General features: G+C 37.3%; 3 protein-coding genes, 1 long non-coding RNA gene and 1 pseudogene across 4 annotated transcripts; 2 read left to right on the plus strand and 3 right to left on the minus strand.

Annotated features, from left to right (window-relative positions):
* Positions 1-10,101: 10,101 nt before the first annotated feature.
* On the minus strand, positions 10,102-31,643 carry LOC112020890 (DNA repair protein XRCC2 homolog). The gene is made up of 10 exons (XM_065772334.1): positions 31,138-31,643; positions 30,545-30,693; positions 26,121-26,188; positions 24,296-24,358; positions 21,191-21,325; positions 11,576-11,669; positions 11,035-11,071; positions 10,810-10,910; positions 10,619-10,704; positions 10,102-10,509 (listed from the first exon to the last, which is right to left on the minus strand). The coding sequence occupies exons 1-9, from the start codon at positions 31,457-31,459 to the stop codon at positions 10,681-10,683; spliced, it is 993 nt and encodes a 330-aa protein (XP_065628406.1). The 5' UTR covers positions 31,460-31,643; the 3' UTR covers positions 10,102-10,509; positions 10,619-10,680.
* LOC136067072 (uncharacterized) lies at positions 29,469-30,368 on the minus strand. Its single transcript, XR_010628581.1, has 2 exons — positions 30,301-30,368; positions 29,469-29,841 (listed from the first exon to the last, which is right to left on the minus strand). It is a non-coding gene; the product is annotated as an uncharacterized LOC136067072 (long non-coding RNA).
* A 14,103-nt stretch (positions 31,644-45,746) lies between the features above and the next one.
* Positions 45,747-47,023, minus strand: LOC136067092 (DNA repair protein XRCC2 homolog). The gene is made up of 2 exons (XM_065772378.1): positions 46,557-47,023; positions 45,747-46,097 (listed from the first exon to the last, which is right to left on the minus strand). Exons 1-2 carry the CDS (start codon positions 46,876-46,878, stop codon positions 45,901-45,903), a joined length of 519 nt encoding a protein of 172 aa, XP_065628450.1. The 5' UTR covers positions 46,879-47,023; the 3' UTR covers positions 45,747-45,900.
* Positions 47,024-58,581: 11,558 nt separating this feature from the next.
* LOC136067073 (uracil-DNA glycosylase, mitochondrial-like) lies at positions 58,582-61,584 on the plus strand (annotated as a pseudogene).
* A 43-nt stretch (positions 61,585-61,627) lies between these two features.
* Positions 61,628-66,129, plus strand: LOC112020893 (uracil-DNA glycosylase, mitochondrial). Its single transcript, XM_024053462.2, has 5 exons — positions 61,628-62,355; positions 62,531-62,561; positions 63,368-63,503; positions 64,366-64,449; positions 65,701-66,129. The coding sequence occupies exons 1-5, from the start codon at positions 61,717-61,719 to the stop codon at positions 65,765-65,767; spliced, it is 957 nt and encodes a 318-aa protein (XP_023909230.1). The 5' UTR covers positions 61,628-61,716; the 3' UTR covers positions 65,768-66,129.
* The last annotated feature ends 5,960 nt before the right edge of the window (positions 66,130-72,089 follow it).

The raw sequence follows: 72,089 nt of genomic DNA on the forward strand, positions 1-72,089 counted from the left end.
TAGGCCCCCGTTCTCCAATGATGCTAAATTTTAGACCCAAGGTTAGTTTAAGGCCCAATCAAATGTTAAATTGACTTGAGAAATGTTAAAATGAAAAATATAGTTTTTAATGAGCAAATAAATCTATTTTTGGAAAAGTGACACTGAGGAAATCCTCACTATGTGCACACAAGAATCGGCCTGCGCATACAGGCACAATTCTACGCACGCATTACGAATTCCAGAAACTGAACAAGACAAGATTTCTACATTACTGTTTAGATTTGGAATGAATCCCACATCGTCTAGGAGTCGTTCCAAACCCCTATTTTCACAATATAAGTAGCTTACATGGTATATTTTCAAAACACACAAAAATCCCCACAGAAAAACATTAAAATTCACTGGAAAAACATTAAAATTCACTAGAAATAGTGAATCAAAGAGGGAGTTTTTCACAAAACATCCTCAAGTCAATTTTCTTTTGATTAAGGTCTTTTTTGGCCTTGATCTTTGTGTTTAAGATTACTAATCACTCTTTTATTGAATAGTAAATAGATTTAACTGAGAGAAATGGTAAAAAATCAAGCTTGAAGAGTTTTTGTTTAAGGTATCTAGATAGAACTTTTCTTTTTCTTTTCTTTTCCTTTATATGCTTTAATCTTTCTGTTTGATTTCGTTTTCTTGTTATAGTATGTTATAATATGTTTATGTAGTCTAGGTTTACGTTGTTGTATGTTTTAAAAGCATGTTAGGATGTTAGATTTATCGTTTTGAAGTTCTGTTATTTCTGCTGTGTTTTTGGGTGCCTAACACCTTCCCAAGACTATACCTTAACTCCAAACCTATATTTCTGGTAGTAAGATCAAAAGATCCTTCTTCGAGAGAACGCAATATATATGGTTCTTAGGCCATTGCAAAAACTAGGTGGCGACTCCCCTTTGTGTCCACACTTGTCACACGCTTTGACGAGGTCATGGGTGTCCTTTTGAATTGTAGGCCGGTAGTACCCTGCCCTAAGCGCCTTGCCTACTAAAGATCTTGCTCTTGCATGGTTGCTGCAGATCCATTCGTGAATCTCTCGGAGTACATAGTTGGATTCTTCTGGGTCAGTGCATCGTAGGTATGGATAGGGATGTCCTCGTCTGTACAGGACGTCATCAATGATAATGAAACGTGCAAATTTGATTTGGACTTTCCATGCTTCTAATTTATCTTCCAATAACCTTCCTTCAGAAAAAGGATGATGGGAGTCATCCAGTTATCCTGCATCTGTTCTGTTAATACATGTTTCTTTTTATGCTGGACTATTCCCTTCTCTCCATAAATAACTCAAGGGATATGTCACGGTCATCAAACGAAGCTAATCATGCCAAGAAATCGGCTTCCGCATTCTTCACCCGAGGTATTTGTTAGAAGTTGACGCTATCGAAGTATGGCATGAGTTGTTGAACGATCCCCAAATATTTCTACATGCTTTCTTCTTTCACATCGTAGTCTCCTCTTACTTGGTCAATTACGAGTAAAGAATTAGCTTGGACGATGAGATCCTTTGCTCCTAACACTTTTGCCAGTTTCAAGTTGATTAACAATGCTTCATATTCGACTTTATTATTTGTTACAGGGAACTGCAATCTAACTGCGTACTTCAAGGTCTCTCTCTTCGGTGATATGAAAATCACACCTGCTCCTCCAGCTTTCTTGGTGGTGAACCCGTTTATTTGAACCATCCATGTTCTCTTTAGAGGTTCTTCTTCATCTTCAGTATAAGTGAATTTCGTAATGAAATCTGCTAGGACTTGGGCTTTTAGCGCAACTCAAGGCTGGTATTCTATGTCAAACTACCTCAGCTCTATGCCCACTGGACGAATTGCCCTGCTGCATCTATCTTGTTCATCGTCTTCCTTATTGGTTGGTTTGTCATAATGATGATAGGATGTGCCTGAAAATAAGGACGGAGTTTTCTGGAGGCAACTACTAGAGTGAAGACAATCTTCTCTAGCCTTGGGTAATTTGCTTCAGCTCTTTGAAAAGCTTAGCTAGTGTAATACACAGGCTTCTGTACTTCTTTCTCTTCTTTGATCAATGCTAAGCTTACTGCCGTGCCAAATACTACTAAATAAAGGTATAGCTTTTCTACTGTTATTAACAAACTCAATAATGGTGGTTGTGCCAAGTATTCCTTCAGTTTTGCCAGGGCATCTTCACACTCGTCTATCCATTAGAAGGCTTTCTTCAGGACTTTGAAGAACGGCAAGCACTTGTTTGTTGTCCTAGAGACGAACCTATCCACTTTTCTCGTCAAGCTCTGTACCTCTTTCACAGTTCTTGGTGATTTTATCTCAATTATTGCATTTACCTAGTCCGGATTTGCCTCTGTGCCCCATTGAGACACCATGAAACCTAAGAATTTTCCTAAGGCAACAATAAAAACACACTTTGCTAGGTTCAGTTTCATTTTATACTTATGTAATGTGTCGAAGGTTTCTTTTAGGTCATCTAGATGGTCTGCTTCGTCTCTACTCTTCACCAATATATCGTCTACATATACTTCTACATTCCTCCCTATTTGCTAAGAGAACATACGGTTCACCAATCTTTGGTAAGTTGCGCCTGCATTTTTCAGCCCGAAGGACATCTCCATGTAGTAGAAATTCCCAATAGGTGTTCTAAAGTTAGTCTTTTCCACATCTTTTGGTGCCGTTCGAATATGATTGTATTCGCTAAATCTGTCCATAAAGGAGAACATTGCATTCCTCGCGATAGAATCTGTCAACAGGTCCATGTTGAGCAATGGGAATTCATCCTTGGGACATACCCAATTAAGATTTCTAAAGTCGACGCAATATCGTATCTGCCCATTCTTCTTTTTCACAGGTACAATATTTGACAGGCACTGTAGGTGTTGAATTGGTTTGATAAATTTGGCTACATACAACTTCTACACTTCCTTTATTATCTGCCCTTCTATTTCGATGTGGAACACCCTAACAGGTTGGGCCACTGGCTTGGCCTTAGGATCCACGTTGAGCATGTGTACTACCAATCCTAGGTCTAGCCTAGGCATTTCGCTATAATCCCACACAAAAACATCTCTGAACTCCTTCAACAGCAGGATCAATTCTACCTTTTCCTCCTCTAACAACTCTGAACTTATTGAAATTGGTCTTGGCTTTTGTAGGTCCATGCCCAGGTCAATTTCCTCTAGCTTTTCTTCTGTTAGTACTTGTACTTCTTTCTTTGTCGTAATCTTCTTTTCGCTTTCTGTGTTCCTTTCTTCCCCCGAACTTTCTTGGGCCACGTAGCAAACTAGGGTCTTATGCTGTGGCTCTCTTTTGGGACCCATTTGCGTGCTGCAGGTAAGCCCCACCCACCTTCATAATTTATATATTATCTTGTTGTCAAGTGCTCGGACCCTGACGCATTGTGGCGTACTGTTTGGCTTCGAAGCTGGTGCCTCTTTTCTTTTTCTTTTTCACAGCAACAACTCCCTCAAATTAGGTTCTAGGTCATCTTAAATGTCCTCCCACTTGGGGATAAAGGTGCTAGTTGGCTTGGACACCGAACTTTCCTTAGATGGTGCCTATTTGTCATAGAACATAGTCTCGACCAGATGGGCCTTTGCCCGCTCGAATAGGGATGGGTTAGCTGCAATCCATATCATCCTGCCATTTAACCTCCCTTTCACATACTGGTGATAGGTGGACTGAATAAGATGATACTTATGCAACCATGGCCTTCCCAGTAGTATGTAGTAGGAGACTTCTGTTTTCATCACATGGAATTGAGCAAAGGAGGCTATTGGGCCTACCTTCAGGTACATCTATATGTGTCTTGCTGTGTACTCACCTTTTCCTCCAAACCCAGTCACCTTCATTGGCATCCTTGAATCTTGCTTTCCAGTATTCTTGTTACTTGCAGTGTGATGAGGGAGATAAGATTTATTGAAGCACCCGTGTCAACTAGGGCTCTCTTAATGAGAATTTGATTTATGAAGGCCGCCAGATAAAGAGGCCTTTTGTGGTCTGGGTATCCCACCCCCATGTCTTCATCACTAAAAGTGATCTCATTGGTATCTTATAGAATAGCTCTATCAGTCCGAGCCTCTGTAGTAAGGCATTCAACTCCTGCTCCTAAAGCAATGCTTACCAAAGCTTCCATGACCATCTTCGTTCGTTTGCTGCAAGCTCCAATTGGTCAAACAAATTTTTGAACCAAGAGCTTCTCTACAATGTTGTAATGGCTGCAACAAGCAGCGATAGTCTCTCATCTTTGTCTTCACCTTAGTCTACACAAATGACAACTACAGCTAACCCCCTTCCCTTTGTGATTAGGGAGTGGGTTCCTCTGGATCTCTGGTTGGAACAGTTCAAGGGTTCCTTCTTTGATCCTTCGATGCATTAATCTGCGGAGTGCCCAGCATTCTGCGGTAGCATGCTGCACATAATTATATAGGCAGCAGAAACATGGATCTCTTCATTCTTCTTTAGTGGGCTCTCTAGAAGCATGATTAGGTTTAAAAACCCCATCTGCAATCCATTTATCTAAAAGCACATCTAGCTCTTTTGGTGCACATGGTATTGGTGGAGGGCTCTCGTACTCCTTCCCTTCTAATTTCTTTCTCTTCTCGTCAGTGGACACTGTCATAGCTTGCGATATAGATTTCCACTCTTTAGGCTTGTTAAAGCTGGGCCTGACTGATTAGGCCGTTTTCCTGGCCTTCTGTAACAGTTGGGCGAACTGGGAAATTTCCAAGTTCACTAGGATAGCTCTATATTCCATGATCATATTACCCATACACATTTCTACCAATGTCTTCTCCTCATAGTGATCATAGCAATCAAGGGCTATATCCTTGAACCTCTTGATATGCTCCATGAGGTGTTCACCGCTTCTTTGCATGGTACCTTGCAAAGTTGCAAGCGTCACTATTTCTTCTCCGTGGAAATACTTGGTGCAAAATACATCTACCATATCATCCCACGTTAGGATTGATCCTAGCTTCAAGCTAGTGTACCAAGTGTACGCCCAGTCACACAAGGATTTTGAAAACTCTCGAAGGCAAAGGTCCTCATTTGCTACATAAGGACCAAAGGTATCTATAAACTTACTTAAATGCTCAACGACACTTCCCCTCCTACCATCATACTATGCAAAGGTTTACAGCTCATACCTTTTGGGATATGGTTTGCTAAGCATCCTCAGGGGATACGAAGGTCTTCTTAAATAAAATCTTTCCTTAAACCCCTTGGCCTTTTCTTGTTGCAGCAGTGCTGCTACATCAACCACCGTGACAAAATGTTGTTCCGTGTTCTGTGGACCACCACCCACAAGAGTCTCTTCCTTGTCTACCAAATGCTCGAGTTCATGTTAACTCCCTTTTTCTTTTGTCTTGTTTGCCTTTAGCTAGCAAATCTCCTTCATCAGTTGATGTTGGGAATGTTGTACTGACTGCAGCACCTCAATAAAGAAGTTAGTATTGTTAGCGAGATTTCTTTGTTGCTGTTATGGCCCAGCCCATGCTCCATTGGCACCCTTTGATTAATTGGGCTAGTGCGGCGTGGCTGGCCTTGACTTTGCCTACAATGGCACGACACTTATATTTCGCGTCGTCTTTGATCTCGGGGGCATAACTTACGAGGGATTTGCTTGCTTTCCCTGTCTTTTTCCCAACTCCCCAGTGGAGTTGCCAATTTAAATGTGGGGGGAGTTTTGCACTGTTAGGCCTCAAATCCTTTTGCTGCGCTATGGCCTATAAGTCTGAGATAAGAGAGTTAGGATTGGCCTCGCTGGAATTGCACTTTAAGCCAGCTTGTGCACAAGTCATGCTTACACAATGTAGATGCGTCCTGACATGAGTGATGTGGGTTGAACGTACGGTGTGGTCACAGCAGGAATAACTGTTACAAGTGTTACAGCAGGAATATACTACAACAAGATAACTTATGACAACAAAACATATTAAATAAAACTAACACCTTGAAGGAAATTAGCAGAGTTATGGCAGAATAATACAATAAGTAGAAATAACACTACAGCAGAAAGAGTAAATAACTTAGTAACTTCTAGCCAAACAATAAGAATATCATCCAATAAACATAATCAACAGAAGAACTTGTCTGCTAGATTATAGGTTGAGGTTTTCAGCAGAAGCGAACCCAAGAATGGAACCAATCTCCAATGCGGGTAACCTCAAGAAAAGGCTTCTGCCGTAAAAGTTACACACTTTAAACTAAGGGCCTGAAGGGTTTCAGTTTTGATTCTCAATCTTCAGAAAGTGGGTTAGTCAAGAGGAAGAGAAAAGGTGATCTATTGATACATGCCTCTCTTCCTACTACTTTATTTTCCCTCTCTAGTTTTCTTTTAATCTTTCTTTCTTATCTTTTGTCTCTCCGTGTTTTCTTTTCCCTTTATTCTTTCTTTTCTACCTGTTGCATTTTTTTTTTAACTGTTCATAGCTACCCCTTTTATACTATTTGCCATTGTAGGATTTACTCCTTTTGTCTTTCAACCGTTTTTGGCTCCTCGTAGGCATCTCTCCAGTACTGCCCACTGGCTTGCCAGCTGTCCAACCATTACCTCTGCCCAGAGAGTGTTGGTTGCATCATTCTCCATTTCCAGACAAAATTACTTGTCTTGTTTCTTACCACTTTCTGTTCTTGTAGGATTTACTCCTTTTGTCTTTCAACCGTTTTTGGCTCCTTGTAGGCATCTCTCCAGTACTGCCCACTGGCTTGCCAGCTATCCAACCATTACCTCTGCCCAGAGAGTGTTGGTTGCATCATTCTCCATTTCTAGACAAAATTACTTGTCTTGTTTCTTACCACTTTCTATTCTTGTTTTACCCTTATCGATAAGGATTAAGCTACCTCATCACCTACCTCTATGGCATGTATCAAGTGGTCTTAGCCCACACTTACCTCTTTTGGGTGAAATGACATCCTAGTAGGACATTTCCCAAAAAAAGCTTGAGCGAAAACCCCAGAATAGACCTCCCTTTCTCCCCATCGCCAAACCACATCCTCTGAATACCTTGACCAATGGCTCACCTCCCATGTATTGGCTGGGTACAAGTAGATGGTACCCTAGACCATTGTGCACGCTCCACTTCATCTGCGTTTGTTCCTTTCTGGCCTTCACACTATTTTTGCCGCTCTTACGTTGTCTGGTTCTACTATACGTTCTGACTTGTGTTTATCCTTTATGGCGTGAAGGATGTGTGGGATTTTAGGCTCATGTTTTCTTCTTTTTATCTCTTTCTGGGCTAGGTATTGTCCAGGCGAAGGCCTTTGTCCCCATAGCCCGCTAGGCCTTCGTCTTGTCTCTCTTCTTCATGGTCGTAGGACTTTTGGCCATTAATCCTGTCATACTGCTTCAATGTTTTTGCTACAAGTTTGTCTTTCCTTTACCTCTTATTACCCCGTGGGCTTGTTGGCTAATGTTCTTGTCATATCACAACTACCCCCTTTTATACTATCTATCATGGTGGGATTTACCATTTTTACCCCTCAACTGCTTTTAGCTCCTTATCGGTGTTCTTCCAGGTCTGCCCACTGGCCTGCCGACTGCTTAGCCACTACCATTGCTCTGAATGTGTTGGTTGCACCACTCTCCATTCCTGAACAAAATTACTTGTCTTGTTTCTTACCTCTCTCTGTTTTTCACTTCCCTCATCCAGATAGGAATTAAGTTTCTTCATTACCTACCTCTATTGTATGCATCAAGTGGTTCCAGCCTAAACTTACCTCTTTTGAGTGAGATGTCATCCCAGCAAGACATCTCTCCCAAAGAAGTTTGAGTAGGAACCCCAGAATAAACCATTTTTTTCTCCCACCACCAAACCACACCCTCTGAAAGCCTTGACCCATGGCCCGCCTCCCATGTATTGGCTGAGTACAAGTAAGTGGTGCCCTGGCCATTTGTGTGCACTCCACTCTGTCTGAATTTGTTTCTATTTGGCCTTCACACCATTTTTGCTGCCTCTGTGCTTGTTGATTTTGTTGTACGTGCTAGTTGGTGTTTATCTTTTGTGGCGTGATGGACGTGTGGGTTTTTAGTCTCATATTATTTGCCTTTCACCCCTTCTTAGACTAGGCATTGATTAGGCAAAGAACCCTCATCTTCCTGTCGAGCCCATGTTTTCCTTTTATGTATCAATGGGCCTTTTGGCTATTGAACCTTGCATATCACTTCATCGTGCCTGCTATAGCTTTACCTCTCCTTTCATTTCTTGTTAACCCGTGGGGTTACAAGCTGATGCTCCTGTCGTGTCAGCCCACTTCTTCATCCATCTTTTGCTTAGGGCTTCCTTAGTCCACTTTTCACTTTTTTACCTCTTTTTAGCTTTATTGGCCAATATTCCTACTGTGCCAACCCATTTCACTACTTCATTCCTCGAGCTTCCTCAGCTCGTTTATTTCTTCTTTACCTCTTTTACTCTTATAGGCTTTTTGCTAGATTCTTTGAGCTTCCTCAGCCTAATTATCATATTTTTATCTCTTATTACTTTTTGGGCTTATTGGCCTTTAAGCCGACCCATTGAGTTTACTAATTTATTTCTTGGGCTTCCCCGGCCCATTTACTTCTTCTTTATCTCTTTTTATTCCAATAAGCTTACTACTTCATTCTTTAGGCTTCCCATTTACTTTTTCTTTATCTCTTTTTATTCCAATAAGCTTACTACTTCATTCTTTGGGCTTCCCATTTGCTTCTTCTTTATCTCTTTTTGTTCTTATGGGCCTGTTAGCTATCAATCCTATCATTTCAGCCTACTGGGCTTGTTTCCTTATTCCTTTATTGTCTTCCCTTCCTCGCCTTCTCTATTGTTGGACTTCTTTTGTTGTTAGGCCATTTGTCAAAAAATGAGCATCAACAAGGGGAAAGTGAAATTACCACCCATAAATAGGACTCAGTGTGGGTTTGGATTGCGCTCAATGTTGCGGCGCGTTTTCTCCTTTGCGTTTTCCTCTTTTTTTTCTTTTTTTTTTGGCCCGCTTTTGCTGACTTTGAAGGACAAAAAATACTGTTCATGACAATGCGTGTATTGTTCACGTACTGTTCATACACTGTTCACGAAATATTTAATATTAAAAATAGCTCCCACGGTACTATTTACACATTTAAACATTATTTTGCTACAGTGTTTTCAGCAACAATCAATTTTTAGCAACTTTCAGCAACAATAAGTTGTATCCAAACGGACCTTTAGTATAAGTATTATTAGAAACTTACCGCATAATTGATTTTATTACTGATTTAAGGCCTCTTAGCCTAAATCAAGTATCAAACTATGTTCGAACTATAAGAATGAGTTTATAGGTTTTCTTAAATCTAAGTAATTCTTAAAATTTATATATTTAATCTCAACACATTCCAACAAGCATATATTTATTAAAAAAATGACGTAGGTAAGATGAAACTATTAGGTTTCAACAAACAAAACGTACAATTATTGCAAAAAAATGTTCTATTTTAACATTTTCAGATAAATTAAATTACTCAACACTCTTACTTGTAAAAAATGGAAACTTCCCAAAATTCCAAAGAGTATATATATCATCCTTATAACATCCTTCTTTGTCACATAAGGTATTTTCGTGAGTTCCCGCACCTCCATACCTTCAGTATTTGAAACATTTAAATTGAATTTATGGATTATGTGATTTGTTTCTAAGATTAAATTATTTTATAACATTAGCTACTACAAATTTAATAAAAAAACATAGGAAAGGAATTAGTTAACTAGAGAATTATTTGAATTTAGGCTATAGTTGTGAAAATTAATATTTAAGGAGGTGTCTTAGATATTTTAGTTAAATTGAGGGCTTAAGGACCTTATGGTTCAATTAATTGCCTAAGAGCATTTGACGGATCTAGATCTCGCCCAGATCTCAACAAATTTGAGATTGAGAGAGAAAGGGAGGGAGGACTAGGTCCAGGGGGATGGTAGTTTTGCAAGTTTGGATTATAAAACAGTTACCAACATAACCCATCATCAAGCTAAAAAACCACTACTTCTAAAGCCAGGAATGCCACAATTATAGACTATTTCAAGTTCATCATAAACCTATTAACTAACCCACATTTTTAAAGAGGAAAAAAATAAATAAATAACAAATCATCTACCTCAAACGCTAGAGAATTTATGTTACATCCAATGGAACATACAGTTAGTTAAGACTTACAACACCAATACTTTTAAATTAATACAGTGTTATGTAAATAATTTGAATTGCAGTAGGCCTGGAATGGCAATAATTCGATTTCCAGTCTCATACTCAATGAATGTTGGATGAATGGAGGCCTTTGTATCCTTGGGATATACCGATATCTTGAAATTTCATACCTTTAATTGAACAAATCCCTTTTTTTTTCATTTGTTTTTCTTACCAATAAAATAAATAAATAAATAAAAACAATAAATTCCCAGTTGCAGAGCCAATGAGATTTTATAATTGTTCTTTCTTGGTAAGATTTGGACCTGATGCCTCCAAAAGAACCAATTATAACAAAATTTTACACGCAAAAAACCTGTATCAATAAAGCCGTTAATTAAATAATAATAAAAAACATGTAAAATATGGGTTTTCATTTCGGAAAAAAAAGGGGGGGGGGGGGGGGGTGGGGGGGGGGTGTTGACCTGGCATCCTAGGAGCGATCAATAAATAAGAAGCAAAAATGCACCACTAGTCTTCACACACTTCATGCAACAAAGAAGACACCAGCCTGCAGGTTCCAAAACAAAATACCAGAAACGTCCAATAGAAAAAGCTAAATCTCAATTCCTTTAATAACATTCTCAATCAATGAGTTGCATAGGCATCTGCTCACCTCTTTCACTATAAATTTGTCAAGGAAACTCAGTGATGGCAGCAGCCATTCCGAAAGATAGACCGAGTGATTTTGATCATCACTTACAGCGAGATGATCATCTGGAAGCAAAGAAAATTAATATAGGTAACAAATGTTTTGAGGGCTGGTATTTAAGGACAAAAAAATTAATTGGCTAGTATTGTTATAACTACAAGACAGAAATAGTTGGTTAGTATTCTGAACCTGATGGTCGTAGAAGTATCCTGTGTGTAACAAAGGTCTGCAAAGATTTTTAACATACAGGCAATCAATCTGTAAGACTCTAAACACTGAATGGACCCCATAATAATTTCAGGAAAAATTTCTGGTGAAAGATCATTGTCTAAACTCATAATTTACATTCGATGTCTCACCGCACACCTCAGTATGTTATCAGCAAAGACTTTTTAACCAAGAAAGTTTCATCAGTAAAACCTGTTTTGTAAACAAGTTTCAATTTGTATTCTTAGAGTCCAAAATTTCTTCACAAGATATATGACATGAGCAAAAATGCCAAAAATACATCTAAGGTATCCACATTAATTTGTAGAAATCTTCCTCTTATATAACTAAAGAACAAAGCCCAAGCTGACAATATTCATCTTGAAATACAAGATTCAGTTATAGCATGCTGCAATCAGTAAAACACGCAATAACATGTGCCATACAGTTGATTATTAACTGGTCATATACTGGTGAAATATACTATGAGTCTATCAACATGTAACTAACCATGAAACATTACCTGCCAGACAGAAGGCATATACTCACGGTATGGAAGTTGCAGAGCAGTAATGCCCCCGCTTTGTGAATTTGAAGTATCTGGTTTTCTTAAATTCCTGCTAGCATATTTTACAATAAATCAAGAACCTAGACTAGAATAGAGACTTGAAACATGTTAACGAAAAAAAATAAAAGATGATGACATTGCATAGAAAAGGAGGAGCTGGAAATTCTTAGATACCAGCCCTCAAAACATTTGTTACCTATATTATGCTTTGGGGAGAGATGGTGTAAGTGGATTCGCACTTGTATTTCCACTGTTCAGTTTTTTGTTTTGGTAAATGAGTCTCCAAATGATTTCTTTGGAAGTTCAAGGGGATCCGTTATCTCCCATGTTGTTTTTAATTATGATAGAGGTATTTAGTAGGATGTTGAAGAGAGTGGAGGGGGTGAGATTAATAAGAGGGTTCAAGGCTCATGGTAGGGGTGATCGGGTATGTTTTTCACATCTCTTGTTCGCATATGATACGATTCTTTTCTGTGATGCAGATGTGGAGTGGTCCTTCATATACAAATGTTGTTACTGCGTTTTCAAGTTGCGATAGGCTTGAAGGTTGTTGCACGTAAGAGTGAAATGGTTCCAATTGGGGAAGTTGATAATGTGCATGCTTTGGCAAAGATTTTTGGGATGTAGGGTTGGGACTTTTCTTATGTCTTACCTTGGCATGCCTCAGGGGGCTTCTCATAAGTCCCCTTCTATTTGAAATCCAATCTTAGAGAAATTTAAGAGAAGATTGGCGGGATGGAAGAAGTTGTATTTGTCAAAAGGTGGTAGATTGACATTGCTTAAGAATACATTATCAAGTCTTCCTACCTATTATTTATCACTTTTCACCATTCCTACTAATGCAGCTAACAAGATCGAGAATATGTAATGGGACTTTCTCTGGGGAGGTATGGGGGGTGAATCTAAGTTACATTTTGGTAAAATGGGATAAAGTGTGTGCTCCTATGGCCAATGGTGGTTTAGGTATAAGGAAACTGACTATCTTCAATAAAGCCTTGATGGAAAAATGACTATGGCGTTATGGGTTGAGGAGGCATGACATTGGAGGAGGGTAGTAGCTAGAAGTTTGGGGAAGTGTGGGGGGAATGAACTTCTAAGTTGGGCAGGGGTGTACATGGTTGCAGTTTTTGGAGAGGTATTCGAATGGGTTGGGAGGCTTTCCGCCAAAATACTCGGTTTGAGATTGGAGTAAGGAATAGAGTGAGATTCTAGCATGACCATTGGTGTGGGAATCAACTTGTTTGAGCGACTTTCCTCAGTAGATTTTCTCTAGCAAGGCAAGGGGTAAGGGAGAGGAGTTGGGATGTATGGTTCACTCGAAGATCTGAATGATTGGGAGTTGGATACAATGGTGGATTTCTTTCATATTTTGGAGTCTAATACCCCTTCAACTGAAAATGGAGACCGCAAGAGATAGAAGTTAAAGAAGAACGGGGACTTTGATATTCGCTCGTATTATAATAGGCTGCAAGGCCCCTCCTCTGTCTTCTTTCCTTGGAAAGATATTTAGGGAGTTAAGGCTCCTCGATGAGTTTCTTTTTTTGTTTGGACCACAACTTGGGGTAAGATACTCACTAGTGACAATTTAAGGAACAAGGGTTTCACTTTTGTTGATTGGTGCATTATGTATCAGCTACTTCTACCCTGGATGGTGCTCATCTGGTTTGAATCAAGATCAGGTTTAAAAATAAATTTGGGTAAATCAAAGTTGGTTCCTGTGGGAGGGAATATGATGCAGTTCATTTTTAAAGCTAGTCGTTTACTAGTGCTTATGCTGTATGATAAGTAGATCCTTTCACTTGTAACGGAAAGTTAGTTAGTTGATAGATTGTTAGTAATAAATGCAATAGCCTATTAGTTAGTTAGAGAGGTTTGTTAGACTTTGGCCAATCACATCGCAGTACATGGTAGGTTTTTGTAACTAACTTTCTAGCTAATCAGCGACTTGCCTATGTATCTATAAATAAGTGAGGTTGCCGTCATTGTAACTAGTTGAATTTGAATCCAATAAATCTACCTATGAGGTATTAACCCAAGAGTGTGTCTCTTGAAGAGCTAGTTCATTCTTTCTTTTCTCTAAGCAACTTAGCTTTCTAAAACATCTTTCCTTTTCACCATTTTTTCTTCATTAAAATATTCTGCTATTGGTGGATGTGCTAGGATGTAAACATGGTTCCTACGAAATACTTGGGTCTTCCTTTGGGTGCTAGCTTCAAAGATAGGACAATATGGAATCCAATTTTAGAGAAGGTGGAAAGGAATTGCGGGGTGGAAACATTGGAAACATTTATATTTATCCAAGGGAGGTAGAGTCACTTTACTTAAGAGTAATCTATTGAGCTTGCCTACCTACTTCCTTTCTTTATTTCCTATCCCTACAGATGTGGCAAACCATATTGACAAAGTACAGCAAAAAATTTTATGGGGTGGTATGGGGGAAGAGACCAAATCTCATCTAGTTAAATGGACAGATGATTGTACTCCTCTTTCTTCAAGTGGTTTGGGTATTAGAAGATTTGGGGGGGGGGGGGGGGGGGGGGGGGGGGGGGGGTGTACTAACCCAGTTCTTGACACTTATGGATTTAGTGTGTGGAGAACTATTAGACAAAGTTGGCCTTCTGTGTCAAGACACATTCTATATGAAGTTAGGGATGGAGTGGGGAGAGTTCTCTTGTTGTATGCTACCTCGAGTTATTTAGGATTTGTCATAATAAGGAAGCAAGCGTGGAGGATTCAATGCAATTCACCAATGAGGTTCTTCACTGGAATCTACACTTTGTACGGGCTATTCAAGACTAGGAATTGGAGTCCTTGATGACCTTCATGGATATGATCTATGGTATGGTAATTAGGGGTTTGGAGAGGATAAGATGTAAAGGAAACCAAACAAGAAAAAGGGCTTCAAGGTTGGTACTTAGTACCGACTTCTGGGTGCTGTTGCAATCACCAGTGATCATTCTTTCCCAAGGAAAATCATATGGAGATCAAAAGCTCCTCTAAGAGTAGCCTTCTTTGCATGGACTGCAACTTTGGGTAAAATTTTTACAATTGACAACTTAAGGAAGAGAAAGATAAGGATTACAAATTGGTATTAATGTACAAATGCAATGGTGAATCTGTTGATCATCTTTTGCTGCATTGCTTTAATGCGTCAAACTTATGGTCCACGATTTTAGGTTTGTTTGGAGTTTATTGGGTGATGCCAAAATCTGTTGTTGAGCTTTTAGCTAGCAAGGTCAGTTTGGTCGTCATTGGAATGCTCATATTTGGATGGTTATCTCTCATTGCTTGATGTGGTGCATTTAGAGGGAAAGGAATAGCAGGAGTTTTGAGGACACCAAAAGTTCTATGCTTGATCTCAAGTTGTTCTTTTTTAGAACTTTATTGGATTGGCTGACAACCATGAGGAGCCTATCTTTATTTTCCATATGCTGATTTATTAGATTTATGCAATTTTTGTATCAATACTTTCTATAACTATTCATATGGATTCATATTCCATCACTAAAAAGCGGGGTAAGCATTGTGGTTCTATTTAGGTTGGTAAATCAAGTCTGGATTGGACCATTGCATGCTTGGTAGAGTTATTCCGTTGGGATTTTAGCAAGCAACATTTTTTCAAACGTTTTCATGAGAATTATAAAATCTTGGAGTTTTCTATTAGATCGAATAAGGGTGGTATTTTAGTGGAAATTTCAGAGTATCATAATGGGGCAAGACGTGGTTGTTTGCATGTCCTAGAAGGAGTTAATAAGCGAGTCTAGGCTTTTCTTGAAGTGAAGTTACGTAGTTTTTTCTTGGGAAAATTAGCTTCAAGGCCGAGGAAGGAGGTGGTTGCTGGTGGTGGTGGGTTTGAAAAATCCACTGGCAATTCAAGGAATCAAGTTTGGAAAAATATTAATGGTAAAGTGAAATCAGGAAATGAATGGAGAAGCAGTTTCGAAATCTTACTGCCAATTTAAATCAAAATGAGAGATTTGGAGGATTTGACTTAATTCAAAAGTCAAATATACCAACTCATTTCAAATCTGGCCACCACATGCATGTAACATCTGTTAAATGGACCCAGACCCATTTTTCTTTAAAATTTTCTGCTGATTTAGAAGGTGAAAGCAAACGTATGGTTAATTGGGCCAATATTGTCCAACCCAAAGGAGTAAAGACTGGAAAAGTCTTTAAACCTTCTGTGTTAGGGCCTGCGGTCAAACAAGTCCAACACACCCAACGGCCAAAACCCAACAGGCACCCGGTGTTTTTTAACACTTGGTGAGACAGAATCACCCAAGTTCAGGGGAGATGGGCGAAGGGTCAGGCTCCCACGAGTCAGCCGAGAAGACTCCGATAGTGTCTCCAAGTACTGACAAGGTGGGTGGGCTGTTTTCAAGGTCCGAAGGTTGCTTTGATGTGGCTGTGGCTGCTGGTTCTTCTCTTGTGGGCCCCTAAGCAGCAATGCCGAGGTGGGGCAGATAGATTTTGCTACTACATTCACCAATGGTCCAGATGTGGGTTGTCCAATCACTAGGGCTGAGGTGGGTTTGCATGTTTCCAGCTCCGATGATCATTTTGATGGGCTTTCCGACATCACCGAAACTGTTGATTCTCCAAATGTGGGATTTCCAACAATGCTATCGGTTTTCGAGCTCTCCGAAATGCTTCGCTACCACAAGTTGTTGGGACCAAACCGATTCTCTCCAGTTTTTAAGTTGATTTCTGATTCAAAGGAAGATGACATTCTATTGTTGAATTGGGACAATTCCATGGGGTCAGGTAAGGCTGAGAACGATCAAAATTCTTTGGATTGTGTACCTCTAGCTCAATGGGATCATTATGGGGTCTAGATTTAGTGACAGATGAGGGTGTACTGTACCGAATGACACTTTTGTGGGAGATGACTTGGAGCCGTCAGTTTGGGTGAAAAGGATGGTTATAGGCTTTGGTAAATTCGTGGGTTTTCCTATGGATTCCAGTGAGAGGCAATGTATTACTTTCTTTCAACAACTTGAGAGATGTAGGTAGTCTCCGTCAAACTGCTTCTTCACTTAAAAAAGGTACGAGGGAATTAAGGAACTTAGTTTCTTCTGTTAATTATGATGGGCACTTTGGTAGAAGTACCAGAGGAAGTGTGAATTCCATCGGGATGGGCTCAGATTGTTGTCCATGAACTAGAAACTCTTATCTTGGAATGTGAGAGGATTAAACAATCCTCATAAGAGGGATACTATGAAGAATTTACTCAAAGAGTGGATGTGTGAAGTTGTGTTTTCCAGAAAACAAATTGGACCGTACCAACTCCTCTGTTTTGAAAAGTCTCTGGAGCAGTCCTTTTGTAGATTCGGTAGTTTTGGATGCCATTCACACAGCAGGGGGTGTTCTCCTGACTTGGGACAGAAGGGTGTGAGAAAATTGACTGTGTGGTAGGTAGATTTTCTGTTTCTAGAGTGGCAAACAGGTTTGTTTGGATTTGTACAGGGTGTATGCTTTGGCTATTTATGGTCTTAGGAATGCTATGTGGGCAGAATTTGGTAGTGTGAGAATGAGGTGGAGCTCAGCTTGGTGTGCCTTTGGTGATTTAAACATCATCAGATATCCAGTAAACCAACTTCAGGTTGTATTTCTTTTAGTCCAACCATGATCAAATTCTCGAACTTTATTGAGGAATTTTTTTGGTTGATCTACCTTTGGTGGGGGTGAGTATACGTGGTTCCGAGACTCTGAGAATCCTTCTGTGTCTAGAATTGATAGAGTTTTGGTTTCAGCTGACTGGTAGAATCATTTCTTGGATGTGACCTAGAGGCCTCTCCTCTTATGGTATTCGATCATTGTACTCTTCTTGTGAAGGCAGGTGGCACGTCGAGGGAGGAGCTCCTTTAAATTTGAAAATATGTGGCTCAAAGTGAAGGGTTTTGTGGAACAAGTTCGATGTTGGTGGAATGGATATCATTTTGTGGGGCCTCCTAGTTATGTTCGAGCTTGTAAATTCAAGGCTCTAAGGAGATTTGAAGCATTGGAATAAACATGTTTTTGGGGACATATCCATTAGGAAAAAAATGTTTGTTGTCTGAGCTCTTGGATCTAGATACGAGAGAAGGGCTGCAAGTTTTGTCTCCGGCAAATAGAACAAGAAAAACTAAGATTAAGGCCAATATCAAGTATTTAGCTTTCTTGGACGCAGAAATCAAAGGCTTTGTTTTTAAAAAAGGGGAGGATAATAATAGTAGGTTATTTCACAGGCTTGCTAACTCCCATAGATGAGCTAATACAATGAGGGATGTGGAGGTTGAGGACATTATGTATAAGGCTGATTCGGATATTCGGGATCAAGTGGTGGGTTTTTATAAGAATTTATATCGGGAGTCTGAATCTTGGAGGCCTATTGTGGATGGTTTAGAGTTTTCTAGTCTGAATGAATCTGAGAGGTTATCACTAGAAAGGGACTTCGAAAAAAGAGGAGATTTTTGAGGTAATTTGTGAGGTTGAGGATGATAAGGCTCCTGGCCCTGATGGTTTTACCATGGCTTTCTTTCAAAAGTGTTGGTGTGCTCTGAAGAGGGATGTTATGGCTTTCTTTGAGGACATTCATAGACAATGTGTCTTTGAGAATCTCTCGATACCACTTTTTTGTGCTTGATCCCCAAGAAGATCAATGCAGTTAATATTAAAGATTGTCATCCTATTAGCCTTGTGGGTAGTTTGTACAAACTTCTGTCAAGGGTGTTGGTTCATAGGCTCTGATGTGCGTTGGATAATCTCATATCCAATTCCCATAATTCTTTTGTTGGGGGAAGACAAATTCTTGACTCTGTTCTCATTGTAAATGAATACTTGGATAGTAGATTGAAGAGTGGCATTCCAAGTGTGATTGTTAAGTTGGATATTAAGAAGACTTATGATCATGTGAATTAGAGTGCTTTGTTGTACCTGATGGAGAGGATGGGTTTTGGGGAGAAGTGAGGGAGATAGATGAAGGCATGTATTTCTACAATACATTTTTCAATGCTTGTTAATGCAACTGGGTTTTTTGGTAGTTCTCGCAGTCTTCATCAAGGGAACCGCTTATCTCCAATCCTGTTCCTATTGGTGATAAAGGTGTTGAGTAGATTATTGAAAAGGACAAAAGAGGGGGGTTTTCTTAGTGGTTTCCAAGCAATCCCCAATGCGCAAGGAGGTTTGCATATTTCTCAAACCTCCTTATCTCTTTTTTGCTAATGATACCATTCTTTTTTTTCCCTTTTTGTGAGGCATCTAGGGAAAAATTATTATATATTCGGATGGTGTTGATTTTCTTTGAAGTTATCACAGGCTTGGAATTAAATTTTGGTAAGAGTAAGATTATGCCTGATGGTGAGGTTGGGAATTTGGATGCTCTGGCTAGTATCTTATGTTGTAAGGTTAGCATTGCCCATGACTTATTTTGGTATGCCTCTTTGGGCTCATTATAAGGATTCTTCGATTTGAAACTCTATTATAGAGAGGATGGAGAAAAAACTCTCTGGTTGGAAGCATTTATATTAGTCAAAAGGAGATAGGCTTACTTTATGGAAGAGTACTCTATCAAGCCTTCCCATTTATTGTCTATCTTTGTTTACTATTCCTCAACATGTGGCGGACAAATTAGAAAGAATTCAAAGAAATTTCCTTTGGGAGAGATATGCTAAAGTCTTTGAATATCTGCTTGTTGCTTGGGAAAAGGTTGTTTGGCCAATGAAGCAGGTGGGAATGAAGTCACCCATTTATGGCATCAAGTTATAGCCACCAACTATGGGGAGGCCAGAGGAGATTGGTGCACTAGAGTTGTCAAAGAGACACATGGTTGTGGGATGTGGAAGAAAATTCGGAAAGGTGCATAGAGTTTCTTTGGTCATGTGGTGTATGCAACAGGAGAGGGTATTCGTATTCGGTTCTGGTACGACCCTTGGAGCAGTCCTATTTCTTTGAAAGATTTGTATTCAGATTTGTTTGCCTATGATATGGCTCAAGAAGCTTGGAATTTTGATTTGGTTTTTACTACACCAGATGTAGAAGCTAGAACTTAATATTCCATCGTGGCTTTCACGATTAGGAATTGGAGAAAGTTTATATTTTTTTCATGCATATTTACTCCAAAATACTTAAGAGGGGTGGGTGATGATATCTTGATTTGGTAGTTGACTTGAAGTGGTGTTTTTGATGTGCACTCATTTTATAATTCATTATTGGACGCCATTTTTGCTTCTTTCCCTTAGAAGAGCATTTGGTGTGTTAAGGTACCTAAAATGGTGTTTTAATGGACAAGTACTAGGGGTGGGATTCTTACAATAGATAACCTTGTCAAGAGGAACTTGCCCCTTGTTAATTAGCGTTGCCTATGTCATTGTAATGAAGAAATTGTAGATGATCTTCTGCTCCATTGTAAGCTTATTCATGCTTTATGAAGTGAAGTCTTTCTTATGTTTGGGGGCCAGTGGGTGATGCTGAATATAGTTGTTTCTCTCCTTTTTGCGTGGAAGAAATGATTGGGGGCACTTTCTTCAAATGTTTGGAATATGGTATTGCTATGTCTTATGTGGTTGATCTAGAAGGAACGCAATTCCCAAACATTTGAAGACATTGAGAGACCTAGAGATCTATTGAAGTCTTTGCTAGCTGGGACGTTGTTTGAGCGGTCTCGTATTTGGTGTTTTACACATTGTATTTCCATGTCTGATTTCCTTATTTCAGTTAGCTCTTCCCTTTGATTTGTTTGTATTCGTTTCAAGTGCAGTGGGTTTACTATCGTAAACACATTGTATTTTTCTTATCAATAAAACTTTTATTACCTATGCAAAAAAATTACTTATATAATACATACATATATATATATATATATATTATCTCTATAATATCCTTCTATAACTTGCTAAAACTCCTCCGTATTGATTCTAATCGACTCCTATATAATGCCTTTGTGATGAAATCAACAAGTTGGTCTTCAGACTTCACAAACGGTGTAGCAATTGCTCCATTTAGAATCTTATCTCTCACAAAATGGCAGTCTACTTCAATTACTAGGTATATCAGTTACAATCCCCCAATAACTAGTGAATCTATTATCACTAATGTCATCAATGGCAATCCTGAATCAACATTCATGGTGGAGCACTTCTCTTGGGGCATGTTAAGGACCCTTCTGATAGATGGCAATCAAGGGAGTGAACACAAGTAAGAAATAACTTGTACTTTTTATGAAGGATACAGGTATAGATGTCAAAGACAATCTTATGCAGGTAAGTGACCACCTCTAAGGCTCTAACTCAATATGACATAAGTGGGGTATAGGATATGCATTGGACACACATGATGTTGGCCAAACAGATCTGTCCAATAAAGTACAATTGAGACAAGAAAAATGTTGTCTGCAATCAATAGTACCAAATCTTTTCAATCTAATGAACTTGGTGTCAGGGTTCTTTTATATTGACCACAAAAACAATTTATTAAAAAACAGGGTCATAGTATATGACCTATGTGGACAAAAAATTAAGACCTTCTCACATTAAAGAAAAAAAGTATCGATAATGACATAATCAGAACTTTTTCCTATTAGGAACTCACCATTTAGACTCATTCATGGCTCTATTCCCGAAAAGAGTTGCCTTTGTAGCTATGGCAAGCATGGGATGCAGCAGCAGAAGCTTTCTAATCTCCTGAACTACAGTTTCTAACACAGTCTGAATAGAATGGCTTTTTCTGCATTCCAAACAGTTAAACATTAAGATTAGGTACAATCTAAGAATCTGACTGACTTTATAAGTAAATATTCAATCCAATAATTATCAAATATCACAGCATTTATCAGAGTAACTAACAATAATCAAAAGTTGAATGCATATATGTGAGAATGATAACTAGTTACAACATCTGGGGGAACATGAAAGCTTGAATAATTAATGTTACTAGATCATACAAATTCAGTGAAGGAAAAATAATTTCTTTAAACTCTACCACCTATTCTGGCATAAATAGATTCATGTACCGATCTCGTGGACAAACTTGTTGTAGCAAAGATCAACACCTATTCTAGTTAGAGAGACCTTTTGAGGAGACAGAGATTTTTTAAGTTATCAAGGATTCTAATGGGGACAAATCACCTGGGCCAGATGGTTTTCCAATGACATTCTTTCAATCTTGTTGGGGGATTCTCAAATCAAATATCATGGTTGCATTCCACCATTTTCATGTTAAAGGTCAGTTTGAAAAAAGTTGGGATGCAACCTTCATTGCTCTCATTCCAAAAAAATCTGCAACAGTTGACGTAAGAAATTTTCGTCTTGTCAGTCTTATTGAGGGGATTTATAAAATTATTGCTAAAGTTTTGGCTATTTGATTTCACATGGTTCTAGGGGATATCATTTCAAATCCTCAAAATGCTTTTATTCTAAACAGGTAGATTCTTGATCCCGTACTCATTAATAATGAATGCCTTGACAGTTAGGTTGAAGTCTGGTCACCCAAGTTTACTATGTAAATTGGACATAGAGAAGGCCTTTGAGCATGTGAATTGGGGCTTTCTTATACACTTGCTTAAGCGCTATGGATTCTCTAATAAGTGGAGGCAGTGGATTTCTTTTTGTTTATCTACTGTTCGTATTTCTATCCTTATTAATGGATCTCCCTGCAGTTTTTTTGGGAGTTCAAGGGGGTTGCAACAAGGAAATCCTTTGTCCCTTTGTTATTTATGTTGGTTATGTAAGCCGTTGGTAGAATGTTGGATAAAGCTGTTAAGGAAGGTCGCCTGTCAAGTTTTCATGTAGGTGATTAAAAGGAAAGTCTTTGGTGATTTCTCATCTCTTTTTGCTGACGATACCCTAATTTCCTGAGATGTTGACCTTGATCAAATGCTAATACTCCTCATGGCGCTCATTTGGTTTGAGGCTATTTCGAGCCAGAAAATAAAACTAGGTAAGTCTGAATTGGTGCTTGTGGGGGCAGTTCATAACATTGAATTATTGGTGGCTGTCCTAGGCTGTAAGCAAGGTTCTCTTCCTTTGAAATATTTGGGTCTTCCTTTGGGTGCAAAATTCAAGAATAAGATAATATAGAATCAAATTCTGGAGAAGGTGAAAGGAAATCAACGGATTGGAAAAAATTATATTTATCTAAGGGAGGTAGAGTCACTTTAATTAAGGGCACTCTCTCAAATCTACCTACTTATTTTCTTTCTTTATTTCCTATCCCTGCTTTTGTGGCTAACCAAATTGCTAGACATCAATGGAACTTTTTATGGGGTGACCTAGGGGATGAACCCAAATTTTATCTTGTTCAATAGGCTACTGTTTGCGCTACACTTTCTTTAGGTGTTCTAGCTCATTCTCTAGTCCCTACGAAGTCAGTTTGTGGAAAGATATAAGACGGGGATGGCCCACTTTGTCTTGGTTTATCTTGTATGAAGTTAGGGACGGATCAAAAGTGCAGTTTTGACAAGACCGATGGTGTGGAATGACTTCTCTTGCTAACTGCTATCCCAAATTATTTAGGATTTGCCAAAACAAGGAGGCAAGTGTGGTTGATCTTATGAAGTACACCAACGGAGTCCTTCATTGGGATATACATTTTTTTAGGGATGTGCATGATTAGGAATTGGAAGTTTTATCAAGCTTCATGGATACCATTTATGGCACTCCTGTAAAGGGGATTAGGGAGGATGAGAGGTGTTGGTTACCTACTAGGAGTAAAGGGTTTGTGATTAGTGTGTATTACCATCTTCTAGCTGGCCAGTGATAATTTTTTTTCCCATTGGAAGAGCATTTGGAAGCAGCAGGTTCCTTCTAGAGTGGCTTCCTTTGTATGGACTGTTGCCTTGAGAAAAAGTCTAACAATTGACAATTAAAGAAAAAGAAAGGTATGTATTTTGGATTGGTATGCATACTCCTACTCCCTATATACCTGGGTGTCTCTTTTTCTATATCAATAAATCTTTATTACTTATCAAATATATATATAGCTTTTCTAGAAGGCTTTGCATCAGTTTTTAGTTCAGTATCTCAATTCATTAAATATTTAATTTGAGTTCTAAAAATTTTAGTACTAAAAAACTTCTTATCACACAAGCAGATTATTCTTTTTTGCAATGTCTTTCTCCCATCTTCCAAACTTCTCTGCACCCAAGATTAACTTTCAACAGTTAAGAAGAAGGCAATTGGCTATAAAGCAATGTTTCCATCTATGTATCTTCATGCTAGTCACTGAATCAAATCCCATTTCAAAAGCAGAAAGACAACAGCAAAGGGCCCTTAGCTAGTTAGGAACAGGTCTCAGCATCACCTATTGCTTGCACATAAAAATCCTTAGCCTTCCTCGAATTGGAGAAACCTTGAATTGTAAACAATAACTGGGTATATCAAATAACTTTCCCGACATCATACTGACACAGGCAGCAAAAATCTACCAGGAAAGTGAGCTTAAAGATCAAATTATTCAAAAGGACAATTTTGATGTGAGGCCTCACTGGAATTCTACGAAGTTTTACATACTTAGCATGAGAAAAAAAAAACCAAACCAGGGAAGAAACATGGCTGTTGGCAAATCAGCAAGTGACTAACATTATTTCTATATAAAGGAAAAGAAAAATGGATTAACCACACCAACTTTTGTAAAACAATGACTAAAAGATAAGTATGCTGTGTACACAATTCTAAGCCACACAGTTATATCTGATACCTGTTATTACCCCTTAGTGGCAAACATGTTGAGGCACGATCTATCCAATGGAAAGCCCCAATGCTGGTAAGAAAAGGGATTCACATTCAGATATTAACAATTAAGTTACTTCAATCATGCCAAAACCAGCAAAAAATTCACAATGCATATCATGCCAAATGGAAGGAACATCACATAATAATCGTTTAACTTTAAAATATTCAAATTCTATTTATTAATATATTTGAAGCATGGAAATAGAAATTGTTTGTTGCAATTTTCATATCTAAGGCCAAAAAGGAATCTTAGTAACCTAATATCTGAAGTCAGGCATCTAAACAGTAAACAATTATTTATCAGCATTTAAGAAAATTTCTATTATGTAACCTACTAGGCCCAACTCTATGTGCAGTGAATAAGGCCCAACTCTATAATAGATCTCCTGTATGTGCAGTGAATAAGGCTCCATCAGTTTCATGAAAAGTAGCTTCCTGCTAAAAACAATTTACTGTGAAAGCATTCAGTGATCGTGTCTTTGAATCAACTAATTTTCCTATAGAAAAGTGGCACTTATTTCAGTGGCAACCAATGCTATCCAATATATAACTGTGAAGTCAATTTTCAACTTTTTTTTTATAAGAAATAAAGATTTATTGATTGATATCAAAGAAAGAGACTCCCAAGTACACAGGGGGTACAATGGTATACAATCAATTACAAAAATTACATAAGTCAATTTTCAACATTTTAGAAAGAGCATCTCAGCTTAGGTCCATTATGGATCATGAGCCCATTTGCAGAGGAATAAAGAATCAAACAGAGGCAAGTAAATACACCCCCGGGGGTCCCCCTTTCTCCCTTCCCCAAGCAGAAAACTTTGAAAAGGATTTTGTAATGGTCTGTTCCAAAGGCCCATGGCCATGAGTCCTGTTGAAACTGTGAAGTCAATTTTCAACATATTTTTTGATAAGTAATAAAGATTTATTGATATCAAAGAAAGAGACACCGAAGTACACAGGGAGTACAAGGGTATACAATTAATTACAAAAATTACATAAGTCAATTTTCAACATTTTAGATAGAGCATCTCTGCTTAGGTTACCATTGTGGATCATGAGCCCATTTGCAGAGGAATAAATAATCAAACAGAGGCTAGTAAACACACACCCCAGGGTCCCCCTTTCCCCCTTCCCCAAGCAGAAAACTTTAAAAAGGATTTTGTAATTGTCTGTTCCAAAGGCCCATGGCCATGAGTCTTATTGTTTTAAGTCCTTTTTCTATTTGGTTTAGAAGTTATTAATTAATTTTTCTATTTTATTAGTAATCTTAGTCTTTTTAGGAGTCCTAGTTCTTCTAAGAAAATACCTAGCAATAGTCTATATAAAGGCTTTATTGTAATTAGTAACATTGACAGAGAGGTTGATTTTTAAAAAAAATTCCAACAGCTTATTTTAAGCTTTGAGGTATGATTGCCAAATGTGATTGCTTAGGAGTTAGGAGAACATAGATGTGAATCATGTGATTGACTGGTGTTTTATCTTTCTTTATTTCATGCACTATTCCTTGTTTTAATACCAAACAGCCATCAACGCATTCAAAATCCTATTGTTTCATTACCTAAACCCTTAAACATCAACCTTATTTAATAACCCTTCAAAACAAACCTCATCAATAATTCTACTTTAGTGCTGAATATCTAATGATCCTAGATCAAAATTGGTATCACAACCCATTCAAGCTTCCGTCCGGAGTGGGGTGAGAAGGGGGGTGGGGGGGATTGGTAAAGCCAACAACAAAGTCCTAGAAAACAATACAGAAATATAATATTCCATATTACACGACAAACCTGTCAATCAGGAGCATATGAACACAAGTGCCATATGCTTTTTCCTTCTGAATCCGATAGTGCAATGTCTTTAATCCAGAAGGTAAAAGAATCAAATTATAACCTTCCACGATTGAAATAAGATTATCAAGGAAACAATAACAAAGTATGGCCAAAATTAATGCACCTTCTTCAATAAGGTATTGGGGGATGTAGAACTGCTTGAATAAATGATTCTTAAACACAAAAATGTGATCAAGGTAGTTGGATTATCATAGTAAAATGTTTGCTTTTGTTTTTGGCATGGACATTTGAGGTAATATCTGCCATTGTTAGCATGGGGGATGATTCTTTTCTCAAGAATAATCCTTGCAAACCTGCCCTTCTCCCGCCCACCACCCCCCCTGCCACCCCCAAGAATGAACCCTTGTGAAACTTTTCAATGTGATAATTATAAATTGTGTTATAACCAATAGGGATCTTGGACACTTATTCTTGGGCTTTTGCTTAGCCTTAGGCTTCCAAAGAGTATATTCTTTCTCTAATCATGCTATGATTATGCCATCATCCCTGTGATAATATATGTGGGCCTAAACACTCTAGATAACAGGATTGTGTGATTACCATGGGATAATTTTGGGACTATAAAGGATTCATAGTTGAAATAACACAAAAAAACAAAGAAAAATAGATGCTGTCCAAAGGCTATAAATATCACCTGTGATCAGTACCAAGAATGGTAACTTTGATTTTTTTTTTTTTTTTTTTTACGGATTTTTGGTGTTCATTGGTTGGGGGCTATGTTGGGGTTTATATAAAATATGATTTTCAAATTTATATAGGGCTTGAAAGGGGTCTAATTGAGATCTGGTTCAGGCTCAAATTTCAATAAAAAGGAGAAAGAAGAATTAGAAAATATTTGAGTCTCGACAACCTTTTAGGAGTCTAACCTTAACAAATTTAACGGAATCTCCAGCAAAATATGCTGAAATTTTATTAATCAAAGTTTTCTCTAATTGGTGCAAGACCACAAGAGATTAACATACCATGGAAAGCTAAAAGTCGAAATTATAAAATATGGTAAATTACGTATTTGGTCCCTATCCTGTACACTATATTTCAATTTGATTCCTAATATTTCAATCGTGTCAATTTGGTCCCTAACCTTTCAGTACCGTGTCAATTTAGTCCATGCCATTATCTTTTGGATGAAAATTGATGATGTGTCTAATAACCAAAACAAAAAATTAGTTTCTATTAATGTGACAATAAACTTAAATTTTATTTTGGCCATTTGTCATGTCAGTAATTTTCATCTAAAATATAAAAGCAGAAACTAAATTGACACGATAATGAAAGATTAGGGACCAAATTGACACAATTGAAAAATTATGGACTAAATTGAAATATGGTGTAAAGGTTAGGGACCAAATATGAAGTTTACTCTATAAAATAAAAGAATTCCTGATAATGAAAGAAACTTAAAATAAGCCTACACAAGAATAAAATAAGCTAGACTCATAACCAAACAAGTTAGTCTAACAAACAATCTATTAGTGAATCTCACTTTGACTTTAAAAATATTCAAGATTGCATCCTACATAATATGTGAAGAGACTTAATTTTTTTATAAACGTATATATACAAAGAAAACCATAATACACCAGGCAATAGGAGGTTGACCTTATGTCTCAATAACCAAGAACTCAGCATAATTATATATCAGTTCAAGTTTACTCTTATATAAGTTATCTACAATGACATATTTTGATTAAAGAATCTAAAGATGCTTCAAACCATTGTCAATCTTGTTTTCATTAAATGGTAACATCCTATAAATGACAAACAGTTATGCTTCAAATTGCCATTTGATTTTTGTGCAGCAGCTAATGGAAGGGAAGCAATGTGATCTTGACCCCTCCAAATAGCAGCTAAGAAGCACCATGACATGGCTTAACAAAGGAATTAAAACAATTTTGGGATTGTAAAATAGAAAAAAGCAACGGCACATAGTGCTAAATGCATAAATGTTCTTATTAATTCAAAATTTCAAATCACCCAATAAAAACGCTCAGTAGTAGAAACGGTATGTCCACAAACCTAAAGAAGATTTTTTTCTTATTTGATAAAAATAAGAAAAAAGTTTATTAAACAAGGAACAAACAAACAAACAAACAAACAAACAAACAAACAAGCAAGCAAGCAACCAAACAAACTATGCACAAACAAGAAGAGAATCTAGAAACAACAGAATGGAATCACTAGACTTGAAACCCCAAGCTCGTGACCAATGTCAAACAATGTGCCAGTAAATAATGCTCCTTATCCTCAAAAATGTGATTATTATTCTCCCTCCAAATAATTCACATAACACAAGGGAAACCAAATTCCAAATATTTGAAGCACGATTCCCTAACCAGTTCCTCCACCCCATCAATAAATCACACACCTTCTTTTAGAAAATCCAAGAAACTCCAAAAGTTGTAAGAGCAAAACTCCACAACTTAAAAACCCCCTCACAATGAACCAACAAGTGGTCAACATCCTCCCCAATATGTTGACAAACACAACACCAATCTACTAGTATAAACCCTCACCTTCTCAAGTTCTCACATATAATAATCTTCCCCCATTCAGCCGTCCAAACAAAGAAAGCAACTCGATGTGGAAACTTCACAACCCATATGCTCTGCCAAGGGAACACATTAAAAGAAGATCCCCTCAAAGCTCTAATATAACAAATGACATGGATCCTAAAACATTAAGCTTCCCGTATAAATGAAATTTCACCAAATATTTTTTGCAACAAGCTTAGCACTAAATTGATGCCAATTCTATCCACATTAGAGGCATTATACACTGGTTCTCCTTGCTCAATGTCTTCTCTTTTATTCCCTAATTTTGTTTTTTGTTTTTTTTTTTTTGTTTTTCAATCCTAGAGAACATTATTTTCTTCCTACCAAAATGCCTTATCCTTCTCCTCTGTGCACTATTTCCATTCAGAATAGTGCCTTTTCCATGGAAAGGGGTTTCACTTCTTTTATTTTGAAGGAAGAAGGAACCACCACATGGAAATCTTATTGAAATAAAATGATAAATGAACAAGTATCTGTCAAATTGAGCAGGTTTCCATGATATTTCCACATTACCTCTAAATTCTAGCAGCACCTAACAAGTACTTCATAATAAATTCTAATATCTTAAGCAGACCATTGTGACTTTTACAAAACATGCCAATTGACGATAGTTATCAAGGTAATCATTATGCAGTTACATGTAATTTGCCCCTAACTGAAGCAAGAATTCTTACCAGAGCATGCTTTTATGATTAATTTTAATTATTAGGTATTTGTGTATAACCCATAAATAAAACCAGAATTCTTGGCAAAGAATGCTTTTAAGGAAGATAAATTGTTTTGATTTTTTTACATCTCTTCCATTGTGTGGGTTCACTCTTTCCCTTTTCCCTTGCATCTACATCCCTTTTTTCCCGACTTTTAATGATTTCAAAAGCAATAGTAGCATTTCAAGGAAAAACTCATACACTACACAATAACACTTACTAAAAAGTAAAAAGCAAAAGTACTCCTCACCTTAAGAGTGGCAAGAAATTCAAAACTATCATAACAACGGACATACAAAAAACGTCTCATGCACAAAGTATATAATTCCTCATCATAAGCAATACTTGATCTCTCTTTCGTACTGTTGTTTTGCTCCCTATCTATTTCACTGATTGATCCTGAAAAAATCATACCAAACTATGGTAAATTTAAACACTAACTTGCCCAAAGTTCTAAAAAAAAAAACAACAATATGGAAAGATAAAATTTGTAATTTGATGAAACAAAATTATAGCTGGACCCCTAACCCCTATAAGGAGCAGATTCAGGAATTGTTTCACTTGGTTTCATACAATAGGCCTCAGCTTGATTCAACATAAACCATCTCTCATAGGGAAAATTATATAATTTTCTAGTGTTTGATTGCACCAAAAATCACAACTATATTAAAACTTAAAACCAAGCCTCTGGGCACGAGGATGAACTGCTTAGGCCGTAAGAATTTGATTAACAGTGTGGATTGTTATACGGTATGCTCTGCGATATGCTCTGCGACGACGTGCAATTAATCTAAGTGAAGTGCTCCTATGATATAAAAATTAAAAATATATATTAAAAAAAAAAGAGAGATTGTTTACCAGACGCTAATCGAAGCTTGAGCAAGTGTGAAAAGCGGAAAATGTCAAATCGGCAATCCAAGTCGATGAAGATATTTTACATCTCTTCCATTGTGTGGGTTCACTCTTTCCCTTTTCCCTTGCATCTACATCCCTTTTTTCCCGACTTTTAATGATTTCAAAAGCAATAGTAGCATTTCAAGGAAAAACTCATACACTACACAATAACACTTACTAAAAAGTAAAAAGCAAAAGTACTCCTCACCTTAAGAGTGGCAAGAAATTCAAAACTATCATAACAACGGACATACAAAAAACGTCTCATGCACAAAGTATATAATTCCTCATCATAAGCAATACTTGATCTCTCTTTCGTACTGTTGTTTTGCTCCCTATCAATTTCACTGATTGATCCTGAAAAAATCATACCAAACTATGGTAAATTTAAACACTAACTTGCCCAAAGTTCTAAAAAAAAAACAACAATATGGAAAGATAAAATTTGTAATTTGATGAAACAAAATTATAGCTGGACCCCTAACCCCTATAAGGAGCAGATTCAGAAATTGTTTCACTTGGTTTCATACAATAGGCCTCAGCTTGATTCAACATAAACCATCTCTCATAGGGAAAATTATATAATTTTCTACTGTTTGATTGCACCAAAAATCACAAATATATTAAAACTTAAAACCAAGCCTCTGGGCACGAGGATAAACTGCTTAGGCCGTAAGAATTTGATTAACAGTGTGGATTGATATACGGTATGCTCTGAGACGACGTGCAATTAATCTAAGTGGAGTTCTCCTACGATATAAAAAATTTATTTAAAAAAAAAAAAAAAAAGAGATTGTTTACCAGACGCTAATCGAAGCTTGAGCAAGTGTGAAAAGCGGAAAATGTCAAATCGGCAATCCAAGTCGATGAAGATAACAAAGCCGTCGAAGCCTCCATAGTGGACGCCATTCCAGTCTATAGGAAGAACGCAAGTGAGTGCAGCCTGAATGAGGAGGTGGGTTTTGGCAGAAGGAGAAGGGCCGACGATCTCAAGAACATTACGAGGGCGTAGAGGAACCCTGTGAAGTGGAGGAAGAAGCAAGAAGGGACGCGTTCTACTTAAGACCCTACCCAGCATCTCTTTCGCACTCTCGTCCCCTGAGATCCATCCCTTTGCTTCCATCTCTTCCCAACTCCTCTACTTCGATTCTTAATTTCACACACACTATAAACAACAAAGTGAACAAACAGCGGGAAATAAGAGAATCAAGCATTGATTGATAAGTTCTCCCTCTCGTACTTTTGGAGTTTGGTAACTTCCCACCCCGTTTGGCAAAAACCTTTTTTTTTTTTTTTTAATTAACAAAACTGTTCAGAATTAGGTAGATTTCAAGCCATTAAAAGCTAAAGTACCCATTTGGTTGGGCGTTTTGAGCCCACTTTTATCAAATATGCGCATTTTCACAATGCTGAGAAGTTATTTGCGTTTGGCTCAACCCAAAACGTAACTTTTTGAAAAAAGTTGCATTTTGGGCCAAGGCAAAAAATGGTCCGGAAACGCGCAACAAATATGCAGCAGCAGTGGTCCATAAACAAAATGAAACGCGCATTTTTATCCGTTAGCTCTTGCTGTTTACCAAATTACCCTTGCAAATATATACCTCAGTTTGATAACACTGTTCTTTATTTGTATTTTTTTGAAATATGTGCAAATAAAAAAGTGAATGAATACATGCCTAATATTATTTAAATACTAAAAACTCGGGCGTTACATATTCTATCTAGGATTGATCGAGTTTAGGGGCAAATTTTTAACCAATCTGCCATTACGCAGGTTGGAAAAGACCAACCTACCAAATATATATATTTATATATATAATAAGGGTTGGGTTCAAGTTATACCTGGTGTAACTCTAAGCGATATTACACCACTCAATATTTTTTAATTAGATGCGAATATTGACAAATCTACCATCAGATTACATTATCTTCGTATATTCTTTATGCTTACAAAATTTCGAGGTAATCAAAGTTTAATAGTCATGTCATCAATCAATTATTAAAATTCAAATTTTTGTAGTTTAAAATAATATATAAAAGATGAGTCTATAGATCAAATGGTAAATAGCATCCGATTGATATGAAAATTGGCATGCATGTTAAGAACATATAGAACATATAATTCAACGATCGGATTTTTAAAATATTAATTCAATAACAAGTTATTGGGTGGTGTAACATTATTTAGAGTTACATCAGATGTAACTTGAACCCAACCCATATAATAATAGGTAAAGCAGAAAGAAACTCAAATTATAATTTCTAATTAGAGTTCTAATTTTATGTCATGTGTCTAGAATCTAAAATTAAAGTTAAATTTTGCATCATGTGGCTAAATGTATGTGGGCTCATTCTCATTAAAACCACTTCTATGTATCGGGTCAAGTGAGTTACTGTGCTAATTAAGTTTTTTCTTTATTAGAACTTGGTTTGGGTACATTGTATAATTTTCAAAAAGATAGCAAAGTTAGAGTTTGCATATTTGTTATAAGTTGCTTACAAAGTTTGCATCTTTACATTTGCACTGAATTTCGGATTAAAGTGCTTTCTTCTTGGTTCTGACACTGAGTTTTGTTTACTATTCACTTACAAAATTTGCATCTTTACATTTGTTATAAATTGCTAATATGTGATTAGATGCACATTATGCCTAAAATTCACTATCCTTATATTTGACTTTTTGTTCAAGTTTGGCATCTATAACAATGAAGAAACCACTGCTGTAGACCGATGGATGATACTTTTTGCAGGCTGCAAAGGAACTTAGTGATCAATGGAATTTCGCGCAAATTGGAGAGGACCCGGCTGTAGATGTTTGGATGGCAGATGTGAGTCACTATGTTTTTAAAATTTTCAATGAAGGTAAAGGTTATGAACAATGTAAATTTTCCGGAGAGAGATTTATTACTCTATATTTACGCAAGTTTGGTCGCCTTCTTGGAGTGAATCATTTCACCCTGTCTTTCTACTGTAATTTTTTATTCAGATTGTTACAATTTAATCCAAAATTTTATTTGAATTTTTCTATTGTTGTTACTATCATATATTATCATTCTAATTGTTTAATTAGAATATGAAATTGGAATCCAATTTTACTATACACATGTACAATCTAATTATTTTTAATTTTGCTGTCATGTACAAAAGCCAATGAGATGAAATTAATAACACATTAAACACTCATACTTTGGGAATCAGTAGTACCAATCTAAATCCATTGGACCTGTTTCGTGATAATACGACTATGAAGGATGTATAAAAACACGCACAAACCCATCTATCTATAAAAAGAGATTGGAGAGAATTTCTTTTATCAGTCATGGAACTTTAGAGGTTTTTTCTTCACACAAATGCCCTTCATGTTACAAAGTGACCCATCGTAAAACTACAAAATCAGTACAACTCTGAGGGTTTTTTTTTTTTAATTTTTTAAGGTACGAAAATTTCAATCACCAATAGAGATTGAAGATTCAAAAGCGTGAATGGATCTTTTGGATAAACATTGTCGCCAAGGTTCATCTTTCTGTGTAAAATATATATACTGCTAAGTTTTGTTAATGAAATTTTCTGGTTAATAATATGAATTTAGACTTAACTGAGCTTTTTAAACATGAATAAACTCATGATTAATAATATATCAATTCTCATATGGTAGTACGGGGGTACATACTAGTTACAAAATTGGCAAGACAATTGAAATTTTGGGCAATTTTAACTCAGTGAATTGAGCAGGTTAGTTTTAGTTATGTATTGTACACTGGATATCAAATTTTATTTTATCATTTACGAAAAAATTTAAAAAATATTTCCTATAAACCATTTAAAGACTTGCAACAAAAATATAAACTATAAAAGTAAATCATAGGAAATGTCCTCTTTTTCACATATCAAAGTGCACACATATTATGGTATGGTATGAATATTTTTCTAACTTTGTCTTATAAAAAGAGGAGGAAAAATTACACTTTACCCCCTAAATTATACATTGTTTTACACTTACCCCCCTAAACTACACTCTCTTTTACATTTACCCCTCTACACTATGAGAATGCACGCGTTATTGTGGGTGCAAGCTCCTGCGACGAGTGGTTCCTCGTGGGAAGTACACCTCGGCCTAAAGTGGACCAAGTGTAGTGGTTTTCTCATGGGAAGTACACCTCGACCTCTTACATGTGCGATACTTCTTTTCTTTTCATCCCAAAATCTTAGGCCATGCCATAACTTTTTGGTCATCCTTCCAATTTTAATCTTTTATTTTTCTTTTAAAATTATAGGTGATCACAAGATATATAGTTGAACAAACAAGATATATAAAGGGTACCCTTTTTTAATAGGGTCTAGGATCTCTCTATAGGTGGGTAAGCTCTTTAAAACTAAAGAAATAGATCAGTAGGTCACTCACAATTAAGTAGGCCATTATTCCAACATTGAGCCTAAGTGGACCCCATATCGATTGGTGGACAAACTTTTAATCTACTCAAACCTCAACAAAAGCAATGGCATAGATTGTGAGTTGGTAGGATAAACTTCATAAAGTTTTGGCCCTAAATAGAGCTTCAACTTTCCCACTCATCTCCAACCATGGCAAAAGGAAAAAGAAACAAGTGAGAGTGTGTGCAAAACAATATTAGAAAAAGCATTTGTTAGGTTTAGGAAATGGAACACATTGGAGTCAAACTTCTCTATCCCAGCAAAGTTACCACTATGGGCGCAAGCGCTCGTGATGAATGGTTTACTCATGGGAAGTACGCCTCTGCCTGGAATGAATCGGCCAGAAGGGTAAATGGAGTTGCCACCTAAATTAGGTCTAGGAACCATATATATAGCACCCTTGTGGAATGATTGACCTTTACTACAGCACGTGTCCGGAATTTAGGTATAAGGATAGAAAGATGTTAGGCACCCAACCTCACATAACCCATAGGTCAACCTTCACTCATTGTATTCCAAATCCTAATCTCATCAAAGGGTCCTCTAACATGTTCATTTTATACTCACACATAGTCTATCATGCATTTAACACACAACATGGCATATGATCCCAATTCCATACATGGCATAAGATAAGTAATTCAACTATCACATGTGTATTCAATCATCATGGCATTCAATCATCTCAAAATTAAACAAACTAATACATGTTCAAATGATTTATGCATTACTTATCTTACTTACCTCTGTACATCACAGCATCAATGCATGTTCATGTTATTATCCAAACATAAATCCTAATCATACAATCTAAACAAAAAGCAAGTAAAAGATGTTATTCTACTAACCTAATACCTAAACATGCAATAACTAGACTAAACAGATGCTAAAAATGTGATAAAGCAAAGAAAACGAAGAAAATAACAAGAACCCTAAATCTAGGTTTATGGGCATGAACACGCGTGCACATACACAGGGTATGCATGCACATCCCAAGTGTATGTGTATGCATGTTACGAGTTTGCATATACATGCATGAAGCATGCATATGCATACACACGTATCATGAAAACTAAACAACCAACTAGCAAACAAGATATTAAAGCAGTAAAACAAAAATAAAAACAAACAAATAAACAAGAATGAATGAGACAAAGTTAGACCTTTACCTCAAACACTATAACTTTTTTGAGCTTTTGATTTGACCATTCCCCTTAGTCAATCTAATCAATACAAAACCAGAATGTTAGTAAATTCAAAAACTCAAAAATTAAGACCAAAATAGGTCCCAACCAAGTAAAAATTTAAGTTGAGGATGTTTTTGAATAAACTCCCTCTTTGATTCACTATTTTCTAGTAAATTCGGCATGTCTTGGTAAAAAAGCATTTAAGGCCTTTTTATAGTGATCATAGAGGGGTGTAAGGCAGCTTCCAGCCAATATGGGATTTACTTTACACAAATTTAAGTCCACAAAACTTTTCTTACAGAATTATGAAACTTTACATACACGCACATACACGGGTATGCATGCGCATACTTTCAGTATGCGTGCGCATGAATGGAACATAAGTGCACATGCTTAGGGTTTTCAGTAGGTTTATCTTCATCAAAACATCTTTCAATCTAAAGATTCACAAGATTGGGCTCTAAATCAACCTTGGGCCTCCAAGTGATGTCGTCATTAGAGAATGGGGGCTCGAGCTGAAAGGGATACAAGATGAGGTATTTACAATTACCCCCCTAAACTATACCTCATTTTACACTTATCCCTAAATTATGAGAATACACATTTACTTTCCTAAACTATTATCATGGGATGGGGTGTAAAACATTAAAAGGGTAATAGTTTAGGAGATAAATGTTTATTCTCATAGTTTAGGGAGGAAAATGTTACATAGGTAATAGCTTTTGGGGGGGGGGGGGGGGATTAAGTGTGAGTTCTCATTGTTTAGGGGAGTTAGTGTAAAATAGGGTATAGTTTAGAGGGTAAAGTGTAATTTTCCACCCAAAAAAATACCCAAGTCATTATGCATGCTTAAGAATATGTTGAAAAAGTATCACATTTTCCATATTAATTCAAGTAAATCATAAAGTTAATAAAAAAGAAAATTTAAATTAGATATGAGATATAATCTAACAAGAGATTGTATACTACACACACAAACACACACACATATATAAAAGCAGGTTGAGTTGAGTCTTGGCAGTTTAAAAAACTCAAGACCTACCACTTTAATAACCGATAGTGTTTTTTTTAGAAAGTAAGAATTTGAGTTAATTATACTATACCCACGCATGATTTAGGTTGATTTTATGTTACCTACGTGTGATTTGAAAAGTGTTACTTTATCCATTTAAAATTTGCTCTATTGTGCATTCATAACCTCCCTCACACTTTCCATTTAAAAACAAAACAAAACAAAAATAAAAACAAATAAAATACATAAAACATAAAAGTAAAATGAATGAGGCTAGTGAAGGAGAAGTATGCTTTGAGTATGTGACCAATCCACTCCTTGGTCAAATCTCAAGTGGACTGACTACATACCTAAAAGTTTCTTCTCATTCATGTAGCTCCCAGATTAATTTTCTATTATATTTTATGATTAATAATTAAAAAATATATATTGTCCATAAGAGTCATCCATGAAGATCCACATCTAAGATATTTGTCCAAAAGGAAAAGAGGAAAAAACAATAACACCATGGAGAAAGGTAGTCCAAGAAAAGCAAACCGTCCACACTACAACAGGCTATAGACGACCAACAAACACTTGGAAAATTCTAAAGTATTTTCTCCAAACCAAGAGCAGTGGCACCACAACTCACTATTCCGAGACGTGGAGCAAGTTCCTAGAAATTCACTCCACTCTCCCCACTAAGCTCGCACATCTTCTACAATGTTAGTGGCACCTAACAAGTAGACCTACTCCAAACTCTTTATAAAAAGAACTAGGCCTCACTAAATCAAGGTATGCATCACTATTCATCCACTTATCATACTTGAGTCCTAGAGAGAAACTGACTTAACCGTTAAAAAGTCCTTGGCCTGTTAACCATAGTCACCTTCGATAGTCTTTCTTTCTTTTTCAGGTTATAGATCCACCTTTGAAGTTCAGAGCATATGGCCTACTAATTTCACACCTCATCAATTGGGAAACAAGAAGTGTTAGTCACTCTGCTCTCAAAGACAAAAGGTTGTATGGTCCAGACTAGATCAATGACCACTGGTCCAGAACATCCAAAGACCAGAGATGCCTTCAGCCATCCAAACTGAATACTAGATCCTCCACCAGCCTCCGTCCAACAACAATTGCAGTTCATGGTGGTTGCTGTTGCGAAGCTGACACAGCAAAACCAAGACTTGACTAGAAAGGTCCACAAAAAACACACCGTCAACACTGAAGTGCAGACCAGAAGGAGCCTAGATGAAACTCGGAGAAAATGAGGGCAGAGAGTGGTGTAGAATGAGAAGATCAGTCAATGAACACCATCACCTGGAAGGTACCACACTTGTAAAAAGAAGTAGACCAGATGAAGATAGCTATAAGACAAATGATGGACTCTATGAAAGGAAGAACACACATAGATGACCTTATCCACAGGACAGATTCTCCTTTCATCGTGTCAATCGCAACTTATCCCCTATCTTCAAAGTTCAAGATGCCTACATTGGACTCGTACAACGGAACACGAGATCATTGCAATCACATTGCTACATTCAAGTCGATCATGTGCAAAGTCTTTCCTACAACATTGAAGGGCCTAACTAGAGTATAGTTCAGCAAATTACCACCGAATATTATAGCTTCATTCCAAGAGTTAAGGAATTTGTTTGTTAACAACTTCATCGAATGCCAAAAGCACAAGCGTTCTTCGTCCAATTTATTGAATATAGAGCAAGGAAAAAATAAAAGCCTATGGTCTTTCATTGGCCATTTCAACAAGGAAGTCTTGTTAGTAGATAGGGATGAAAATTTATGCCCGACCTGCAGGTACCTGGCCCGGCCCAATAAAGAATAGGGTCAGGTTTGGGTTTAAAAAAAAAAAAAAAAAAACCCAAAACGGGTCTGGGTTTTTACCAAAACCCGAACCCAATCCGATCCGGTTAGCCTAAATGTAAAATTACAAAAATCCCTACCTACCTATTTATATATATATATATATATATATCACAACCCTAACCCTAAAACTCATTTCTCTCTCAACTCAGCCGCCTCTCTCACCTCACCCTCATTGACTCTCGCTCTCACTCATATCTCATCTGCCCTTTACTGACTCTCACTCTCACTCACATCTCATCCTCACCCTCACTCTTATTCACTCACCGACCCACCCTTACCTCGTGAAGGAGCATAGATCTCGTAATGGTTGCCGTTGGTCATGGAAGAGCACGGGATTGTTAGATCAGAGCATGGGATTGTTAGACTGAAGAGAGATGTGGTCGTGTTGTTAGATCGGAGCATGGGATTGTTAAATCAAAGAGAGATGTGATGATTGGAGGAGCTCTTGGTTGTGTTTAGGTCAGACGAAGCCCAGGGGTGGGATTGATGGCTGAAGCCACTGCCAATGGAGCTTTAATGGTCTGAGTTCTTCATTTTTTTTTTTTTGGTTCATTTCCTCTCAGTAGTTTTTATTCTTAGGTATTTGTTTGAGGATTCAATATGTACAGAATGTAATGCATGTGTATATTTTGTGTTGGTTTAGTATACTATAGCGCCTGAGATAACTTCAAAGAATGTGAATCGAAGTTGATGTTTGTGTTGATGTAAAAATCGGTCCATAAATGGAGTTTTGTTTTTTTTTTTTTTTGTGTTTATTTATTATTTATTTTCTGTCTACGAATCTCATTTCAGCAAGATTGATAACAATGTTGATTGATTTGTGTTGTTGTTTGTGTTTTTGTTTTTTTGTTTTAATAAGAATAGGTCGGATTGGGCCACAGATTAGGCACAGAAGTGGCTAGATGAGGCTCGCAGAGACCCGACAGGGCGGGTTTGGGGCTAAAAAAATGAACCATTTATTAAATGAGTCGAGTTCGAGTAATAGGGGAGGGCCTGCGGGTCGGGTCTAGGCATAAAAAAACCTGCCCCAAACCCAAACCGTTGCCATTCCTATTAGTAGACGAAATGGATGAGAAAATTCTCCTAGCTACCTTCCACAATGGAGTCTCTTCAGACTTGTTTATATAATCAAGAGCCTTAGACAATAGTAGAGCTAATACACTCAACACAAAGCTTCATGAACACTGAAGAAGCAATCATTGCTAAACGAAAAAATAAAGCTAAACAAGCAGAGGCTGAATATACACATCATTTAGAACAAGGCCCTTATTCGAAGAAGGCCAAGACAGGAGATAAAAGAGACCAAGATGGCAGGAAGGCAGGATCGTCCTCAAGACTATATCAAACTACATGCCACTAAACACTTCACTTGATAAAGTTTTAATGCAAATCAAGGACAACCCATCCTTGAAATGGCTAGAAAAGCTGAAAGGAGATCTTAGCAAAATGACGAAGAGCAAGTATTGTCAGTTCTATAGAGACCATGGCAATGACACTGATGAATACTATGATTTGAAGCAACAAACTGAAGTTCTCCTTAGGCAAGGGAAGTTGAAGAACTTGTTAGACGAAAGCATAAGGAATAGAGACCAACACCAAAAGGTAGAACAGAGGAACCAATTTGTCCACCTCTTGGAGAAATAAGGGTGATTGTGGGAGGATTGTCAACATGAGGGTCGTCCAAATCAAAGAAAACCTATCTTTGAGTAGTGCAAAACGTCCAACTCATTGGTCGTTTACCAAGTATACCAAGGATGGATGAACTAGTAATGACCTTCACAAATGAAGACACTAGGAAACTACACCATCCTCATGACAATACAATTGTTGTCACTTTGACAATTGTGAACTACATGACGAGAAGAGTGATGGTGGACAGTGGGAGTTCAGCAAATATCCTCTACTAGCCGACCTTCCAATAAATAAGGATTGATAGGGGATTACTTCATCCATCGAATATTCCTTTAATAGGATTTGAAGGAACGAAGGTCCTACCTATGGGCACCATCTCCCTACCTATAATGGTTGGTTCTTATCCACAACAGATCACAAAGGAGGTAAACTTCCTCCTCGTCGACTATTTATCCTTATAAAATGCAATCATAGGACGACCAACTCTTAACAATTGGAGAGCTCCTACATCCACCTATCATTTGTCCATTAAGTTCCCAATGGATATGGCATAAAAGAAGTACATGGAGATCAGTTAGCGGCTAGAGAATGCTATCTAGCCATGTTAGAGATGGATAAACGATTACCGATGATGAATATCGAAGAAAGAAGGACGACTGTTGAGCCAATTGAAGTACTGGAAGAAGTTCCTTTGGATGAATCCAACCTAGAGAAGTTCATAAGAATTAGAACAAGCATGAAAGAGAAAATAAAGTAAGATCTCATCCATTTCTTCAGGAAGAGCAAAGGCGTGTTCACCTAGAGACATGAAGATATGTCTAGGATTGACCCAAATGTAATAACACATCATCTGAATGTGTCCTTGTCCTACAAGCCCATCCATTAGAAGAGAAGAGTGTTCGCCCTAGAATAAGACAATGCCATTAAGGAAGAAGTCCAGAAGTTAGTCATAGTGGAGTTCATCCGAGAAGTCTACTATCTAGATTGGCTAGCAAACGTAGTGATGTCATGAAGGCAAATGACAAATAAAGGATGTGGGTGGACTTTACAGATCTGAAAAAGGCATGCCCCCAACGACAGCTACCTCTTTCCATATATTGATTAACTAGTGGATTCAATAGTTGGGCTTCAGTTACTAAGTTTTGTGGATGCATTCTCTAGATACAAGCAGATCAAGATGGATGAGGTAGACCAGTAGAGAACGACCTTCATCACAAGCCAAGTTTTGTTACAAAGTAATGTCTTTTGGTTTGAAAAATGTAGGGACTACCTACGAAAGGCTGGTCAACTAGATGTTTCGTCCACAAATTGGATAAAACGTTGATGATATGCTAGTCAAAAGCGTAAGGGAGGCATTGCACCTGTATGACCTCTAGGAGACCTTCAACACACTTAGACGATACAACATGAAGCTGAATCCAAGAAAACGTGCCTTTTGGAATTTCGGCGAGAAAGTTCCTTAGGTTCATGGTCTCACAGGGAGGGATTGAGACTAACCCCGACAAGATCCAAGCAATACTAAATATGGAGTCACCAAAGACCGTCAAAGAAGTGTAAAACCTGATTGGATGAGTAGCTGCATTTAACAGGTTTGTTTCAAAAGCTACTGATAAGTGTTTTCCATATTTCAAGGTGCTAAGGAAGGCATTTGAATGGGTGGACGAATGTCAATAAGCATTTGAGGATCTTAAAGCATATCTCACTACCACCCCCTTGCTGAACTCGTGTAAACTAGATGAAGAATTGTACCTCTACTTAGCAGTATCACATTCATGCAGTAAGCTTTGCTTTAACCAGAGAAGAAGAGAAGGTACGGAAACTCGTTTACTACACCAGCAAGGCACTGAAAGGAGTTGAAGGACGATACACACCAATGGAGAAGTTAGCATTTTCATTGGTGACAGCAACCAAAAAGCTCAGACCTTACTTCCAAGCCCACGTCATCAATGTCCCGATAGATCATCCACTTAAGAAGGCCATGAACAAGCTAGAAGCAGCTAGACGACTAGTTCAATGGGAAGTTGAACTCAATGAGTTTGACATAAGATACTGACCAAGGGAAGCAATAAAAGTCCAAGCACGTGCAGACTTCATTGCAAAATTCACTCAAACTCACAATGAGCAAGGTGAAGACAATGGGGCAAAAGAATGGATTGTCAATGTAGATGGTTCATCTACCCAACATGCAGGTGGGATTGAATGTAATATGTCTACAGTTTCAAATGACCAATAATGAAGCTAAATATGAAGCCCTCACTACAGGCCTAGATTTGACTAAGGCGTTGGGGATTGAATCAATAGTCGTCCGAGGAGATTCGCAGCTGATCATAAGACAAGTGAATGGAACCTGTGATGTTAAAGGAAAGCGAATGAAGAAGTATTTGAGCAAAGCCAAGCAATGCATAAAAAATTCACAACAACAAAATTCCACCAAATCCCAAGGAAGGAGAGTAGCCTTAACGGACGACTTCGTCGACAATCCGACCAAAGTCCAATACATTCCATGTATAGATGTTCCTAAAGTGCAACAGATAGACGGAGAAGCTAATTGGACTACACCAATCATGTCTTATCTAAAAGACAGATTGCTCCCTTTAGATAAAGAAGAAACTCAAAAGCTAAGATTCAGGGCAGCGAAATTTGTTCTTTTAGACGATGTTTTGTATAAAAGAAGTTTTTCTTAGCCTTACCTAAGGTGCTTAACTTTGAATGAGTCCAACTACATCATGAGGGATGTACATGAAAGGGCTTGTGGGAACCACTTAAGAGCAAAGTCGTTCATCCAAAAACTTGTTTGCGCAATATACTATTGGCCATCAATACAAGCAGACGGTAAGTCCTTTGTCCAAGCATGTGACAAGTGTCAACGATATAATAATGCGCCTAGACAACCATCTAAACACCTTACTCCGATGACAGCCCTTTGGCTTTTTGCTTAATAAGGACTAGATATCCTTGGTCTTTTTCCAATAGGAACTAGACAAATGAAATTCCTAGTGGTAGGGATTACTTACTTCACAAAGTGGGTAGAAGCAGAACCCTTGGTTGGCAAAAATCACGGAGAAAAGCATTAAATTCTTTGATTGGAAAAATATCGTCTACCGTTTTGGGATTCCCAAGGTGCTTGTTTTAGACCATAGACGACAGTTTGATAATACACCCTTTAATGATTTTTGTGAGCAGCTTGGAATTAAGAATCACTATTCCTCACTGTCACACCCATAAGCAAACGGGCAAGCAGAAGTCATAAATCGATCATTGCTCAAGATAATCAAGACTCGGCTTGAGGGGGTGAAAGGGATATGGCTCGACGAGCTACCTAGTGTCCTTTGGGCATACAAGACAACAATAAGAACCCCCACAGGATAAACCCCCTTAAGTTAGCATATGGAAGTGATGTAGTTATATTTGTAGAAGCATACTTCCTATAAGGAAACCACTTCCACTGCATTCACAATGGGGGCGCCTATGGCCACAAATGCACACTTACTTTCCTAAACAATTACCAATGAGATGTGGTGCAAAGTGGTATATGGGTAATAGTTTAGAGGAATAAGAGCATTCGCATCAGTGCCTTTAAAATCATGTAAAACACAGTTTTTACACATTTTTGCTCAAAAATGCACTCCATCAGCTCTTCTAAAATTGTATAAAAATGTGTATTTCTTTACACGAGCTACAGTAACCGTGTAAATATACACGGTTACTGTAGCTCGTGTAAAGAATATTTTAATAATTTCTGTTCGTTCGTTTTTTTCTCTCTCTTCTCCGGCTCAATAAACTCAGTAAACTAAACTTCTCATCTTCCTCTTTTTCCTAAGATGCACACAATCACATCCACACACAAACACATCCAGACAAATCAACAGAGATACACTTGCTTAAAAAAAAAAAAAAAAAATACAGAGATACACAAACACGGAGATCGGAGATCGGCTGAGATTTGGTGGTGGATCGGAGCGGTGGTTTGGAGCTGCGGCGTTTGGTGGCGTAGATCAGCTCGGAGATTGGATTGGAGCGTAGATCGGAGATCGGTTTCAGCGTGGTGGATCGGAGCTTGGAGATCGGCTGAGCTGTGGATGCGGAGCTGTGGAGATCGGTGATGCGGAGCTTTGGTGGTGGAGATTTGGTGGTGGATCGGTGGCGTTTGGTGGATCGGAACTATGGCGGATGGGTTTTGTGATTTGGTGGTGGATCGGTGATGCGGAGCTGTGGAGATCGGTGATGCGGAGCTTCGGTGGTGGAGATTTGGTGGTGGATCGGTGGCGTTTGGTGGTCGGAGCTGTGGCGGATGATTTGGAAGAGAAGACCAGAGAGATGGGTGTAGAGAGAGAGAGAGAGTGAGAGAGTAAAAGAAATCAGAAAATGGTAGAGAGAGAGAGAGCACGGGTATTTAAGGCAGGTAGGTAAAGAGAAATAATAAAAAAATAGAATATAATGAATATTTTATTGAAATATCTTGTAAAATAAATGACTTGATGTGGGTGTTTTGTAAAAGTGAATGTGTAAAATAGAAAAAGTAGGTTTTTAGTGTAAAAATGGATGTGTAAAATGAACATGCTGATGTGAATGCTCTAAGTGTGCATTCTCATAGTTTAAGGAGGCAACTATTACATGAGTAATAGTTTAGGGGAGGTTAAATGTGCATTCAAATAGTTTCAAGGGTGTAAAAGGGGTATAGTTTGGGAGAGTTAAGTGTAATTTTTCCTAATATTTTGAAGAGATTAAATTATGTAAGAATGTGGTGTAAAATTCATGTTTTACCCATTCAATCTCAGCATGCCACATCATTTTATCACATATTTAAGAATAAATTCTAATGAAATTGGAAATTTATTACATATTTGTCACACCCAATCAATTATAATACCTATATATAAATATAACCAAAATTGAAAATTTATTGAGATGTTATTTGATATGGTAGAATGTATTAAATTTTAAGTAAAATACTGATGTGACACCAAAGGCCTTGTAGCTGAATTGATCCCTCCCCATGTACAAAGTGTTTGGGGGTCTAGGGGGAAAAAGTTCGAACTTCGAAATTAGCAGTATGTTGTAATTATTTCTAAAAAAAAATACTATATGACAATCTATTATTGAATGATAATCCTAACCAAATTCAAACTCCATTTAGAAATGTTTTGGTATTACTAAACATTCACCTAAATCTCATATTAAATTCTTTATTTTTATAAAAAATAAATTTTAAAATCGTATTATTTATAATATTAAAAATGGCTTGGCGCCTTTAGTTTCGTACATAAAAATTCGTTCAAAGAATGCTTTTAAGGAAGATAAATTGTTTTGATTTTTTTACATCTCTTCCATTGTGTGGGTTCACTCTTTCCCTTTTCCCTTGCATCTACATCCCTTTTTTCCCGACTTTTAATGATTTCAAAAGCAATAGTAGCATTTCAAGGAAAAACTCATACACTACACAATAACACTTACTAAAAAGTAAAAAGCAAAAGTACTCCTCACCTTAAGAGTGGCAAGAAATTCAAAACTATCATAACAACGGACATACAAAAAACGTCTCATGCACAAAGTATATAATTCCTCATCATAAGCAATACTTGATCTCTCTTTCGTACTGTTGTTTTGCTCCCTATCTATTTCACTGATTGATCCTGAAAAAATCATACCAAACTATGGTAAATTTAAACACTAACTTGCCCAAAGTTCTAAAAAAAAAAACAACAATATGGAAAGATAAAATTTGTAATTTGATGAAACAAAATTATAGCTGGACCCCTAACCCCTATAAGGAGCAGATTCAGGAATTGTTTCACTTGGTTTCATACAATAGGCCTCAGCTTGATTCAACATAAACCATCTCTCATAGGGAAAATTATATAATTTTCTAGTGTTTGATTGCACCAAAAATCACAACTATATTAAAACTTAAAACCAAGCCTCTGGGCACGAGGATGAACTGCTTAGGCCGTAAGAATTTGATTAACAGTGTGGATTGTTATACGGTATGCTCTGCGATATGCTCTGCGACGACGTGCAATTAATCTAAGTGAAGTGCTCCTATGATATAAAAATTAAAAATATATATTAAAAAAAAAAGAGAGATTGTTTACCAGACGCTAATCGAAGCTTGAGCAAGTGTGAAAAGCGGAAAATGTCAAATCGGCAATCCAAGTCGATGAAGATAGCAAAGCCGTCGAAGCCTCCATAGTGGACGCCATTCCAGTCTATAGGAAGAATGCAAGTGAGTGCAGCCTGAATGAGAAGGTGGGTTTTGGCAGAAGGAGAAGGTCCGACGATCTCAAGAACATTACGAGGGCGTAGAGGAACCCTGTGAAGTGGAGGAAGAAGCAAGAAGGGACGCGTTCTACTTAAGACCCTACCCAGCATCTCCTTCGCACTCTCGTCCCCTGAGATCCACCCTTTTGCTTCCATCTCTTCCCAACTCCTCTACTTCGATTCTTGATTTCACACACACTACAAACAACAAAGTGAACAAACAGCGGGAAATAAGAGAATCAAGCATTGATTGATAAGTTCTCCCTCTCGTACTTTTGGAGTTTGGCAACAACCCACCCCGTTTGGCAAAATCTTTTTTTTTTTTTTTTTTAAATTAACAAAACTGTTTAAAATTTTTGATAACGCAAGTTTGGTTACCTTCTTGGAGTGGATCACCTCATCCTGTCTTTTTACTGAAATTTTTTATTCAGATTGTTACAATTTAATTTAAAATTTTATTTGAATTTTCCTATTATTGTTACTATCATATATTATCATTCTAATTGTTCAATTAGAATATGAAATTGGTGTCCAATTTTACTATACACATGTACAATCTAATTATTTTTAATTTTGCTGTCATGTGCAGAAGCCAATGAGATGAAATTAATAACACATTAAACACGCATGTTTTGGGAATCAGTAGTACCAATCTAAATCTATTGGACCTGCTTCGTGATAATACAATTATGAAGAATGTATAAAAACACGTATAAATCCATCTATCTATAAAAAGAGATTGGAGAGAATTTCTTTTATTAGTCATGGAACTTTAGATATTTTTTCTTCACACAAATGTCCATCATGTTACAAAACGACCCATCGTAAAACTACAAAATGAGTACAACTCTGAGGGTTTTTTTTTTTTTAAGGTACGAAAATTTCAATCACCAATAGAGATTGAAAATTCAAAAGCGTGAATGGATCTTTTGGATAAACATTGTCACCAAGGTTCATCTTTCTATGTAAAAGATATATACTGCTAAGTTTTTGTTAATGAAATTTTCTGGTTAATAATATGAATTTAGACTTAACTGAGCCTTTTAAACATAAATAAACTCATGATTAATAATATATTCATTCTCGTGCGGTAGCACGGGGGTACATACTAGTTACAAATACGGCAAGACAATTGAAAATTTGGGCAATTTTAACTCAGTGGATTGAGCAAGTTAGTTTTAGTTATGTATTGTACACTGGATATCAAATTTTATTTTATCATTTACGAAAAAATTTAAAAAATATTTCCTATAAACCATTTAAAGACTTGCAACAAAAATATAAACTATAAAAGTAAATCATAGGAAATGTCCACTTTTTCATATATCAAAGTGCACACATATTATGGTATGGTATGAATATTTTTCTAACTTTGTCTTATAAAAAGAGGATGAAAAATTACACTTTACCCCCTAAACTATATATTGTTTTACATTTACCCCCCCTAAACTATACTCTCTTTTACATTTACCCATCTACACTATGAGAATGCACGCGTTATTGTGGGTGCAAGCTCCTGTGATGAGTGGTTTCTCGTGGGAAGTACACCTCGGCCTAAGGTGGACCAAGTGCAGTGGTTTTCTCATGAGAAGTACACCTCAACCTCTTACATGTGCGATACTTCTTTTCTTTTCATCCCAAAATCTTAGGCCATGCCATAACTTTTAGGTCATCATTCCAATTTTAATCTTTTATTTTCTTTTAAAATTATAGGTGATCACAAGATATATAGTTGAATAAACAAGAGATATAAAGGGTACCCTTTTTTAATAGGGTCTAGGATCTCTCTATAGGTGGGTAAGCTCTTTAAAGCTAAAGAAATAGATCAGTAGGTCACTCACAATTAAGTGGGCCATTATTCCAACATTGAGCCTAAGTGGACCCCATATCGATTGGTGGACAAACTTTTAATCTACTCAAACCTCAACAAAAGCAATGGCATAGATTGTGAGTTGGTAGGATAAACTTCATAAAGTTTTGGCGCTAAATAGAGCTTCAACCTTCCCACTCATCTCCAACCATGGCCAAAGGAAAAAGAAACAAGTGAGAGTGTGTACGAAACAATATTAGAAAAAGCATTTGTTAGGTTTAGGAAATGGAACACATTGGAGTCAAACTTCTCTATCCCAGCAAAGTTACCACTGTGAGCGTAAGCGCTCGTGATGAATGGTTTACTCATGGGAAGTACGCCTCGATCGGAATGAATTGGCCAGAAGGGTAAATGGAGTTGCCACATAAATTAGGTCTAGGAACTATATATATAGCACCATTGTGGAATGATTGATCTTTACTATAGCACATGTCCAGAATTTAGGTATAAGGATAGAAAGATGTTAGGCACCCAACCTCACATAACCCGTAGGTCAACCTTCACTCATTATATTCCAAATCCTAATTTCATCAAAGGGTCCTCTAACATGTTCATCTTATACTCGCACATAGTCTATCATGCATTTAACACACAACATGGCATATGATCCCAATTCCATACATGGCATAAGATAAGTAATTCAACTATCACATGTGTATTCAATCATCATGGCATTCAATCATCTCAAAATTAAACAAACAAATACATGTTCAAATGATTTATGCATTACTTATCTTACTTACCATTGTACATCACAGCATCAATGCATGTTCATGTTATTATCCAAACATAAATCCTAATCATATAATCTAAACAGAAAGCAAGTAAAAGATGTTATTCTACTAACCTAATACCTAAACATGCAATAATTAGACTAAACAGATGCTAAACATGCGATAAAGCAAAGAAAACAAAGAAAATAACAAGAACCCTAAATCTAGGTTTATGGGCACGAACATGCATGCACATACACAGGGTATGCATGCACATCCCAAGTGTATGTGTATGCATGTTACGAGTTTGCATATACGTGCATGAAGCATGCACAAGCATACACACGTAGAAACATAAACCCATAAACAACAAACAAGATAGTAATTCCAACAACCTATCATGAAAACTAAACAACCAACTAGCAAACAAGATATTAAAGCAGTAAAACAAAAATAAAAACAAACAAATAAACAAGAATGAATGAGACAAAGTTAGACCTTTACCTTAAACACTATAACTCTTTTAAGCTTTTGATTTGACCATTCCCCTTAGTCAATCTAATCAGTACAAAACTAGAAGGTTAGTAAATTCAAAAACTCAAAAGTTAAGACCAAAATAGGTCCCAACCAAGTAAAAATTTAAGTTGAGGATGTTTTCGAATAAACTCCCTCTTTGATTCATTATTTTCTAGTAAATTCGGCATGTCTTGGTAAAAAAGCATTTAAGGCCTTTTTGTAGTGATCATAGAGGGGTGTAAGGCAGCTTCCAGCCAATATGGGATTTACTTTACACAAATTTATGTCCAAAAAACTTTTCTTATAGAATTATGAAACTTTACATACACGCACATATACAGGTATGCATGCGCATACTGAAAGTATGTGTGCGCATGAATGGAACATGAGTGCACATGCTTAGGGTTTTCAATAGGTTTATCTTCATCAAAACATCTTTCAATCTAAAGATTCACAAAATTGGGCTCTAAATCAACCCTGGGCCTCCAAGTGATGTCGTCATTGGAGAATGGGGGCTCGAGTTGAAAGGGATACAAGATGAGGTATTTACAATTACCCCCCTAAACTATACCTCATTTTACACTTACCCCTAAATTATGAGAATACACATTTACTTCCCTAAACTATTATCATGGGATGGGGTGTAAAACATTAAAAGGGTAATAGTTTAGGAGATAAATGTTCATTCTCATAGTTTAGGGTGGAAAATGTTACATAGGTAACAGCTTTTGGGGGGAGGGGGGGGGGGAGGTAAGTGTGAGTTCTCATTGTTTAGGGGAGTAAGTGTAAAATAGAGTATAGTTTAGAGGGTAAAGTGTAATTTTCCACCCCAAAAAGTACCTAAGTCATTATGCATGCTTAAGAATATGTTGAAAAAGTATCACATTTTCCATATTAATTCAAGTAAATCATAGAGTTAATAAAAAATAAAATTTAAATTAGATATGAGATATAATCTAACAAGAGATTGTATACCACACACACACACACACACATAAAAGCAGGTTGAGTTGAGTCTTGGCGGTTTAAAAAACTCAACTTGACCTACCACTTTAATAACCAATAGTGTTTTTTTTAGAAAGTAAGAATTTGAGTTAATTATACTATACCCACGCATGATTTAGGTTGATTTTATGTTACCTACGTGTGATTTGAAAAATGTTACTTTATCCATTTAAAATTGGCTCTATTGTGCATTCATAACCTCCCTCACACTTTCCATTTAAAAACAAAACAAAAATAAAAACAAATAAAATACATAAAACATAAAAGGAAAATGAATGAGGCTAGTGAAGGAGAAGTATGCTTTGAATATGCGACCAATCCACTCCTTGGTCAAATCTCAAGTGGACTGACTACATACCTAAAAGTTTCTTCTCATTCACGTAGCTCCCAGATTAATTTTCTATTATATTTTATGATGAATAATTAAAAAATATATATTGTCCATAAGAGTCATCCATGAAGATCCACATCTAAGATATTTGTCCAAAAGGAAAAGAGGAAAAAACAATAACACTATGGAGAAAGGTAGTCTAGGAAAGGCAAACCGTCCACACTACAACAGGCTGTAGATGACCAACAAACACATGGAAAATTCTAAAGTATTTTCTCGAAACCAAGAGCAGTGGCACCATAACTCACTATTCTGAGACGTGGAGCGAGTTCCCAGAAATTCACTCCACTCTCCCCACTAAGCTCGCACATCTTCTACGATGTTAGTGGCACCTAACAAGTAGACCTACTCCAAACTCTTTATAAAAAGAACTAGGCCTCACTAAATCAAGGTACGCATCACTATTCATCCACTTATCATACTTGAGTCCTAGAGAGAAACTGACTTAACCGTTGAAAAGTCCTTGGCTGGTTAACCCTAGTCATCTTCGATAGTCTTTCTTTCTTTTTCAGGTTATAGATCCACCTTTGAAGTTCAGAGCATATGGCCTACTAATTTCACACCTCATCAGTTGGGAAACAAGAAGTGTTAGTCACTCTGCTCTCAAAGACAAAAGGTTGTATGGTCCAAACTAGATCAATGACCACTAGTCCAGAACATCTAGAGACCAGAGATGCCTTCAGCCATCCAAACTGAATACTAGATCCTCCACCAGCCTCCATCCAACAACAATTGCAGTCCATGGTGGTTGCTGTTGCGAAGCTGACATAGCAGAACCAAGACTTGACTAGAGAGGTCCACAAAAAATGCACCGTCAACATCTAAGTGCAGACCAGGAAGAGCCTAGATGAAACCCGAAGAAAATGAGGGCAGAGAGTGGTGTAGAATGAGAAGATCAGTCAATGAACACCGTCACCTGGAAGGTACCACACTTGTAAAAAGAAGTAAACCAGATGAAGATAGCCATGAGACAAATGATGGACTCTATGAAAGGAAGAACACACATACATGACCTTATCCACAGGACAAATTCTCCTTTCATCGTGTCAATCACAACTCATCCGCTACCTTCAAAGTTCAAGATGCCTACATTGGACACTTACAACGGAACACGAGATCCTTGCGATCACATTGCTACGTTCAAGTCGATCATGTGCAGAGTCTTTCCTACAACATTGAAGGGCCCAACTAGAGTATGGTTCGGCAAATTACCACCGAATGTTATAGCTTCATTCCAAGAGTTAAGGAAGTTGTTCGTCAACAACTTCATCGAAGGCCAAAAGCATAAGCGTTCTTCGTCAAATTTGTTGAATATAAAGCAAGGAGAAAATAAAAGCCTATGGTCTTTCATTGGCCGTTTCAACAAGGAAGTCTTGTTAGTAGATAGGGATGGAAATTTATGCCCGACCTACAGGTACCTAGCCCGGCCCGACCCTAATGGGTCAGGTTTTACTCGGCCCAATAAAGAATAGGGTTAGGTTTGGGTTTAAAAAAAGAAAACCCAAAACAGGTCTAGGTTTTTACCAAAACCCAAACCCAATCTGATCCGGTTAGCCTAAATGTAAAATTACAAAAAACCCTACCTACCTATATATATATATATATTACAACCCTAACCCTAAAACTCATTTCTCTCTCAACTCAGCTGCCTCTCTCACCTCACCCTCATTGACTCTCACTCTCACTCACATCTCATCTGCCCTTCACTGACTCTCACTTTCACTCACATCTCATCCTCACCCTCACTCTTATTCACTCACTGACCCACCCTCACCTCGTGAAGGAGCATAGATCTCGTAATGGTTGCCGTTGGTCACGGAGGAGCACGGGATTGTTAAATCAGAGCATGGGATTGTTAGATCGGAGAGAGATGTGGTCGTGTTGTTAGATCAGAGCATGGGATTGTTAAATCAGAGAGAGATGTGATGATTGGAGGAGCTCTTCGTGGTGTTGAGGTCAGATGAAGCCCAGGGGTGGGATTGATGGCTGAAACCACTGCCAATGGAGTTTTAATGGTCTGAGTTCTTCATTTTTTTTTTTTGGGTTCATTTCCTCCCAGTAGTTTTTTTTCTTGGGTATTTGTTTGAGGTTTCAATATGTACAGAATGTAATGCATATGTATATTTTGTGTTGGTTTAGTTTACTATAGCGCCTGAGATAACTTCAAAGAATGTGAATCGAAGTTGATGTTTGTGTTGATGTAAAAATCGGTCCATAAATGGAGTTTTGTTTCTTCTTCTTTTTTGTGTTTATTTATTATTTATTTTCTGTCTAAGAATCTCATTTCAACAAGACTAATAACAATGTTGATTGATTTATGTTGTTGTTTGTGTTTTTGTTTTTGTTTTTTTTGTTTTAATAAGAATGGGTCGGATTAGGCCACAGATTAGGCACAGAAGTGGCTAGACAAGGCTCGCGGAGACCCGATGGGGCGGGTTTGGGGCTAAAAAAATGAACCATTTATTAAATGAGCCGGGTTCGGGGAATAGGTGGAAGTTCAGCAAATATCCTCTACTACCCGACCTTCCAACAAATAAGGATTGATAGGGAATTACTTCATCCATTGAATATTCCTTTAATAGGATTTGAAGGAACGAAGGTCCTACCTATGGGCACCATCTCCCTACCTGTAATGGTTGGTTCTTATCCATAACAGATCACAAAGGAGGTAAACTTCCTCTTCATCGACTATCTATCCTTATAAAATGCAATCATAGACGACCAACTCTGAACAATTGGAGAGCTCCTACATCCACCTATCATTTGTCCGTAAAGTTCCCAACGGAGTATGGCATAAAAGAAATACAGGGAGATCAGTTAGCGACTAGAGAATGCTATCTAGCCATGTTAGAGATGGATAAACGATTACTGATGATGAATATCGAAGAGAGAAGGACGACTGTTGAGCCAATTGAAGTACTGGAAGAAGTTCCTTTGGATGAATCCAAACTAGAGAAGTTCATAAGAATTAGAACAAGCATGAAAGAGAAAATAAAGTAAGATCTCATCCATTTCTTCAAGAAGAGCAAAGGCATGTTCACCTAGAGACATGAAGATATGTCTGTGATTGACCCAAATGTAATAACACATCGTCTGAATGTGTCCCTGTCCTACAAGCCCATCCATCAGAAGAGAAGAGTGTTCACCCCAGAATAAGACAATGTCATTAAGGAAGAAGTCCAGAAGTTAGTCATAGTGGAGTTCATCCGAAAAGTCTACTATTTAGATTGGCTAGCAAACGTAGTGATGGTCATGAAGGCAAATGACAAATGAAGGATGTGGGTGGACTTTACAGATCTGAACAAGGCATGCCCCAACGACAGCTATCTCTTTCCACATATTGATTAACTAGTGGACTCAATAGTTGGGCTTTAGTTACTAAGTTTTGTGGATGCATTCTCTAGATACAAGCAGATCAAGATGGATGAGGTAGACCAGTAGAGAACGACCTTCATCACAAGCCAAGTTTTGTTACAAAGTAATGCCTTTTGGTTTGAAAAATGCAGGGACTACCCACCAAAGGCTAGTCAACTAGATGTTTCGTCCACAAATTGGATGAAACGTTGATGATATGCTAGTCAAAAGCGTAAGGGAGGCATTGCACCTATATGACCTCCAGGAGACCTTCAACACACTTAGACGATACAACATGAAGTTGAATCCAAGAAAACATGCCTTTTGGAATTTCGGCGAGAAAGTTCCTTGGGTTCATGGTCTCACAGGGAGGGATTGAGACTAACCCCGACAAGATCCAAGCAATACTAAATATGGAGTCACCAAATACCGTCAAAGAAGTGCAAAACCCGATTGGAGGAGTAGCTACATTTAACAGGTTTGTTTCAAAAGCTACTGATAAGTGTTTTCCATATTTCAAGGTGCTAAGGAAGGCATTTGAATGGGTGGACGAATGTCAATAAACATTTGAGGATCTTAAAGCATATCTCACTACCACCCCCTTGCTGAACTCGTGTAAGCTAGATGAAGAATTGTACATCTACTTAGCAGTATCCCATTCATGCATTAAGCTTTGCTTTAACCAGAGAAGAAGAGAAGGTACGGAAACCCGTTTACTACACCAGCAAGGCACTGAAAGGAGCTGAAAGATGATACACGCCAATGGAGAAGTTAGCATTTTCATTGGTGACAGCAACCATAAAGCTCAGACATTACTTCCAAGCCCACGTCATCAATGTCCCGATAGATCATCCACTTAAGAAGGCCATGAACAAGCTAGAAGCAGCTAGACGACTAGTTCAATGAAAAGTTGAACTCAATGAGTTTAACATAAGATATTGACCGAGGGAAGCAATAAAAGTCCAAGCACTTGCAGACTTCATTGCAAAATTCACTTATACTCACAATGAGCAGGGTGAAGACAAGGGGGCAAAAGAATGGATTGTCAATGTAGATGGTTCATCTACCTAACATGCATGAGGGATTGAATGTAATACGTCTACAGTTCCAAATGACCAATAATGAAGCTGAATATGAAGCCCTCACCACAGGCCTAGATTTGACTAAGGCATTGGGAACTGAATCAATAGTCGTCCGAGGAGATTCGCAGTTGATCATAAGACAAGTGAATGGAACTTGTGATGCTAAAGGAAAGTGAATGAAGAAGTATTTGAGCAAAGCCAAGCAATGTATAAAAAATTCACAACAACAAAATTCCACCAAATCCCAAGGAAGGAGAGTAGCCTTAATGGATGACTTCATCGACAATCCGACCAAAGTCCAATACATTCCATGTATAGATGTTCCTGAAGTGCAACAGATAGACAGAGAAGCTAATTGGACTACACCAATCATGTCTTATCTAAAAGACAGATTGCTCCCCTTAGATAAAGAAGAAACTCAAAAGCTAAGATTCAGGGCAACGAAATTTGTTCTTTTAGACGATGTTTTGTATAAAAGGAGTTTTTCTTAGCCCTACCTAAGGTGCTTAACTCTAAGCAAGTCCAACTACATCATGAGGGATGTACATGAAAGGGCTTATGGGAACCACTCAAGAGCAAAGTCGTTCATCCAAAAACTTGTTTGCGCAATATACTGTTGGCCATCGATACAAGCAGGCGGTAAGTCCTTTGTCCAAACATGTGACAAGTGTCAACGATATAATAATGTGCCTAGACAACCATCTAAACACCTTACTCCGATGACAGCCCTTTGGCTTTTTGCTTAATAAGGACTAGATATCCTTGGTCTTTTTCCAATAGGAACCTGACAAATGAAATTCTTAGTGGTAGGGATTACTTACTTCACAAAGTGGGTAGAAGCAGAACCCTTGGTTGGCAAAAATCACGGAGAAAAGCATTAGATTCTTTGACTAGAAAAATATTGTCTACCGTTTTGGGATTCCCAAGGTGCTTGTTTTAGATGATAGACGACAGTTTGATAATACACCATTTAATGATTTTTGTGAGCAGCTTGGAATTAAGAATCACTATTCCTCACTGTCACACCCATAAGCAAACGGGCAAGCAGAAGTCATAAACCGATCATTGCTCAAGATAATCAAGACTCGGCTTGAAGGGGTGAAAGGGATATGGCTCGATGAGCTACCTAGTGTCCTTTGGGCATACAAGACAACAATAAGAACCCCCACAAGATAAACCCCCTTAAATTAGCATATGGAAGTGATGCAGTTATATTTGTAGAAGCATACATCCTATAAGGAAACCACTTCCACTGCATTCACGATGGGGGCGCCTATGGCCATAAATGCACACTTACTTTCCTAAACAATTACCAATGAGATGTGGTGCAAAGTGGTATATGGGTAATAATTTAGAGGAATAAATGTGCATTCTCATAGTTTAAGGAGGAAACTATTACATGAGTAATAGTTTAGGGGAGTTAAATGTGCATTCAAATAGTTTCAAGGGTGTAAAAGGGTTATAGTTTGGGAGAGTTAAGTGTAATTTTTCCTAATATTTTGAAGAGATTAAATTATGTAAGAATGTGGTGTAAAATTCATGTTTTACCCATTCAATCTCAACATGCCACATCATTTTATCACATATTTAAGAATAAATTCTAACGAAATTGGAAATTTATTACATATTTGTCACACCGAATCAATTATAATACCTATATATAAATATAACCAAATTGAAAATTTATTGAGATGTTATTTGATATGGTAGAATGTATTGAATTTTAAGTAAAATACTGATGTGACGCCAAAGGCCTTGTAACTGAATTGACACCTCCCCATGTACAAAGTGTTTGGGGGTCTAGGGGGAAAAAGTTCGAACTTCGAAGTTAGCAGTATATTATTAATATTTCTAAAAAAAAATACTATATGACAATCTATTATTGAATGATAATCCTTACCAAATTCAAACTACATTTAGAAATGTTTTGGTATTACTAAACATTCACCTAAATCTCATATCAAATTCTTGTATTTTTATAAAAAATAAATTTTAAAATCGTATTATTTATAATATTAAAAAGGGCTTGGCGCCTTTAGTTTCGTACATAAAAATTTGTGGTTTTTTTTTTCCCTCCCAAGTTTTTCTTGGACTTGGAGTCGTGAGTCACTACTCACTACTACAAGTGTCCTTGTTCTCGCCCAATTTGGTGGAAAAAAAGGAGTAAAAAAAAAAAAAAAAAAAAACACAGATGGCTTCGGGTTCCTCCAGAAGTAAATGTGCATTCTCATAGTTTAAGGAGGAAACTATTACATGAGTAATAGTTTAGGGGAGTTAAATGTGCATTCAAATAGTTTCAAGGGTGTAAAAGGGTTATAGTTTGGGAGAGTTAAGTGTAATTTTTCCTAATATTTTGAAGAGATTAAATTATGTAAGAATGTGGTGTAAAATTCATGTTTTACCCATTCAATCTCAACATGCCACATCATTTTATCACATATTTAAGAATAAATTCTAACGAAATTGGAAATTTATTACATATTTGTCACACCGAATCAATTATAATACCTATATATAAATATAACCAAATTGAAAATTTATTGAGATGTTATTTGATATGGTAGAATGTATTGAATTTTAAGTAAAATACTGATGTGACCCAAAGGCCTTGTAACTGAATTGACACCTCCCCATGTACAAAGTGTTTGGGGGTCTAGGGGGAAAAAGTTCGAACTTCGAAGTTAGCAGTATATTATTAATATTTCTAAAAAAAAATACTATATGACAATCTATTATTGAATGATAATCCTTACCAAATTCAAACTACATTTAGAAATGTTTTGGTATTACTAAACATTCACCTAAATCTCATATCAAATTCTTGTATTTTATAAAAAATAAATTTTAAAATCGTATTATTTATAATATTAAAAAGGGCTTGGCGCCTTTAGTTTCGTACATAAAAATTGTGGTTTTTTTTTTTNACAGATGGCTTCGGGTTCCTCCAGAAGTCTAATGGATTTCTTCAAACCAGCGGCAGCAGTTCCGAATCCGAAGCGTGTAAAACTGTCACCATCGCCGGATTCAGCTGTCTGTAAAACAGTCGTCAGCAGCGAAGACGATACTGATAATGTCAATGCCCATCAAAAATCCCGCATGGAACTCAACAGATTGATCGCCAAAGCCAGACTGAATCTCAAAATATGTACCCAGAAAGTCACCAAAGCCAAAGAAGCTGAATCCGAATCAGACTACGTAAAACTGTCAGAGCTGTTAGTTGAAAGAACATGGTTGGAGGAAGCAGCTCTTACTGGGGAGCTTCAAAAGCCCTATGCTCTCAACCTCTGCAAATTTCTCAAAACCGAGATGTGTGGCGGTCCCATTCCCATATACCCACCTCCTCAATTGATCTTCAATGCTCTCAATTCTACCCTTTTGATAATGTCAAGGCTGTCATTTTAGGACAGGATCCTTATCATGGGCCTGGCCAGGCAATGGGCCTTTCCTTCTCTGTCCCTGAAGGAGTCAAGCTCCCTTCTAGTCTCCTCAATATTTTTAAGGAATTGAACCAAGATCTTGGCTGTGAAATCCCCTCTCATGGGAATTTACTAAAATGGGCTGTACAGGTAATGTGCTTTGAACATCATAGAATTTCCATTTTTCTTTGGGTGAATTAAGTTATGCTCTTGTTGATTTGGACTGAGTATTGAGGAAAATGTTGCTCAACAAGTGTCCTTATTTTCTACACTACTGTCTTCTATAACATTTAATTTCCTGACATTTATTTAAACTGTTTTGTAGGGTGTGCTGTTGCTCAATGCTGTTCTCACTGGTGAAATTCCTGATTTCTCTCAACTTATGTGTTTTATTCACATATTTTTGTTAGATCTTCTAGTTTTTTTTTCTTTTTCTTGTGAACATTGCTATGATGTTAAGTTGTATGATAGTTGTGTTTCAAGCACAATTGAGGCAGTGCTTCCAAAGCTTTATGCTTGCATTTGTTATTAATTGAATTCTGTGTGTTCCAGCTAGCAGTTATCCTGTGGAAAGATCATATGAGTCTCTTCCTTTATATATGAGTCCTCTCTAGACTCTAGCTGCTAGCATGAGTGTTGAAAAAATTAGTGTTTGCATTCACTTCCCTTAATAAGATACAGTTCAAAATTTTTCATAGTGCTCTACTTGTTGATTGTAAATCTTATTGCAATTAAAAAAAAAAACTATTTTAATGGTTAATTCATGATTTGCAATCAATGCAAGTCAAAATGTCTTTACTATATGTCACAGATGCCTAGATTATATTTTGACCCCAGTAGGTTGATCAGGAAAAAGTCAACAACATAATCTTAAGACTTAATATGGTCTTGATTATTTTGGAATAATATTACAAAAATAAGTAAAGGATGATCCTTGCTGCTACTTTGCAATAAAATGTTGTAGTTGAAGCCTATGCTATTCGTTCTATTCTTTCATGACCATTTCCTCTTGAGCCTGAGCACTGATGTTATGCTAATGTTATTTTACGCCTGAATTTTAAAAGATCATTTTTATTGAGCAAGGGAAAAAAATTCTGGCAGCATATAGTATTTTTCTTTTGGAGTGATTTTTTTTTTTTTTTAACTCTCTATATTCATATTCAGTTAGGAAGCATGTGGCTAACTCTCATGCAAAGAAAGGATGGGAGCAATTTACTGATGCTGTTATTCAATCTATTTCACAAAAGAAGGAAGGAGTTGTTTTTCTCCTTTGGGGGAACTCAGCTCAAGCGAAAGCCAGGTAGTACCGTTTGGCAAGCTTAGATTTTTATAGAATTTCCTGATGAAGACATAGCAAATAAAAGTACTTGTCTTCTTTTTTCTTTCTCTTCGCACTCGCACCCACATGACAGATACACCCCACCCAGCTGCTCCCCACCGTGTTCCTGCATACAAATTGATGCATAACTTCAAAAAGAAAAGTGTGGACACTCTTTTCCAACTCTTAGTGGTCCAGCTGAGACATGAGTACCAATCTAATCTGAATTAGGTGCCTAAATTATGCCGTGTAAGCCAGACTGTTCACCTAAGTGAAATCCTTTCAAAAATCATTGGCCTTGACAGGGTGAGCTTAATCATATAAGAGTGTCATTTTTGTGGATGCCTAGCACTGTTTCTTTTTGGCATCTGAAGGACTGGAACTTAGCCAACGTTAAAGATAATCTTGATCTACCACTCTTGGTTAATTTATTTGTTTGCTATTTAGGGTGTCATAGTTGACTTGATATGTGTCTCACTTCCTAATTTCATTCATTCTGTTTGAAAATCAGGTCACTAGTTCAGAAACCTCAGCTTAAAAAGCATCCCACCTCCCAAAAGAGAATTTTTATTTTATTTTATTTTTACAGGTAGGTAGAGGGGGAGGGGAAGATGTGATTTGAACCACAGATATGAAACACTACAAAGGATGCCATTACTACTTGACTGTTACTTGAACCCCAATCACCCAAGAGAAATTTTGACTTCATTCTCTTTATATATCGGTTGGATGGACTTTTGATTGTCTTTTGAGAATGTGGAGAATTTAGTTTCCTAACACAACTTTTTGTTTTGGGATTGGAGGATTTTGGTATCATGCTTCTAATAATTTGATGTTGCACAGGTTGATTGATGAGTCTAAGCATCACATTCTCAAAGCAGCACATCCTTCTGGTTTGTCTGCTAACAGAGGCTTTTTTGGCTGCAGGTAAGTTTAATTTCATGAATCACACAATTACAATTCTCCATTTTTCACATTTCAGAAAAATAAAAGAAGCACCATGTCTGCTTAATTATTTGTAATATATCAATCTAGTTCTGCACCATCTTATATGTTTGTGAATTCCTACTAAATAGGATTGTAGATGGCCTGAAAGACATACTAAATAGGGATGTAGATGGTAGCAAGGACCCAAGGTGTTGCATCAAACACTTTTTCAGAGGCTAGACATTGTCTAAAAGAATCTCTTAACTTATATGGTATTTCCCTCCCAAGTTTTTCTTGGACTTGGAGTCGTGAGTCACTACTCACTACTCACTACAAGTGTCCTTGTTCTCGCCCAATTTGGTGGAAAAAAAGGAGTAAAAAAAAAAAAAAAAAAAAACACAGATGGCTTCGGGTTCCTCCAGAAGTCTAATGGATTTCTTCAAACCAGCGGCAGCAGTTCCGAATCCGAAGCGTGTAAAACTGTCACCATCGCCGGATTCAGCTGTCTGTAAAACAGTCGTCAGCAGCGAAGACGATACTGATAATGTCAATGCCCATCAAAAATCCCGCATGGAACTCAACAGATTGATCGCCAAAGCCAGACTGAATCTCAAAATATGTACCCAGAAAGTCACCAAAGCCAAAGAAGCTGAATCCGAATCAGACTACGTAAAACTGTCAGAGCTGTTAGTTGAAAGAACATGGTTGGAGGAAGCAGCTCTTACTGGGGAGCTTCAAAAGCCCTATGCTCTCAACCTCTGCAAATTTCTCAAAACCGAGATGTGTGGCGGTCCCATTCCCATATACCCACCTCCTCAATTGATCTTCAATGCTCTCAATTCTACCCCTTTTGATAATGTCAAGGCTGTCATTTTAGGACAGGATCCTTATCATGGGCCTGGCCAGGCAATGGGCCTTTCCTTCTCTGTCCCTGAAGGAGTCAAGCTCCCTTCTAGTCTCCTCAATATTTTTAAGGAATTGAACCAAGATCTTGGCTGTGAAATCCCCTCTCATGGGAATTTACTAAAATGGGCTGTACAGGTAATGTGCTTTGAACATCATAGAATTTCCATTTTTCTTTGGGTGAATTAAGTTATGCTCTTGTTGATTTGGACTGAGTATTGAGGAAAATGTTGCTCAACAAGTGTCCTTATTTTCTACACTACTGTCTTCTATAACATTTAATTTCCTGACATTTATTTAAACTGTTTTGTAGGGTGTGCTGTTGCTCAATGCTGTTCTCACTGGTGAAATTCCTGATTTCTCTCAACTTATGTGTTTTATTCACATATTTTTGTTAGATCTTCTAGTTTTTTTTTTCTTTTTCTTGTGAACATTGCTATGATGTTAAGTTGTATGATAGTTGTGTTTCAAGCACAATTGAGGCAGTGCTTCCAAAGCTTTATGCTTGCATTTGTTATTAATTGAATTCTGTGTGTTCCAGCTAGCAGTTATCCTGTGGAAAGATCATATGAGTCTCTTCCTTTATATATGAGTCCTCTCTAGACTCTAGCTGCTAGCATGAGTGTTGAAAAAATTAGTGTTTGCATTCACTTCCCTTAATAAGATACAGTTCAAAATTTTTCATAGTGCTCTACTTGTTGATTGTAAATCTTATTGCAATTAAAAAAAAAAACTATTTTAATGGTTAATTCATGATTTGCAATCAATGCAAGTCAAAATGTCTTTACTATATGTCACAGATGCCTAGATTATATTTTGACCCCAGTAGGTTGATCAGGAAAAAGTCAACAACATAATCTTAAGACTTAATATGGTCTTGATTATTTTGGAATAATATTACAAAAATAAGTAAAGGATGATCCTTGCTGCTACTTTGCAATAAAATGTTGTAGTTGAAGCCTATGCTATTCGTTCTATTCTTTCATGACCATTTCCTCTTGACCCTGAGCACTGATGTTATGCTAATGTTATTTTACGCCTGAATTTTAAAAGATCATTTTTATTGAGCAAGGGAAAAAAATTCTGGCAGCATATAGTATTTTTCTTTTGGAGTGATTTTTTTTTTTAAACTCTCTATATTCATATTCAGTTAGGAAGCATGTGGCTAACTCTCATGCAAAGAAAGGATGGGAGCAATTTACTGATGCTGTTATTCAATCTATTTCACAAAAGAAGGAAGGAGTTGTTTTTCTCCTTTGGGGGAACTCAGCTCAAGCGAAAGCCAGGTAGTACCGTTTGGCAAGCTTAGATTTTTATAGAATTTCCTGATGAAGACATAGCAAATAAAAGTACTTGTCTTCTTTTTTACTTTCTCTTCGCACTCGCACCCACATGACAGATACACCCCACCCAGCTGCTCCCCACCGTGTTCCTGCATACAAATTGATGCATAACTTCAAAAAGAAAAGTGTGGACACTCTTTTCCAACTCTTAGTGGTCCAGCTGAGACATGAGTACCAATCTAATCTGAATTAGGTGCCTAAATTATGCCGTGTAAGCCAGACTGTTCACCTAAGTGAAATCCTTTCAAAAATCATTGGCCTTGACAGGGTGAGCTTAATCATATAAGAGTGTCATTTTTGTGGATGCCTAGCACTGTTTCTTTTTGGCATCTGAAGGACTGGAACTTAGCCAACGTTAAAGATAATCTTGATCTACCACTCTTGGTTAATTTATTTGTTTGCTATTTAGGGTGTCATAGTTGACTTGATATGTGTCTCACTTCCTAATTTCATTCATTCTGTTTGAAAATCAGGTCACTAGTTCAGAAACCTCAGCTTAAAAAGCATCCCACCTCCCAAAAGAGAATTTTTATTTTATTTTATTTTTACAGGTAGGTAGAGGGGGAGGGGAAGATGTGATTTGAACCACAGATATGAAACACTACAAAGGATGCCATTACTACTTGACTGTTACTTGAACCCCAATCACCCAAGAGAAATTTTGACTTCATTCTCTTTATATATCGGTTGGATGGACTTTTGATTGTCTTTTGAGAATGTGGAGAATTTAGTTTCCTAACACAACTTTTTGTTTTGGGATTGGAGGATTTTGGTATCATGCTTCTAATAATTTGATGTTGCACAGGTTGATTGATGAGTCTAAGCATCACATTCTCAAAGCAGCACATCCTTCTGGTTTGTCTGCTAACAGAGGCTTTTTTGGCTGCAGGTAAGTTTAATTTCATGAATCACACAATTACAATTCTCCATTTTTCACATTTCAGAAAAATAAAAGAAGCACCATGTCTGCTTAATTATTTGTAATATATCAATCTAGTTCTGCACCATCTTATATGTTTGTGAATTCCTACTAAATAGGATTGTAGATGGCCTGAAAGACATACTAAATAGGGATGTAGATGGTAGCAAGGACCCAAGGTGTTGCATCAAACACTTTTTCAGAGGCTAGACATTGTCTAAAAGAATCTCTTAACTTATATGGTATACTGGCCTCTTCCTAGAGAAAGAAGAAGACGAATCCAAGTTAAGAACTGAACTTTATTTACATGTTGACTCTGAGAAAAAAGGGGAATTATGCATATGATTGAAGAGGGCTATACCAGTTGCCAACACCAACTACTTGAAGAGCATCCACAAGGCCAAGCCCAAATTAATTGTGATTTAGGCTCGATTTAATTGAAGTATAGTGAGGAATTACTGATTCTGATTTCTATATAAACCCTCATATCATGATAAACGCTATGGCTTGTAGACTGTAGCTGCTACATAGTGTATTATCTTCCCTAAATGTGTCAGTGTCGATGAGTCGACACCGTTTTTGGTGTATCCTACATATGATACTGGTTAGTTTGCCTGTTTGGGGAGAAGGTATCTCATGAGACATCTCTCTCACAACATGTGGAGACCCACGCGTATTGTACCAGAGATGTCTTTTATACGACTGTTTCATAAGATAATTTTCCATGTCTGGGAAGCCATCGGAAATGAACTTCACTTCTTGAGCTATAATGTAGTAGTTGGTGTCAAACAGAATGAAGAATATCATGACTGAAAGATGTCAAGAATTATGATCAATTGACAGCTTTTAGGCAGTTCACAGTAGTATGTAGGGATCCCAACCATCTAATCTTTAATTTGAATCTAATACTGAAACCTGTCGTGCTGTTTCTTTTTTCCTGTCTTAATTTTAAAAATGGTACATTAAAGATCTTTATGCTGGTATAGTTTTGTTATGTTCTGTTCTGTTTTCCCTTTTTCCCTCTGGAAATTCTTTGTACAAGTTTAGTAATACAATTCTGAACTATTGGCAAGCATGGCATTGAATTTACCCACACCAAGTGTACTTTTTATTTGGATACATGTCTTATATTTAAAAGTATCCAGAAGGTATTTATATATGTAGTATGGGCAAGAAACTTGTATATTATGGTATTCTTTTAATTTCTCATAATGTCGACAGGCATTTTTCTCGCACAAACCAGCTTCTGGAACAAAGGAGTATTGCCCCCATAGATTGGCAACTTTGACTTCGATGAACAGCTCCCATCCCAACTTCATTTTTGTGTGTTTGCTAAAATCTCTTTTGAGATTTACTAGCAATTCAAGTTTAGTCTACTTTATATGTAAATAAGTTTCCCTTCTAAAGATACTTTGAAGGAATGTTCTGATGCAGCACATTTCCCCTGTGGTTTTCCAAATAGCTCAGCACATTTGTGTGCAGATATCTTTGTTCATGCCTTGCCTATTTCTGAATACCATTTGCTCTGCAATGTTGCGAATGAGTTCCAGCTCTCATGGCACCCCCTCTCCATATAAGTGTAAGTTGGACGATCAGGTTGTAGGAAGTTCTGCAATGTTAGAAAGTTCTAATTTCATTAATCTTCTTTCAGTCTGAGCATGCTCTATTTGTAGTTTATTTCAGCCTTTGGTGTGTTGCTGAACATACCATTATGAAATCTGATTACTATACGCATCTATAATACTCAGCATAAAATCTTGAACGAGGTCTCAAATTTTCTACTTCCAGCTCATTTTCTGTTGAGCATTTGAATAAAATAATAGTCTGGAGTCCATGTACAACTAAAAACAATACATTTGATTTCGTTAAAAAATAAAATAAACAATAAAAAAGGAAAATTGTATGAGAAAACTTCATTGAACAAAAAATATAGAGAAGCAAGTCAAGCAAATTAAGTGTATTGACTAATACCCCCAATGTATCATTATCTTGTATTGTACAATAAGATAGACGTTTTGTATAGTGTGATACACTTTCATTTATGATATACACCTATGAGAGGAGTCCTCTTTTCTCATAAGAGGCGTGGGCCTCCGAGTGAGATTCATGGTAGGGCCCACACCTCCTGTGAGAGGAGGGAGGGCTCCTTTTTTAGGCTAAGAGCGAATGATATTTTTATGTTAGAAGTAAATTATAACATAATATATTTGGTAAGGAAACTGTTTCATGTTAAGAAATAAGAGAGTGCATTAATTGATGATACTGGCCAAATATCACTTTTTACTTGACGTTGGGGTTTTGATTTTCAGTAACTTTACATTGGAAAAATATATAAAAAAAGAAAGAAAGAAAGAAAGAAAAGGAGTCTATTTATACCCCAAGAAAAAAAATTTTGGAAGCTTTTGCAGGTAATTCAACCCTCCTTTTTTTTTTTTTTTTTTTTGGAGGAAAAATTCAGCCCTCCACTTATTACCCACATTAGACTCACACCTTTTTTTTTATGCCCTCTATTGCTATTTTTCCATTTATAACTTCATAAATACTCAATCCATTCAAACCCTTTAAACATATTATTCGCTCCCACTTTTCATCTTCCCATTTACTCCATCATTTCTAATCCTTTCAATTTTGAAATGGTCAATATAGGGTCACGATTTGTAGCCCAAGCCCAAAAGATATAAGATGTGAGCCCAATGAGCTCAATACAATAAATTTGTAGAGAGTGGATGAAAGAGTTGGGCTATTTGTGAATTGGAAAATGGCTAGTAAAGATTTAAAAGATGAACAGGCACAAAAACACACGCAAAACTCGATGAACTTAGTATTCGAGGAGATGAACTATCATTTGAACCACTGTTCCTGAAAGCTAATATAGTCCTCAGTGCTACAGTAATTCTTTCTCTCCTGTTTCACTATATTTTCTGATTCCCTTCTTATGGGAGGTTTTTTTTTTTTTTTTTTTTTTTTTACATTATATAGTTCCCTTTCAAACCATCTTGTTGTTTCCCTTCTTATGGGAGGTTTTTTTTTTTTTTTTTTTTTTTTACATTATATAGTTCCCTTTCAAACCATCTTGATCGTACACTTGTTAATCATATAATCCTTCACTTAAGTAATGTCTCATCAGACATCTTCTTTGGCTCTCTATGAATGGTGATAGTTGAGACTGCACTGTTCAGAGGTCTTCTCCACATAAATACGGCTAGAAAAGTTGCTGCAGTGCATTTAATGCGGTGGTAGCAGCTTTTTTTATAGATATTTTTGTATTCTTATCACCTTTGTATGTGCCTAAAGTTCATCCTTATTGTTGGAACTTCCTGGAAGGTCACCTAAACCCCCCAAGTACTTGCTTGACTGATATTCATTGTATCCGAGAATGATATACTCCTCGGACTATATTCCTCCATCATTACCTTACGTGATTCTCAACTTTGGGCCCCTCCCAATCATTTACTTCTCCTCGGACACGTTCACGTCCTCGGATAAGCCCAAGGCCCAATATATAAATTTGGACTCTTATCCTCATAATAGCCTCTCAAAATTCCTGTTTTTCACTCGCATCCGAAGAAAAGAAGGGGGATTTTGATTTGCCTCTAAAATTGAGGGCTGGAAATGTCAAAACACCTGAATTTACACATGTGGGAGTGTGGTTTTGTGTGCTTCATCATTGATCTTGACATTTTGAAATCCACGAAGCGCTATTAATTGCTCCAGGTGGCGCAATGTCTCTAGCATCCAACGGTGAGATATGGATCCAACGGATGATATTTTTCCTTAGAATTTGGGTGGGATTATTCCCACTCATTTCCTGCCCCCTATATAAAGCCTCGTAGGATATCATTTCTCCTTTACTTTACAAGCTTTCAAGTTTTCCAGCGAACTCAAGCATTCAAGCTCACAAGATCTGTTGAATCATCGAATTCCTGTTTCTTTAGAAATCTTCGAGAGTTCTTCCACAGATTTCAAGGATCATTGTGAATCTTACTTTGCGTAAGTTTTGATTCCTTTGAGCCCTTCATTTTCTCCTCGGCCTTCAACATCTTATTTCTAACAGTTGTCACTTCTAGTGATTTTCCTCTTTATTTGTCCAGTATGGGTAGGTTTAAGCATCTAATGGATAGCCCTGTCCAGATGGAGACATTTAAAGAAACGTATCACATACCGCAGGAAGTAGTCTTGCGGTACTGTCCCCCAGAAGGAATAGCAACTAATTGAGAGGTGGGAGAAGTCATAATCCCTATGATAGCCTTCATAGAAGGAGGAATGACTCTCTCCATGGGTCGCATTACAAGAGATTACCTTTGTAATCATAGGCTTTGTCCCCACCAGTGTGCACCTAACCTCTTTAGGATCCTAGGAGCGATTGATGCTCTGAACCAGCACTTAGGCTTGGGGCTCACCTGGCTCGACGTAGTCTATATGTACGAATGTTATAAACAAAAGGGGGCGGGATTTTACCTTAAATCCCGATCCGACATCATCAGGCTCATCTTTTGTCTTCCTAAGTCTAACAAAGGGATGAAAGACGACTACCTGATTGTCTCGGAAGCGTGGCATGATGGCCTTCATTGCCCAACCCAACCAGGAGAGCTAGGTGGAATGTCCTAGATTTAGGTTCCCTAACAATAGATTTAGGTTCATCGTTAGCTTTATTCTTCTTCTCTGTGTATTAGTGTTTTACTATAAGTTTCTAACAATGCTTAGCTTTGTTGTGGTATTAACAGATAGAAGGCATGTAGCTTCTCGGCTCAGCTTGACCAACGTAGCAGCCCTCAACTACCTGCTCAGGTCCTAGATTTTTGTAAATGAAGCAAGCAACTTTGAGCTGTCCATTTAATTTTGGATTTTAAACCCCTTTCCAACAAATTTCAAGAGATCGACAGCGCTATAAGGGCGAACGATTATTGGCTTGCTCGGATAGACGTATCTTGGCCTAATTTCTTAGCGCCATATGACCTTCCACCAGTAGATCACCCAGTCCCACAAGGTGTTCCTTTGGTCGCCCCAATAATTCAACAAGTACCCCTCGAAGTAGCAGCAGCTGAAGAAGGGATTGCATCTTTTGCTTCCTCACTTGAAGAAGAGATTGATAAATTTCAGTTCGAAGAAGAGGAAACACAGGAAATACAAGTGATTTTAATATCGGAAGCTGAGGAAGAAACAAATAGGCATTCAAGTGTTCATGCCCCTGCTCCTGTGATCACTTATTTAGAAGACACTTCGGACGAAGAAGAGGAAGATATGACTTCTAAAATAGATGGCAAAAGTCTAAAGAAGCTTATGAGGGGGAGGAATAAAGTAACCACCCCAAAGGAAGCCAATAAGTCCAAGCCCTTAGCAAATCTTCCTCTTCCTCCTCTTCAGCTTCTTGTCAACCTCGAATTAAAGCCAATCCCTGAGCTGAAGAAGAAAAGGCCAAATGAAGCCTTTGAGGAAGGCAACGTGGGCCCTTCAAAGGAAAATAAGCAGCAGAAAGTGGCTAAAGACCAACGAAGCAGAAGGTCTTCTTCTGTTGAAAGCCGAGAGGATTCTCTCGTGGCTGATGTGCGCCGAGGACTGCGCATATGGTCTCCTAAGCTAGAGCTAGATGGTGCCCCCCTCCCTTGGTACACCTTAGTCAGAAATTATCAAGGGAGGCAGGCAGGTCTCATTGCTGAAGCCTTGGAATAACCACTTCTCCTACCAAGAGATATGGATGTTTACAGGTGCTTCAGTCAGCAAGAACTTTTCTTATCCCTTAAGAGGGATCTGGTTATGGTAAGTGATTTGATTCGCTTCTTTAAGTAAACATTTGATTATTCTTACTCATTCCTCTTCTTTGTTTTACACTAAATTTTTCTCATTCTGTTATGTAGATTACCCAACAAGTTTACGTGGCTGCAGAATGGAATTATGATGCCCGCAATGAAGCCAAGGCGGAGGCCTATTCTCAGTCCGAGACTGAGAAAACTTTGGGTAATCTTAAGGAGGATTATGCTATGCTGTCCGAGCAGCTGAAAGAGGCGATTAGGGCCAAGGACAGTGCTGATGTAGGCCTCAAGAATGTTGAAAATCAAGTCGAAGATTAACGCCAGCAATTGCATTTAACTAAAATTAATTTGGAAACAGAGAGGCAACTGGTGATGGGTCTTCGAGCTAAGTTTCAAAAGGCCAGGGGGCTGCCCAACTGGCCAAGGAGGCAGTCGAGGCTAAGAAGCAAGCAGCATATAAGTTTGGGGTAGAGGAGACTCAAGTTAGACTCACAGAGGAGCTCTCTGTAGTATGCAGGGAATATTGTGACGTATCTTGGGGTAAAGCCCTTAATGTTATTGGGGTCCCTGCAGATTTTGACTTGAGCCGACCTGGGAGCGTATATTACGATCCTGACATTCACGAACTCCCAAGTCCTGACTCCTCTCATTCCGAACAAGCTCTAGAGGCATCAGAGCAGCCTTTGGTTGACCAAGCCCCTTCTACTCCCCTTGAAGCTCCTAAGGAATCCGATCAAGCTGATGGCCAAGGTAGGAAAGCAGAGGATCTTTAGGACAAGGGTAAGGTCTAGGGCAAGAAAAAAACTCCTTTTGAACCTAAGGATCAAGCCCCAGATGTTGCTGCCTCCCAGCCAAGCCAGACTACTGATCCCTTGGCCTCCAAAATGAAGACTTAAATATTAGGACCTTTGTTGTTTTTTGTTTTTGTTTTTGTTTTTGTTTTTGTTCTTTTGTTTTTAGTGTTGTAAGGGAATGAAAAATACTTTCTTTCTTATCTATGAAAGCATTCTTCTTTTATTTTCTATATCTTCATTGTACATGCTATAAGATTTTATTGTTATTGTAGATAATGTTGATCTGTTGCTACTTTAACTTGAGCAGACTCCATAACAATATGTTGCTAATAATGCAGATAACGTAACTAAATATTGGCAAACATTGGGTTGTATAAGAATTAGTAATGAACTTAGTAAGCAATGAAAGGTATTGGAGTCTTTTATATTCTCTGATACATAAGCAAATAATTAAGTACTTTACCTTACTTGGGGGCGTTAATCTAAGGACTTGATTAACTGTATAACACTTGCAAAGAACGCCATTGAGCGTTAATTTTAAACTGAGCATATAGTCCGAGAGGCTTAACATGAGTTAGGATCAATTTAAACACTTACAAAAGTTGTAATGGAGTATTAGCTAACTCATATCATCTTGTTCAATGACTTCAGACATGATTGAGTTTAAGTTTAAACACTTATAAGAATTGTAATAGAGTGTTAATTAACCCATATCATTTGGTCCGAGGACTTCAGGTATGATTGAATTTAAGTTTAAATACTTATAAGAACTGTAATGGAGTGTTAACTAACCCATATCATCTGGTCCAAAGACTTTAGGCATGATTGAATTTAAGTTTAAACACTTATAAGAACCGTAATGGCAGCAAATACAAAACCTTTATGTAATAGATAAACATATTGATCAGGAAAAAACTCGTTTAATAATAATACATTTTAAGGTTGTTTACATTCCATGGCCGTGGTATTACATGACCATCTAAGTCTTCTAAAAATATGCCCTGATGCCAGCCCTTGAGGTAATACGGTATGGCCCTTCCCAATTGGGTCCTAACTTTTCCCAAGC

The sequence above is a fragment of the Quercus suber genome, unplaced genomic scaffold (assembly GCF_002906115.3).
Source record: "Quercus suber isolate HL8 unplaced genomic scaffold, Cork oak 2.0 scaffold_57, whole genome shotgun sequence".
NCBI classification, from domain to species: Eukaryota; Viridiplantae; Streptophyta; class Magnoliopsida; order Fagales; family Fagaceae; genus Quercus; species Quercus suber.

What these genes read in the sequence shown, in the direction of transcription:
- LOC112020893 (XM_024053462.2), top strand. Translation starts at nt 61,717, where the DNA reads ATGGCTTCGGGTTCCTCCAGAAGTCTAATGGATTTCTTCAAACCAGCG. An exon ending in TCAGCTCAAGCGAAAGCCAG is followed by an intron (nt 63,504 to 64,365) that starts GTAGTACCGTTT and finishes GATGTTGCACAG; the next exon opens with GTTGATTGATGAGTCTAAGC. An exon ending in AGAGGCTTTTTTGGCTGCAG is followed by an intron (nt 64,450 to 65,700) that starts GTAAGTTTAATT and finishes TAATGTCGACAG; the next exon opens with GCATTTTTCTCGCACAAACC.
- LOC136067092 (XM_065772378.1), bottom strand. Translation starts at nt 46,878, where the DNA reads ATGGAAGCAAAAGGGTGGATCTCAGGGGACGAGAGTGCGAAGGAGATG. An exon ending in CAAGCTTCGATTAGCGTCTG is followed by an intron (nt 46,098 to 46,556) that starts GTAAACAATCTC and finishes TGATTTTTTCAG; the next exon opens with GATCAATCAGTGAAATAGAT.
- LOC112020890 (XM_065772334.1), bottom strand. Translation starts at nt 31,459, where the DNA reads ATGGAAGCAAAGGGATGGATCTCAGGGGACGAGAGTGCGAAAGAGATG. An exon ending in ATATGCCTTCTGTCTGGCAG is followed by an intron (nt 11,072 to 11,575) that starts GTAATGTTTCAT and finishes AAATCTTTGCAG; the next exon opens with ACCTTTGTTACACACAGGAT. An exon ending in GATACTTCTACGACCATCAG is followed by an intron (nt 10,911 to 11,034) that starts GTTCAGAATACT and finishes CTTTGCTTCCAG; the next exon opens with ATGATCATCTCGCTGTAAGT.